Source organism: Lycium barbarum, chromosome 9 (genome assembly GCF_019175385.1).
Source record: "Lycium barbarum isolate Lr01 chromosome 9, ASM1917538v2, whole genome shotgun sequence".
In the NCBI taxonomy this organism is placed as follows: Eukaryota; Viridiplantae; Streptophyta; class Magnoliopsida; order Solanales; family Solanaceae; genus Lycium; species Lycium barbarum.
The window spans coordinates 19,949,567-20,021,655 of NC_083345.1; the positions used below are offsets into that span (position 1 = coordinate 19,949,567).

At 36.0% G+C, this 72,089-nt stretch overlaps 1 protein-coding gene across 4 annotated transcripts; it reads right to left on the reverse strand.

Moving 5' to 3' along the window:
* Positions 1-18,209: 18,209 nt before the first annotated feature.
* Positions 18,210-52,785, reverse strand: LOC132609593 (piezo-type mechanosensitive ion channel homolog). 4 transcript variants are annotated; one of them, XM_060323649.1, is made up of 21 exons: positions 52,442-52,782; positions 46,062-46,142; positions 45,490-45,646; positions 45,193-45,350; positions 44,127-44,283; positions 43,584-43,770; positions 38,201-38,316; positions 37,588-37,672; positions 33,421-33,636; positions 33,152-33,329; positions 31,707-31,835; positions 31,414-31,587; positions 31,038-31,271; positions 26,535-28,076; positions 23,292-25,771; positions 22,518-22,910; positions 22,021-22,179; positions 19,305-19,808; positions 18,939-19,080; positions 18,714-18,858; positions 18,210-18,619 (listed from the first exon to the last, which is right to left on the reverse strand). In XM_060323649.1, exons 1-21 carry the CDS (start codon positions 52,488-52,490, stop codon positions 18,484-18,486), a joined length of 7,422 nt encoding a protein of 2,473 aa, XP_060179632.1. In that variant the 5' UTR covers positions 52,491-52,782; the 3' UTR covers positions 18,210-18,483. The 4 variants fall into 4 exon arrangements, with proteins under 4 accessions (XP_060179632.1, XP_060179634.1, XP_060179633.1 ...); XM_060323651.1 differs by lacking the exon at positions 22,021-22,179 and having other exon boundaries at positions 52,442-52,785; XM_060323650.1 differs by lacking the exon at positions 46,062-46,142 and having other exon boundaries at positions 52,442-52,783.
* Positions 52,786-72,089: the final 19,304 nt, after the last annotated feature.

Consider the following 72,089-nt stretch of genomic DNA (forward strand, 5'->3'; position numbering starts at 1 on the left):
AATGAAAATTTGTGTTTTATTTTTGTTATTTCTTGCTCCTTGCTTCCTTGTGTTAGTCACATTGCAAATAATACAAGTAGCAGTGTTTTAAACAAAAATGTAGTATGTAATGTCCATCCTCAAAAATTTGCTTCGTAGTTAATTAGGAAACTTCAAATATGCTATACAAAAAATGGAACAGATCGCTCATAAAATCTTCATTACCTCACCATATGGTAAACTTTGTCACTGTTATAGGCCTTCCAACACTACCATTGTACTTTGATCACCCTTGCCACCATGTGTGATATTCCAGTATTTTCTCTAGGTTGTTTATCATTTACCTGAGTAATGAAATAGAGAAATATGAATATCACAAGTAATTTGTTTTTTTTTTCCTTTCTATTTGATAGATTTTATCCCCTCATATGGTGTAGAAGATATGAGAATCATCATCATTTAAAAGCCAATTTCTATAAATAAGTAAGTGTCGGTAACCTAGAAGAGAGAGTACTTAGTAGTAGCATGTTTGAGTTGGTCCAATTAGACAGGGCATTTTTCACACTGTCCGATAATTTCTTCAAGCAATGCTCGCATGACAAGCAAAGGTCATATAAAGGGAAAATGCATAAGTATATTCTTAAACTTGTTCCAAAATGTCAATTGTACCTACTCTTTACGGGAGCTCTATTACCTTTGAAGCACGTGTAATTAAAGCTAAAGAAAAGGAAAGGTTGTAGTGAAACAGGAAGAAATTAAATTTACTAGCAATAAAAAAAAATATAATATATATATATATATATAGCAGCGATCAAATCTAGATTATATAAAATGGTGCAGAATTGAAGAAAATACTTACTTTTTCATGTTTGGTATCACTTGTGTGGCCCCTTGCTATTCTTACCAGGTTTTCCATAAGAGGATTGTTGCAATTATATCATGGTCGTCCAATTCTATAGCAATTGGGAAGAACTTCACTAGCAGTCATAAATAATGAATGGTCATCAAATCTAGGTCATAGGTATGAATTGTGAGGAATTAAAAAAGATACTTGTTTTCGTCTTGCTTGGTATCGATTGTTTGACCCCTTCTCGATCTAACAAAATTCTTCGTCTTGCTTGGTATCGATTGTTTGACCCCTTCTCGATCTAACAAAATTTTCCATCATCATACGAGTGTTAGATCGAAAGTTCCTATTTTTGTTGCCTCTTCGATCGTCTCCGACTCTCCAAAAAGGCAAATTAGTGACCTAGATGATCAGAGTTTTTCTTAACCTTAGTTGAGCCTTATGGTGGTAGAATGGGAGAATTGGGGGAAGAAGGGCACCCAAGGAATAAATGATGGATGGCAATCAAATCTAGGTTATATGAATTGTGAGGAATTAAAGAAGATACTTGTCTTCGTCTTGCTTGGTATCGATTGTTTGACCCCTTCTCGATCTAACAAATTTTCCATCATCCTACGAGTGTTAGATCGAAAGTTTCTATTTTTGTTTTCTCGTCGATCATCTCTGACTCTCCAAAAAAGCAAATTGGTGACCTAGATGGTCAGAGTCTTTCTTAACCTTAGTTGAGCTATGGCAGCAGCAAGTACCAAGGCTCCAGGGGGTAATCAAAAGCATACAGTTGGAAACAAAAGTGAGAATTTTTGATATACTAAATAGGAAGGCAAGGTGTAGAGATAGAGAGTGGATATAAGAGCTATATAAATAGGCAGTGTACATACAAGATAGGAAGAGCAGGGACTTGTTATTTGTAGATGTGGTCGAAGGGTGGATAGAGTTAGTTTTTGTTTACACTGACATGTTGTTGTAAGGTGTTTTGAAATGAGGCAATAAAATGTGTTCGTTCGAACAAAAAAAAGAAATTGAGCTTTATGGTGGTAGAATGGGAGAATTGGGGAGAAGAAGGGCACACAAGGAATAAATAATGATGGCGATCAAATCTAGGTGCACACAAGGAATAAATAATGATGGCGATCAAATCTCGGTTATATGAATTGTGAGGAATTAAATAAGATACTTGTCTTCGTCTTGCTTGGTATCGATTGTTTTGACCCCTTCTCGATCTAACAAAAATTTCCATCGTCACACAAGTGTTAGATCATAAGTTTCTATTTTCGTTGCCTCTTCGATCGTCTCCGACTCTCCAAAAAATCAAATTGGTGACCTAGATGATCAGAGTCTTTCTTAACCTTAGTTGAGGCTCATGTTGGTAGAATGGGAGGACTGGGGAAGAAGGGCACACAAGGAATAAATAATAAATGGTGATCAAATATTGGTTATATGAATTGTGAGGAATTACAAAACATACTTGTCTCGTCTTGCTTGGTTTCAATTGTTTGACCCCGTCTCGATCTAACAAAAAATTTCATCGTCATACAAGTGCTAGATCGAAAGTTCCTATTTTTGTTGTCTCTTCGATCGTCTCCGACTCTTTAAAAAGAAAATTGGTGACCTAGATGATCAGAGTCTTTCTTTACCTTAGTTGAGTCTTATCTTGGTAGAATGGGAGAATTGGGGGGGGGGGGGGGGGGGGGGAAGGGAACACAAGGAATGAATGGGGAAGATAGAAAAGTCGAAAGAAGAAATGACTTTTTGGTTAGATGCGTGGAATTGGCTAAGCATTGTATTCAAATAATTTGCATCATGTAATGTAGTTGAATAGAAAAAGAAAAACTGAGATAAGAATTGGGAATTTTCAACTGCCGAAGCTATGAACAACAACGGCCTCTTCACAAATAGCTCCGGAGACAAGTTTGGAAGAGAAATCCAAACCACCGCCTTCATAGTTTCCTCCTTAGTGTTAAAACCAATCAACCATAGAAAAACCCTAATTTGATGCTCCTTCCCCTTGTGTGTAAAGTACATAGGTGACTGACCCTGTTAGAGCATTTAAAGTAAGTTAAGGCCTACGCCCCCTCCCCCCCCACCCTCCTCCTCCCCTTGCTTGTACTTTTTTCTTTGAGTTTCACTTTGATTATATAAACTAGTTTTCAGACACGTGCATTGCACGTGTATCCCATATTAATTAGAAGAAACGTTTTACAAGTACTATAATAAGTGTGTTATGAATTGCACATAAATGCAAGTTCAAACTGATGAATGATGATGGGATTATTCGACCGATAGTTATTGTCATTGTAAAGTATACTCATATTGAAGAATTGCTATCGAATAATTTGAAAAGTAAATTTCGACCTACTTCAATCATGCACTTTTTATAATATATCAAATATTTAATTAACTTTATAGAATAACTTCTTATTTAAACATGTTCCGTTCACATAGATTAATATATCACACATATCGACTATATCCGCATGGGCAATTCGCACAATTGCCCTTCGTGGGGGGGGGGGGGGGGGGGGTCTTTAATTTTTGTCCCTCAAATTACTAGACTTTAATTTTTGTCCTGCGCCTAAAGTACCCTGAGATTCTGGGTTCGAATCCCAGCTTAGTCATAAAAAATTGCAAGGCAAGGCTTTGCAAAAAGTTTGTCTTATGTGGCAGACTTTGCCTCCTTATAAGACAAAGTCTGCCGTCTCCGGCAGACTTTTAGTTATGCCTTAAGGCAAAGTCTGCCGCGTAAGGCAGTCTTTTTGTAAAGCCTTGCCTTGCGATTTTTATTTTATTTTTAACCAAGCGGGGTTTCGAACCCACAACCTTGGGATATTTTCGGCCACCATTTTAAGCGAAGGACAAAAATTAAAGACCAACAATTTGAGGGGGAAAAATTAAAGACCACATTTAACTAACATAAACTCTTGCAGCATGAAATATCACGAATGAAATTAAAACCTCCGAAATACCAAAAAATCCATTTCAATCTAAATAAAAAAAAAACAATTGATAATTTTCACCGAGTTGTAATTATTTATACTCCTATAATTTAGATCATATCACTTTACAAAATGTCGAGTAACTTGTATCTCTTTAATATTTGATAATTCTCCTGCCAAACTTCTTTACTCATAAATAATTTTTTGTTTAAAAATTGTCTAATTAAGTGATTAAGAAACTTTAATAATTAAGAAGACTTATCAACAATACATATTTAATATGCCACTGAATTTATATTGATTATGCAGTAAGAAAATATGATACAAATTATACTTCTTTAACTAAAGTATTCCAACTTTTATATCTTGAGTAAGTCCGGGCCTCACGTAACTAGTAAATAAATATGAGTAAAGAATAGAGTAAGTAACATGTTGGAGTCGGTCCAATTAGACTGGATATTTTTCATACTCCCTGTAGATAATCTTTTTTAAACAATGCTCTCATGACTAGCTAATGTAAAGGAAAATGCGCAAGTACCCTTTTAAACTTGTTAATTTTCTAGTGCGGTTCATATCCAAGCGCAGCTTCAATTTTTACATTCAGTATTTTTTTTCAATGATTAATTTTTACTTCAAATACTCTTTTTGTCAACTTTAACTCAGTTATTGTGCAATATGTTACAAAAGTGAGCACATTTCTCAAAGAAAATGTAGACTTCAGCAACCTATTAGTTTCAGTCTTCAGGTTCAAGTGCACCACTATAATAGATAAGCCATTCCACTCCACAAAAGAAGGATTAAGTGCTACTGGTTGGAAGAGAAAATAAAATTTATATATGTATTCCCTAATTTAATGTCACAGAAATTTGGCAAGAAGAGAAAAAACTGGGAAGTGTTATCTATATTCAACCTATAAAAACTAGAAACTGCTTCATGCTATAGTGTTAATCACAACTTCAAAGATATGAAACTTTTCTCGTGACTGATTTAAGTCGTGTATCATACGAAAGATTTTAAGTATTTGTCCAATACTTTCCTTTTTACCCAAAAAAATGGATAAAAGGTTGAGAAATAAGAATAACGTGAAGTATTATTTATTAGAAGAAAAATATTAGAATTTAGTAGAATGTAACGGATAGAAGAAAGTATTACTTTATGCATGGAGTAGTGTTTGTCATGATAATATGTAGTCCTTTTGTCTCATTACCCGACACTAGTACTTTTTTTTGGAAGTTAAACATTTATTTCTATTACTACTAAATTTTTAATTTTAAAATATTTTAGATTATTATTATTCTGACGTATAATATAGTCTCATATATGTAAAAGTTATTTGAACATTAAAATTTATGTCCGACTTCATATTGAAATTAGGTGTTTTAATCCTCATACTTTAAACCCTTTCACTTTAAATGAGACGCATGGTATATGTGATAGTCATGCATAGTCCCCGAAAATCTGTAATAACGTTTTCAGTGGGGAGACGGATTCTTTTTTGGAATTTTTACTCATTGTAATTTCTTTTAAGACCTAATTATTAATATTAATTACCATTTTATTTAATTATATTTAGTAGCTTTTCTAAATTACAAATGGTAGCTATATTAAAAATACATACCCAAGCACATATATCTTTCTTTTTTCCCAATCACTATCCATTTCAGATTTTTCATTTATTAAAACCCTAAAAAATCTCTCTTCCCTTCTCTCAACCACCACACCATGGCCGCGCCTCTCTCTCTTCTCCCTCTCCCTCTGTGCTCACCCCTCTCTCTCCATCGCGCCTCTCTCTCTTCTCCATCTCCCTCTGTGCTCACCCCACTCTCTCTTCTCTCTCTTTTCACTCTATCCGATGAGGCGATGGCACAGATCTGGCCGTGTGTATTGTTGGTGGTGGCGGCAATGGCACTGGTTTTGAGATAGTGACGGAGAAGATGACGTGGAGGTGGAGAGATTAGAGTTTTATTAGTGGTGGAAAGATTAGGGGTTTTTGGGTGGTGGTGGTGTCTCAGATTTGGGTTTTTGGTGGTGGTGGAGAGATTAGGATTTTTAGTGGTGGTAGTGTCTTAGATCTGGTTGTGTGTATTTGTTAAAAGCCAAATACAAATACATTAAAAAATTTACATCTCACAAATACACTATGTTTGAATGTATTTGTCTTTGTATTTTTTGAGTGTATTTTGTTAATAGCCAAACACACTGTTTTTGAATGTATTTGTCATGCATTTGAATTTTTTTCTCTTGTATATGAATGTATTTGTTGAAATCCATTCAAATACACGAAAATTTGAATATATTTGGCTTCATATATAGTTGGAATGTACACAATGTATTTGAAATACATCGAAAAAAATCAGTAAAATACATCAAAAAAAAATCACTGAAATACATAAAAAAAAAACGAAAATACATTATAGCAAAAAACAAAAAAAAAATCACTGAAATACATCAAAGCAAAAAAAAAAAAACAAATCACTAAAATACATCAAAAATATATATTAATATCTAATTTAATAGCTCCACTGTTAAAGGCTAAAATCAAGGATCCTGTTTTTTTTTTTTTTTTACCATGTTCTCATGTATTTGTTGGCAACAAATACACGCGAAAATATACATTTTTTTGCCAAAATGTAGCTACAAATGGTAATATTTAAAAGGGTAGTTGCAAATGGTAGGAAGTTACAATAAGATAGTCATTTGAGTAAGTTTGCCTTTTTTTTTCCCGTTCTATTGATTTATCAGTTTATTCGTACTGGGTTTTGACGCTCAACCAGTAAATGCAAGATATGTAGCTTTTAGATATAAATTTATCACTTAATCATGATTAATTCATTTTTATTATTATTTTTAGTTTTAGTTAACTAAGATTAAAATAATTAATTGGATATAAACACCTGATACATATATGTAATTGATGATATTTATCCGTGTCCTTCACGACCTTACACTATTAACGCCAGAAATATGAAACTAAAAGATTTGATGTGTCTAATCTGTTCACTTTTGAGCGGGATTATTTGATGACAGGAAATTTGCACGATTGCTCTTATTCGGGGGTGGTCTTTAATATTTGCCCTTTGCGTTAATTACTCCGAGATACTGGGTTCGAATCCCGGCTCAGTAAAAAATAAAATAAAAATTGAAAGACAGAGTTTCACAGCAAAGTAGGCCTAGTCGGGCAAAAGTTTGCTTTATAAGGCAAAGGTTTGCCTGCAAAGTAAAAAAAATAAAAAATAAAAACAAAAAAACAATTTGTCTTAAGACAAATTCTGCATTAAGGCAAACCTTTTTCTTATAAGGCAAAATTTTGCCTGAATAGGCCTACTTTGCTATGAAACTCTGCCTTGCGAAATCCAAAACTTTGCCTTGTGATTTTTTTTTAAAATTTTTTACTGAGCGGGGGTTCGAACCCGGAACTCATGGGTTTTTAGGCTAAGGCAAAAATAAAGACCACCAATTTAAGGAGCAAAATTTAAAGACCAGTGTCGTTAAAGGGAAATCCGGGCAAAAAATGTTTGTTGACTCATCTTATTTTGCCCCGTCCAATTCAACCATCTAAAAATTGGGTTGGTATGTAGCCCAAGTTGACACATGAGAAACCTTGTGAAAATATTTTCAAGAAACTATTGTTTTTGTTTGATGTGTTAATTTTGCTATAATAAAGAGATTTTATAATTAGGTATTTAAAACATTAAGAAATAACAAATAAACAAATCAAAACTTAGTAATAATTTGGTGGGTAGGTTATGACGCATACACAACTCATTTTAGCTAAACCAATGCTTGGCAGATCAATATTTCACACATTTATTAATTCAGCCTACTTTTACCCGCATGAATTCCGTCTAACTCCTCCCCCAACCCCGAACCCCGAACCCCATCCCTTTGACACCCCTAGGACTATTAAGAAGGAAAAAGTACACAAATTACCTTATCCTTTTCCCTTCATCTCAAAACCTGTCGATTCAAACAAACATGGTTGAACCTTTTGTCGTTTGGCGTTAGAATTAGTACAAAGAGATGGTGCCTTGGATGAAGAGCTAGAATCCCAACAAAACAAGTTGTTGATACTTGATAGTCATTATTTCACTTCTAATGACAGGTGTACCTTTTAGTTTGCATGAAGTATGAACAACTTAAAAGAATAATCAAAATTTTGTACTTTTTAAGTCGCAATAAATTCTATTTTGAGTTTTGTTATATCTGACTAAATACAGTAAATGAATTGAAATATGTGATATTATCCCTCCGTAACAAACTTAGGCAAATTGAATGGGTTTGTAATCTGAAATAAATACGACGTTTCACCTACCTCGAAAATGGTGAAAGACAGTCCCATGAACTTCAAACTAGGGCTGGGCATAAATATCGAAAACCGAAAACCGAACCGAAACTTCAACAAATCGAACCGAACCGAACTAGTTTGGTTCGGTGTTTGGTGTCCACCTTCAAAAAATCGAAACCGAAATAGCCGAGCTGAAGTTTGATAAAACCGAACCGAAAAACCGAATACACACCAAAATTTAATACATTACCAAAAAAAATTAAAAAAGTACAGGCCCATTAAGTTTAAAGCCAAAAAAACCCAATTGTAACAAACCCTCTTTTGCATTTGTATCCCTAATTTTCTACTTCAGTTGAGAAAATCAAATATGTTAAGGAAGGCAACTAGGATGTGTCTTCAGGATTAATGTATGTCCTTTATGTGTTTTCTTAATTATTCTTACGGTATGTATATAACACCTAGTAATCCTATATCATGGTCATAGTTTTCTATTCTTGTATATCCTGTTTGTTTGATTTTGATTTCAATTTATCAGTTTTATGTTTTATTGCTTTTGAGAATATGAATTAGTGTCAAGGGAATCGCTTCTAATATCATATCAAAAAAACCGAATTGAAAAAATCGAAACCGAACCGAACTTTAAAAAACCGAAACCGAAAGAACCGAACCGAACTAGTTTGGTTCGGTGTTCGGTGTCCACCTTCAAAAAACCGAACCCGAAATAGCCAAATCGAACCGAAAAACCGAACGCCCACCCCTACTTCAAACTTTACAATTTTCGTACCACTTCATGATTCTTGTCAAGGGCCAGCATATATTTTGTTGAGTTTATATGCATTTCAATATTATTAAGGGGCATTATCTATATATTATTAAAAGCAGAGGAAGAAGCATCACATTCAGCCAAGTGGCATCACCAGAGAAAGCCACATGTTACTTATTAACTAATTAACTAACAAGTAATAACTAATTAAATATTAGAAGTTTATGAAAAGAAAAGTGGGAAAAAATATTTTAGAATTTGAACATACAAGCGGTTTTGGGGTGCAGATTTCCACAAAAGAGTTTCTGAAAAATACTTTTAAATTAAAGGAGCTTAAAATTGTAGAGAACAAAATGAATAAATTTTGGCTGGAGCTTAAAATTGTAGAGAACAAAATGAATAAACTTTGGCGGGAGCTTAAAACTTTAGAGAACAAAATGATTAATCATTTGTCTCAATGACTCTTCCTTGAAACATTGAGGCTGAATTTGAATTACACGAATCAAGTATAAGTATTTAACACAATTTATTGAAAAGATAAGCTTAACATTATTTATTAACTAGTGTACTTGATAGCGCAGTATTAAAAAAATATAAAAGAATTTAATGTTGATAAAAGAAAATTAATTTCTTTAATTAAAGATCTTTTCATAATTCTTTTAACATCTTATTTAAAATTCATTCAATGTTAACCGTTTTTTGTCTAATTCTAAGGCCTTGTTTTTACTATGACTTATTGAACTTATGTTTCATATAATGATGATATAAAATAAAAGAAATTGAAATGGAAACTGAAATAAAAAGAGAAAAGAAATGAAAAGTCCGGTAAATTTCGTAGTTTCGAATACTTTCCTTTTATTTTCTTTTTCTTTCTTTCTTTTGTTTATTTTCATCCTAATTCTTTTCTCTTAATCTAATTCCAACCGCCTAAAACTCCTAACTGAGAAGCAAATGTAGTCGCTTGACTTAAAATATATCTCAACTTCCTCTGCTTCACATTTCAACTGCCTCACAAATCCTCATAGTCATGGAAGGAAGATCTTAGGTTTCCGTAAGCAGCCATATAATTTTTTAAAAACTCTACTTCTATTAATTATATCAAATGGTCGTAAATTAGCCGAATAAAATGCAAGAATTGAAGGATAGGTTAGGAAGACAAATACACTTACCGCGTGCAAGAACTAACCATATAATAGAGCAGGCAATTAAATCATTTGTGTCTGGTTGTATTGGTGGTACTCAATTATAAGGGAGAACCACACAACTAAGCACATAACCAGCCTCTTTTCCCAATACAATGCTATTGTCCGTGTCCTTCCACGTTAAAATTCTAGAACACATAACACAAGATTGGTAAATTTTCTTTTACTCCATTAAAAAGAAGTGATGTAAATTTAACTTATAGAACTGCTATGCGAGACTAAAAAATACGCGAAGTCTTTTTCATACCTTTATCGGGACATAATTTATATCAGACGACCTTTGTAAGCTTTCCATGAAATAATGGACACAATCGAGAAGCTAACGCTCATTTATCACGTAAATAGGTTTCCTACAAGTCGAAAAAAGAATGAAAGGAAACTCGGATGGGAAAAAGGAAGGACTAATATATATTCGATGAATTACCTAACATAAGATACAAAATATTTACAGCTGAAACATATCTTAAGCCAAAACAATAATACCTGAATAGCAGCATAAAAAAGAGTTGCAAAAAGATACATCATGTGCCAAGGCAAGAGGACAATCAAATTCCCGTCAACAAAATTCATTTTGAACATAACATTTTCAGACTATAAGAAGAAGAATGGATGACGGGAACCATCATTTTAAACATCAGCATAAACCAAGTTAATGAGACTTTTGATTTTTCCAACAAAGAATTATAACAACAGTTTCTTTAAGTAGCAGTGACGAAACTATAATGAAAAGGTGTTGAAAATGAGAGGTTTTTGAAACTAAACTGATTATTTCATCATTCATTGTTTTTAATTTCTAATCTCTTTAATTGAGTAATGAATTCAAAACAGATTCAACAGAGGGAAACAATTTTTTCTTTAACAATGAATACACATTTACACATTAGATTGAATTACACATTATATTTAATTGAAAGAATGAGGCATAAAAGCTCAAAAAAACAAGAAAAAAGTAAATGACAATGCTGGTCATAGAGAGGTGTCACATCACCTTATCTATACCTAGCTTTATATTATATATAGATTGTTAAAAATTGGGAGATTTACTGAAATAGGACAATATGTAAATCTTTAATTTTTACATTTTTTAAAAAAAAAACGTCAAAATTTGATAATTGCTTTAATTTTAAGTTTGACAGCGAAAATATGATGAAACAGAGTAAAAAAAAACTGCTTAAATGAAAAGAAAAAAAAAAACTACGCAAATTAGATAAAAAGTAAAACAAAGAAAACTCACGTTTGCAATAAAATAGGAACTATAAAATTCTTTGAAAAAAGGAAAAATATTAATAATTATAGTTATCCCACAACACACAATCTTATAATCTATTTGGCCGAGCTTATTTTTCTCCAAAAGTACTTATTTTTTACAAAAAGTGCTTATTTAAAAAAAGTGAGGTTTTTGGCCAAGCTTTTGGGAAAAAATAAGTACTTTTGGGAAGTAGCAGAAGCAGTTTTTCAGAAGCTAAAAAAAAATAGTTTTTCCCTATAAACACTTTTTTGATAAGCACTTTTTTGAAAAGCACTTTTGAGAAAAATACACTTAAAACACTTTTTAAAAACTTGGTCAAACGCTACTTGCTACTCAAAAGTGTTTTTTAAATTAATTGGTCAAATACAAACTGCTTCTCGCAATAAAAAATGTTTTTCAAAAAAGTACTTTTCAAAATAAGCTGATTTTAAAAGTTTGACCAAACTGGATATTAAATATAACAAAAGAGTTTTTGCGGAACTATAGACACACTCCCGTTCAAAAGAAATTTTGAACGAGGAGACTTTATCAAAAAGGTAACTACCACCCCAAAACTTAACTGCAAAAAATATAAAACGAAAAGTTGAAAATTCTACATATATGCAATATAGTCGATCCCGTTCATTATTTCACAACTAAGGGGTAGTGATAACATTAAAGAAAATTAAACTCACAGCTGAAATGTACTCTTACCATTGCCTAAGCCTATTTTATTGAAAATTGTAAATTACAGACATTTGAATTCATAAATTTCAAATTCAAAGATCTATATCATAAAAAATAAATAACTTTCGTGATATAAGGAATAATCATTTAAAAATTTACATATTTTTAACATTCAGTTTTTAAAATTAAAAAATAACTTCTTATAGCCAAATCAACCCCAAGCGCTCACCCACGTTCCCCATTTCCCCATAGAGTAGATATATAGATAAAGCAAAACAAATAAACTATTCAAAATGTTTAGATAAAGGCTGTGAACTACAAAATCTAACTGTAGTATATATAAAACAAAAGAATTAGGGAACGGTTGTCTTGGAAAGTGGTAAGGAGTGCTTTTTTAAGCGGTTCACATTTTCTCCTCCTCCTTACGGTTCACATGCATTATGTATATGTCAGAGTGAAATTAAATTCAACATTTTCTATATTTTCCTTGCAGATTTTTGCGCTTAATGAAAGAATTGAGAACATAAATGATCAATACTGGACCTTACGTGCAGAGGAGGTACGTTGAAATATGTATTGTTGGTTTCCTTAATTATTCGATGCAGAAGAGCATGTACAATTTTTCTAAGGGCATGCAGTTAGAGAGGAAAAAAGCAAAAGTTGGTATTGCTTATTATGGCCAAAAATAAGCATGCTTTAGAAGAAAAAAAAAAAAAGAGATAGTAAACCATTATTGTCATTTGTGTTCTCTAATTTGGAGAGCATATCAAAGAAGGAATAAAGGCGAAGGTCTATTGTAATAAACAGTATAATTATGGCAGTATAAAGAGGATCCATGAAGCAAACGGGTGTTTTTTATTTCTGTATTCTTCTTGATCTTGACTTGTGTTTTGGGGTACGGGGATGATGAACATTGTCTAGGTGCAGTTTTCGTGCTCTTTTTTTGAATTAGTTAGATTTCGTCTTCTACAATCCATACAATCATAATTTGAATTTTCTGTGTGTGTTTTTTTGTATTGCAGATAACATGAAAGCAATTACGTTAGACTAATAACAAAAACAAAAAATGCATCAGAAGCTAGGGAAAAACACAGGAAATACCTATATTAAATGTTCTTTTGCATATCTTCTATAAGACAAATAAAGTTTTTAAATTGAATTTGAATGAATGATGACTATTATTTTTAAATTAATCAGTGATTATCCTTCAGAATCATTTGATTGGATAAGGATTTCAAACCATAACTTTCTCATGAGCAGATTTGTAAAACAATTATCGCATCTATCTGTATTTTCCTTGTCCTTTTAGGAGAATTGTTCATGAGAAAATATTCAATACTATTAAGCCAATATTGGCACAGCATCACAACTTTTGAGCCATTAAGTAAATAAAAATGCACGTTAACTTATAAAATGAAGAATAAGTAGGATACGTTCTTTATGCAGCAGATGAACACACGATACACAACAAAAGTTTTGTATGAAACACTGCCAAAATCTAAAAGATTATCCGCAATTCGAATTTAAGCAGTAAAATAAATTTTTTGAATAAATTTGATTTAAAAATGGATATTTTTTGTAATTCTTTTGCATAACTTATCTTAAATTTGAATTTAATTGAACAAAAACATATACTTTGTTTTAAATTTTTAATCCTTATCGCACTTATCTTTAATTTGAATTTGAGTTGAGAAATTGATCTTCTATGAAGTTAAATTGAAGATGAATATCTTCTAATTCTTTATTTAAATTTGAGTTGGAATATAGATCTTCTATCGATAAACCTATATTATTTTACTATTTAAGATTGAATTATCCAGTCAACTCAAGTTTATTTATGTAATTTTGCATTATGATTTTATTTAATGCTTAGCATTCAAATTTTACTGATACTTGGCTATAACATAATTTAGTCAAGCCCGTTTTGTTAATGCCCTACAGAGTTACGTCCTTTCTGAGGGGTTATTCCTAATGAAAAATTGTTGTATATTATCTGTAGTAATTGCAACGAGATAAGTTCTATTGTTTTTGGATGGTTTCATTATATGCTTCTTTGTTTGTCATATTTTTTGTTTCGTTTCAGAAAGCACAACTTCTGCATTTAGAAGACACAAGAGATTAGTGTCCATCCATACATGCAACCAGAGATAAAACCCAATTGATGAAACAAAATTGATTGGCTTTTATATCTCATACATCACATTGTTGAATTTGTTTCTTCTGAGCAAATATCGAAATATGGAACAAACATGGGGGTGTCCCTCTCTTTCTAGAAATTCTTCTTCACATAGTCATCAATGTGTATAACAAACTACCAAGAGCCAAACGTGTACTTCTCACATTATACTGACAAAGCATAGAATATATATTGAAATGAATTATCTACGCAAGCTAGATGCAATATATACTTCTGGTAAGAGAATATTTTATTTAGCTTTACGTTTTTTATGGTGTTGCCTTATGTAAATAGAATTCATGTCATTAAGATTCATAAAGTCAGCTAGATTGTGGTAATGTGGCAATGCACGAAAAAAAAAAAAAAGTTACTTGGGTTAGTCTGAGACGAGGTTGGAAGACTTCTTGAGTGAGGCAAAGTCTGAGTCTTTGGGGACATTTACATGTATTTCATTTTAATTTACCTAAATGAATCAAGTACTCATCCAAAAGCTATTCAATGATCATATGATTAGCTAATATATTAATATTATGAATTTTTCATATGGGGTATATTGTGTAAAAAAGTAAGACGGCAATTGTAGAAAAATGTTCAAGCAAATTATATTATATCAGAATCTATCTATTCAACAATTCGAATGAACTTTTTTTCCTATCTCTGTTAAGTGATTTTATGGAATCATACGGAGTCTGAATCTTACTGCACATACACAAAATCTTGCGGCAATTTAAGATGGAGGACATAATTTTCCTTCATTGCTGGCCTTTTGATAAACGGCCGCGGATCAAATGATTTAAATATCACATTTGATAAAATCATAAAATATTTCATATGACCAAGCAAATAAAATAATAATTAATTATATTTTTCTTCTCTAACACTTTTTGCACAACTCGCTGGTATTATACTAATTTATGTTAATTGCCATAAATTGACAAGAAAATGGTGGTGTAGCTCATGCCATTATCTCATACTAATTACTTCGCTAAACTTTCAATTACTATCCACTTTCTTTACATTGACCTGTGGAAGAACTCATGCATTTATATAAAGGATGTTTTCTTCCTTGTGTTGGGTAGATGCGGGGTGGAGTTAATATCTTGGACGGTGGCCATCCAAGTTTAGAGAATTTTCTACAAAAATTACTTTTGTTTCATTTAGAACAATAAATCACTCAAATATCACTATTTTCCTCAAAAAGTATCTAAACACTTCAAAGTCTCCTTCTCTCCTAGTTGAAATGATGTCGTTAAAACTCCATCTTTTTTAATAGTAGACTCAAACTCATTTAAACAAATTCATATTTTATACCCAATCAAATATGACCTGGTTAATAAAAAACAGCAAAGGAATCAAGCCATATTTTCTATTAATCCACTTTTTCAAATCTAAGTTTTTTTTTTTTTAATCTCAATCAAATATATTATATTTCAACTTAAATTAAAATTCAATTAATTTAATCTTTCTATTCAAATTCAAGTTTTTTTAAATAGCATATTTTTTTCCACACTAAACAATATATTCTTTCCACATTAAAATAGAATTACACAAATAACACAAAGATCGTATTCATATCGGTTTAACTTGTTAAAAATATAATTGAATAGTGTATTTTAAAAAATAAAGTTAGTGTAATTTTTCCTCTATATTTTTACTTATTTATCCTTAAATATGTAGTGTGTAATTTTGCTATTTTTATTTCCATATCATCGAGGTCTTTTTATTTCTCATGCAAAAGGCATATAATTTTCATTACTATAATACTTATTTTAAAATATTATATAATTAGTCTTATTTTTTATTTTGAAATATTCTGTTATTAGCCTTATATGAAATATATAACTTATTTCATGTTAAGATATAGATATTCCAACTTGTCATGTTAATATCTAGCAATATATTAAATCAAAGCAAATGTAACTCAAATTCAAATTTTTATATTTTAATTTATATTTTATTTTTTAAAATTTATCTATAGATTTAAAAAGTTCACCTTTTATTCTAATTCATTTAGATTACATGCTAGTTTGTTCCTTTGCTTCTTTTTAACCGGGTCAAAATTTGATTGGATATGAAATATGAATTTGATTAAATGAGTTTTATTGAGTTTAATATGTCTAGTGTTAAAAAAAAAATATGAGGCTCTAATGACATGGCATGCCAACTAGGAAAGAAGGAGGCTTGTGAGGTGTTTAGGTATTTTTTAAGGAAAATTGTGATACTTGAGAGACTTTATTGTCCTAAATGAAATAAAATGATTTTTGTAGAAAATTTCCTAAACTTGGGTGACCATCCAAGGAATTAACTCATGAGGAATGGATGAGAAATTTTAATTTGTGTTTATATTTTGAGCTTAGTATAGTAAAAAGAGATAGTTGAGACAAAATAAAATGGCTTAATGCATATGTGGCCTCCTAAACTTATCCCTTTTTTCTATTTTGTCATCTCAACTAAGTATTGTTCCTATTGAATCCCTGAACTTGACCTCAAGTGTGCTTATCTAACACAATTCGACTTACCTAAAATATATGATGAGTTTAAAAAAAAAGTTGGCCTTGCGCGTGAATGTCAATCGCATCCTACGTGGAAAATTCAACCAATTAAAATACCCCACCCATTTAATTATACACATCAGATATTAAGTTTGGTTTTGGTATTTTAGTTTTCCAATTATGGTTTCTTATTTTTCAGTTTTTGATTTTCCAGTTTCAATTTCCAGTTTTTATTTTCCAGTATTGGCTTTCCGTTTTGGTCTCTTATTTTTTAGTTTTAGTTTTTAGTTTTTATTTTCAGTAGTTTCCGATTTTAATTTCTTATTTTCCAGTTTTGTTATTTGATTGGTTTAAGTGGCGGTTCTTCACTTATATAACACAGTAGCACACTTTTTACTATCTGATGCGTATAATTAAAATGGGTGGGGTATTTTGGTTGAATTTTCCACGTAGGATGCGATTCACGTTCATGCGCAAGGCCAAAAAAAAATCACCATATATGCTATGTAAGTTGGATTGTGTTTAATAGACACGTTTGGGTCAAGTTCAAGGGTTCAATAGAAACAACACTTAGTTAAGGTGACAAAATGGAAAAAAGGGGCAAGATAAAGGGGTCGCATATGCATTGAGCCAAATAAAATTATCTAAGTCTCCAACTTATTCACTACAAAAGAGAGTTATTTTATGTTAAAGGAGTGTTCTTATTGGTGGAGCTTTGGACTCTTCAACTAGTCCGGAGTTAGTTGAGTCACATGACATTGTCAGGCTGTTTTATCCGGGAGGAGACAAGTAAAAGAGTATTATTGTTGGACCGGTGAAGATTATACCGCAGTGATTTTGAATCTCCTTAAAGAGTGAAATATCCGCACCTCAGCTTAAAAAATATTTGTTTATTTTTCATTTTAATTTTCAACTGTAATTTGTGGTATTCTCACCAACATGTTTTATATGTTTCCCTGTACTCTCTTGGATATTTGATCAGATCAGAACTAGTTGCAAATTTTTGTCAAAGTAAAAATAATTGAATTGAAGGTGTATATCATTGAATATCGATTTCCACTCACAAATATTCAAGTTTCATATACTTTGTTTTCTAGTGCAGATTGCGGTTCATATCCAAGCACAACTTCAACTTTCACATTCTTTTTGGATCAATAATTAGTTTTAACTTCAAATTCTACTTCCAACTCAGATATTGTGAGATACTGAACACCTTTCTCAAAGATTATAGACGAGACTATCCGGATACTCCACAAAGAAGGATTGCACTAATGAGTGCTACTGGTTGGAAGAGAAAATGAAACTTATATATGTATTCCTTTAATTTAATGTCACAGAAAATTGGCAAGAGAGAGAAACCTGAGAAGTGTTATCTACATTCAACCCGAAAACTAAAAACTGTTTCATGCTATAGTGCTAAATCCCAACTCTGAAAGGGTTTTAAGGAAACAGGGAAATAAATGGTCAATAAACTGCAGCAACATTTGGTGAAAGGGCAAGACAGCCTGTGCAAAGTGTGTATTGACAAACATAAAAGCAATCCAGACTAAATGGTACAAGTATGTTATACCAGAAGCAGGATCAGTAAACATCACTCACAAAGGAAATGGACACAAATTAGATGGATAAGAACCTTTCCATTGCCAAAAAAGTTTTTACGTTATACAAAAAATTGTTGCTATATTTGCACTCTGCCCTATATTTACAGATGTTTCTATCATCTACTTTGGAGGCTTCAGCATGAGGAATCAATACATACGATCCTTCCCAACTTCAAGCCAAAAAAAGACATTGGGAAGTTTAATGGTATTGGTTAGTATTTCTCTTCTACATAGGCGTTAGGACAAATATCCGTTGTCAAACTATGCAGTTGAGAGTAAACTCTTATGGACTAATCAGGCTTAGTATACTCGAGCAACATATGCGGAGATCTATATATCTTCACTAGCGTCCAGTACAGGATTTCCTCCACTCCGAGCTCACCCTCTGCTCTTGCAGCATATATATCCTCACAGATGGCAATCAATCTGCATGGAACCAAAATCGTACATTTTTGCTTTAAGTAGAACTGTACTCGATTTTCTTTACAACAATGTTAATAATCAGACAATGACTTATTACCTGTCACATGAAGGAAGATTTTCATATGGGATTCTCATTCGCAAGTCGGAGCACTGCAGTCTGATGAAGCGACCAACTGCTAAAACAAATGTGATGTAGAGACCCCATATACTGAACTTGCTGAGAGTTTCACCTAGCAAACCCTCTAAAACACATACAAATTGTTAGTGATCAACACACTTCACTTACTTTCTCATGCTATATGAAAAATAATCCATTACTTACGCGGTGTTTCCTCTGATACAATTATGGCTATAGGCCCTCTCAACCCTCCACAGCCTTTTACATTCAGTGAATTGATATCATGGAAGGACCACCACTCAGAGACTCCCCGATTTAAAATGATATCCGCGCTAACACCATTTGCCTATAAAAATCAGTTATGCAGACAAATATCTTTAGTTAGCTACAAAATAGAAGATGAAATGCAAAAATTAATCTGATAGTAGCTTTAGCCAACTTCTTTTCTTACTAGGGAATATATCAAAGTTAATATGTTGAAAAATATCCCAAAATTTATCTACCTTCTGGTGACAAGAAAATTCAAATAACATATAAACATTCAGCTTTAGTGTTTAGTAAGGTCCTTACCGCCTCTTCAATAGTCCTAACTTCCCCAGAGCCAGTCACGCGAAAATATCTAGGATATATATTATACGCGCGGAAGCTATTGATGGAACCATTCAAAACTTTCCTAACTTCCAATGGCTTTGGACAATCCGCAGGATCAAGAGTTCTTTCATATTTCACAACCTCTTTGCCCTTAGGCCTGTCCCTTGTAAGAACCCAAGAAAATTTAACTTCCATATCTTTCAGAGACAGAATGAATCTTCTCTGAACCACATCCGGAACCAGCCACAGAGTATTTGCATCAGGTTGGCAGCAGATAAGTTGGATATCATTTATATTGTATGCATTAAGATAGCCGTTGGGATCAAGATTCAAATCATCATGGAGCTGATTAAATGGAATCATTTCACAAAGAGTAGTCTGGTAAAGGGTTAACCTTCCTCCACCTATTTCTTTGATATCAAGCTGAACCCTCACATCATTTACAGGATTTGCTATGTTAGTTGGATTGCCACTGCTGTACATCTGCACCGAAGAACAGCTTCAATATCTCCCAATTTAAAAGATCACAACACGAACTTCCAAGAAACAATTAGAAGTTATAGAAAGGAAAATTTGAATAAGCTGGGGATGCCTGATAATAATTTTCAAATCTCACGTCTATATGGCCACACTGCTAATAAATAAATATCATCTTTCATGTATCGTTCTTAGTTCTTACCCCTTTGTTTTCCTTCTTTACATATATGTTAATGCAGGTATATAGTAACACAAAACATTGCTTATCATTTACATTAAAATTTTCAGTCTCTTAAGAATACTTAGTCATGGAACTCACAAATTGGCACCTCAGAAAGGAACTGTATGACTAAAACCAACACACGAGATGCTCCTCCCCTAATGGATGAGCATGGGCATGTCATACATCACAAGTTATATTTCCAGAAAATAAATAAATTAAAACTGCTTGATTCCTTTATCATATTTTTTGATCAAGTATAAATGTAGACTAAGATAATCCGATTCCTTTATCATATATATGAGGTGAGGGGACCTTTTAAAGCAAAAGGTGATCCACTATCAGTTGAAGCCAAACTTATTTTATTTTGATTCTTAGCAATGTTGGGAAGAGGGCAACTACGGAGTTATATGAAATAAGGAAAGTTTCCTAATTACTGAGATTTCTACGTACTATGACATAATAATTAACATCATTCCACATAATATTCTTAATGATTCTTTTTTTTACTTTCACCAATAACATAATCATTAAGCACAATAATTTTATGATTCTCTTAATTTTCAACACACACCGTCAAGCTTAAGGTGGTCAGACAATAAGAGCTTTATTAATTGCAAAGGAAGAAATTCTAAAAAGTTAGAAAATACAGTCGCCTGAACAGTGTTTCCGAAACAGTGAAAAAGAAATACAGGAATTATGTTCTCCTGAATTTCACTGGTAAATGGACAATGAATTTAGTAAAAGCACACAGAAGGAACTATTCTTTATCACTAGAAAGAGGAACAGTTATGCAAATCTCCAGGGTATCATCGCCTCATCGGCTTAGCTTGAGTGGCGCTGAAGATGAAACAGAAAATGTGGAAAAGGACAAAGAGGAGTAAACAGAAAAATGCCACAATGGTGACAGAAAAAAATTGCTGGAGAAGTCTTCAGAGGAACAGCCAGAAGAGGCAATCCTGAGATGGACATTCGAAAGAGGCGTAATGACACCAGAATGATAGATGCATAATGCCTCCAAAATAGTCACTAGAAAGAGGCATAGTATTGCCACAACTATCACTCACAAAGAGGTGCAGATGGTAAAAATAGAAAAGAAAAAAGATTTTAGCCAGTCATAGGTGGAAGCTACAAATTATTCTTTCCTCCTCGGTGAAAGAGGGCAAAAAAGGTGTGTGGGAGAAAGAATTCTAAAAGGAGAGAAGATTTCATCCACCAAGCGGGACAGAGTGCGACCCCTAAGCAATTGGGGTTCTCACTTATCGCTTGGGGGTCCATCTCATATGAAAACTTTCACTCACTCGCTTGAGTCGGACTCAATCACTTTTTGAGTTTGAAATCATTCGTTATTCACTGTCTTGCTTTACCAAGATTTAAAGGCTCTGATACCATGTGAAAGGAGAATGAGAAAAGAAGAGAGAGAACTCATATTAAAATTGGTTATTAATATGCAAAAAGAGAAATTCCTGATAATTAAGATACCTATATGATAAAATCATATAGTGTTCCATACAATATTAGTAAATCTCCTGATTTTCTAAACATAAAAGAGATTCAAGAAGTAGAGCAGTAGCGGAACTTCGCAATGTAGTGAGACAAAATGTTCGTTGCATAGGATGGATGTGAAACATATACAGGAACTTCTCCAGTGTCAGCACGAAGGAGAAAAAAAAGAGATGTGATGAAGATTCATTTCTTTGAGTAAGACAAATTCTACAAGTTGTTCGGTGATATGAAGGGATTCGTAGATATAGATAATACTCTCAGACTGTCTGGGCATGCAAGCACTGATGCAGAATCGATGATTACATATTTTCCTTATTCCATTTCAGCGATTCATTAAAATGATTTCATAAATACATAATGTGCTCCAAAAGATTTTATCTGTTTATCTGAATGAAATAACTACTATATACTTTATCCTTTTATCTGAATGAAAATCTTGAGTTGCCAATTGTATAGCACATAGATCTGAGGATCAGTTCACAAACCACTTACCAGCATGGGAGCCCAGATTACACAGATTAAGATAAAGAACAAACATATTCCGTTACAGAATTTGGTCATCTTGGTCTGCTTCTCCCCTGGTCTGTGTGTAGCTCTGTTCAGAACAGCATCACACTTGACAAGGTACAAGCTCGCATTTATGTCTTCCAACTAGAAAAAGTACCAAAACATCAGTCTCACGAAGAAAATACTTACCTTCTCACTGTTTTTTTTAAGAAGATATGCTCACCCCTTCTAACTTGAGAACCAAATCAGCGAAAAGGGACTTCTTTTAAAATTAATTCCTGCTAGGTGCTAAAAAACAGAAATGAGCTGGACATCTTTACACTGAGTCAAGATAGATAGTTATGCAATTACGGCTCGTTGTACACCAAACTTGCTAATTCTCTCCAGCTTTTTCTTAATCTTTCTTTCTTTTTGAGTGGGGGGGGGGGGGGGGGGGGGGGAGGGGAGGTAAGGGAGATAGGAATTTGGTGATTTGATCTCACCTTCAGCCAGTCATACATTGTCAATGAAGTCTTTGTGCAAGACCAGTCCAGTACACACCGTAATTCATACAGGAAAGGAAGAGCACGATATAGCCGGTAACCTAGATAATTTATTTGAGTAACTTTGCTGGTGAGGAATTGGCGATACAATGTGCTCTTGTGAGGAACACCATAGCGGATTTGTATGGCTTGCAATACCAGAGATATTGCTTTTGTCAGATATATTGCACGGAGGGCTAATCCAGCAGCACTTTGCTGTGCATCTATATTCCAAGCATATTCCGTGACGACATATGTGAAAAGAATGAGATTTGAAATGTAAAAGATCACTTTTCCTGTGGCAAATGAACAGAGGTATATGATGCGGTCAACCACAATCAAGAAGAATATTGCCTGCAGAAAAACATAGAAGAGAATCAGAGACCACATATTATCATGCTGCAGGTATTACTATTTCAGCCGGGTTATGGGAGCTTTCTACACAGTATCCTGCTAATCGAAAAACAAGAATCACTGGCATATTCCTTCAGAATTGCAATTCTGCCGACAGATGAATAAAACCTAAACATGTCAATACTGCAAAAAAGATAGACGGCAGCTGTTCGACATTCTTTATTAGTTGGTCAGTACTGGAAGCTTTGATCAGTAGAGCCAAAACAACTTTTTTCCCCAAGGAAAAGGCTGTTCATTTGTGGTTTTCCCCACAACAGTGACCAATATCTTCGATAAAAAAAATCTTGCAAAGCATGATATAGACAATGTAAACATGCTTACCATCAATATAAATACATAGTCCTTGGGAAACTGATCCTCAAGTTGGGAAACATCCAAGAACTCACTTTTGTTTTTTTTAACAGATTGGTAGAATATAGCAACCAAGAAGAACACGCTCAAATCAGCACCAAAAATGTAAGCATAAAGATCAACTTCCCTTCTACCCCCGCCTACGATGGAGAGTATAGGGTATGGAAATCCAACTTCTTCAACAGCACCTATGCTTTGTGCTTCACGAATCTCGTTTGCTATGTCAGCAGCTGGAGTGAGTGATTTGAACTGTTCAGGTGTACATTCTGTCAATGGGCAGGCATAAACCACTTCAAAAACAGCCAATGCGATGTTTGGATTTTCACTACTCTTTTCAATGCTTTGAATTTGGACCCTACTAGAACAAGAACAATGGCTGGGGTTTTGGTTTTTGCATCTACCATCATGCATAAGCCTTAGTAACTGATTTATTCCAGATTCAATCCTCTCTGGTTGGATTCCATCCTCTGGCCACATGTGAACATCCATGGACAACTGCACAAAGTATGGTGGCGATTCTGCCTCCTGTGTTAGTGATTTCCAATATCTACTACAGCCTCTGATCGCCAATTTCACCATATTCTTGAATGGAAGGAAGAGTTTCTTCGCCTTCTCACTCCACCCAGATGCCACTAGGTCCTCCTTTGGGTCCAAAAGTCTACTTTTCCAAGTACTGTATCCCAGAGAAAACCATTTACCATCTTTTGCAGTTATAGAGCTCTGTATGAGGGTGAACAAGTACACCAGAAATAATGGCAGTGAACTTATGACAAAAGCTGATGTTATCCTTTTTGTAGGAAAACCCAACTCTTGAAGAGTAGTGGACAGAATGCTAAAACCACAGTGCTGAATAATTATTTGATAAAGATACTGGACCAAAATGTATATTTCTGTGTAGATTAGCATGGTGACCCAAAAAATGTAACTTGGCCCAGTATTCACACAAAGCGCGTATAGAAAGAGAGCTGCCAGGTACACCATAGAAAGCAAACTGAAATTCCAAAGAAAGACAAGAAGAAAGCCACAATAGCACACAACATCATTATTTGAACGCATCTGGGACCATATGTGACAGAAGATTCTCCCAATTTGCAGACTTGCTGCTTCAGACGTTCTACTCCTATCAGATTGCAGAGAAGAAGAACGGTCCAGACGAGTATACGTAGTATTCTCACCCTCTCTCTCATGAGATATTCCCTCCCCAGCAGTTGAGGTCTCATTGGAATCAGACTCATCTGGTGGAATGTTCAGAAAGCTCACAATATTGTTTACAGCCTGATTCCCAATGGACTGTACTTGAGAAACACCATCACCGATCAACTGTACTGCAGAAACTAACGGATTATCCTTAGATTGGCCTTTTATTTTGTTTTCTTTGTCCAGGTTCAAAGCATTATCACCTGCATCTTCTTCAACTTCACTTATTTCACACAGAGGAGCTTCAATAGGGTGCTTCAGAAGTTCTGTTGCCAATGGGCTTCCTGCCCTGGTACTATTTGGAGATTCAGGGAAATCATGAGAAAAAATAGAGTCTGAATTAACATTTATCTCCAGTTTATCTGGTCTTCTTTCCTCTATATTCGGAGCTGAAAAATTCTTTCTCCTCCTTATACCCTCACTAGCAGGAGAAGTGTCACCACGGGTGGCAGCAGAATTTGTATCTGTACTATGAAGCTGTATTTGTAGGTTGAGCATCTCAGACTTCATCTTCTCCACTTGCAAATTTCGCTGGCGTTTCTTCTCCTCAGATTCTCTAATGTGCTGTAACTGAGCAGTCTTCCAGGCAGCTTTCTTCTCTTGCTCACGTACAACAGCACCAATTTGTTCCGCCTCAAGATAACGGAACACATATTCAAATTCTGGGGAAGAGAACATATACGATTGCAGTGAGACAAGCACAAAAATTATGATCTCGACCAAAGCTGATCTCGAGGTAATGCGAAAGCCATAGTCATATTTATAGAATCCAATCACTTCATAAATGTAATCTATAGTTTCACATTTTCCCGCATTAAAATCACCAATAAATGGAGACTGATAGGCCAGAGAGAGAACTATGACAGTAAAATTGTACATGCGAAGATACTTGAATATCTTATTTTTCTTTTTCAAAATCGAAAGCCTCATTCGGAAGAAGATCAGAGCAAAGCAAAGATATCCAAGATGTAGAACATCATACTCGAGGGTCCCCGTTATCAGTATCAAAGCAAGCACGAGGTCTAGAAGATGACAATAGCAGTAGAGTCTCAAGTAGTCAAGAAAGGTCCACATGCTTTTGGTTTCAAATGAAAGATCTCGCCACACGAAAGAATTCTTGCGCTGTGAGAGCATCTGACGATACGTAAATGACCCTGATAAACTGGATGTGCGATCAGCACGGAGCTTGAAACATGCAAGCATGAAGACAACATAATAACTGATCAGCATTCGAGGGTCATCAACAGTAAACCCTGTCAGAAGGAAAAGCCAAAAACAGTTCAGAAAGTATAACAAAAAGGTTTCAGCAAAACATCTGCAACACAAGTTACTGGTGTTAAATCTCGAATCAGATATTTAAAACAATTCACAAAAGAATCTGCTCCCAAATTTTAAGAGGAAAAAAAAAAGGCATCAATCCATTACTCTTTTAGCTACTATTTGTTCATCTAAATATTTTGTTTCAGTGAAGATGACAACTTCAAATAACAGCTTATTTGAGCTAACTTGTACCAAGAGGAGGTGGGGGACGCGGGGGGGGGGGGGGGGGGGGGGTGGAAAATTGGGTTTTCTCCCAGTTAGTGAAATTCAAATCCAAAAAGGAATGGGTTCTGCAAATGAATAAGTTAATGCTTCTGAATATAAAAATGGATACCATACTAGGAAAAAATAAAGGAACAGATGGAAAAGCACTACTTTGAAGGCAGAAGGGAAAGAAAATGTTAATTTTCCTAGATTTTTCGTTTTTGTTGCACGCATGAGCTTCCTATTTGTATAGAAGATTCAACGGGCGTCTTTTGTAGAGAATCACTACTTTTTTTGGTAGGTTTTCTACTTTTTGGTATACCGCTATGATACAGGCTTTGTTCCCATCATTAATAAAATTCATATTACCTTACAAAAAACCAAAAAAAAAAAAAAAAAAGGAACATTGAAAAATAGGGAAACGCATGGAGGTGAAAAAAATCAGATGTGGCGTAACAAACTACAATGCCAAATATTACTGAAGAGTCATACCAAGCCAACACTTTTTACAATAATCAAAATATGCATCTGAGCTGCTCCAGCAATCATGACAATGCACGGTCTGATTTGGTATATTCCGATTTAAAGGCATCAACCTCTTCCACATGGCAAAGTATTCAAGCAAAAGAATCAAAGTAAACAAGAGTACAAAAATCGGCCAAACTTTACGAATGATCCGCCGTTTCAGAAGAACACAAGAAGCTAGCAAAGCAATGTAGAGCAAGGAGACAGCGTTAAGTAAAGCAAAGCTGGCGAGAAGCAATGCGAGCATATTAATCTCAAGCCCAAAGAGGTTGAACATATTCTCCACCCAGAACTTCAAATAAATTTTCAAGGTAGTCTTCTGCGTTTCAAGTCTTTCTTTTCTCAGTGAAACAACAAGCTTCTTATTCCACTTATGACTCTCCTGTCTGCTTCCCCAGATAGAACCAAAAGAATATTTACTCCTACTGCTATACTCGGAGACTCCTCTGCTGGAGGATACATCATCAGATGATTGAAAGAGATTCTGGCCGAAGTTAGGCCATGACTTGCTTGATGGCCGCATCCCTTGCGTAGACAATTCACTGGAATCTGTTACTGGCTTGCTTTCCCCATCAGGATCTAAAGGTAGTACATCTTCTTCTGAGACAAATAGTGGACAAGGTTCCTCAGATCTATTGCCATTCAAAAGAGAAGTTGGCATATTTTCCAACCAATGGAAAACATTATACTGAAGTGTACATGTGGCAATGACAAGCACTTTCGCCCTCAAACCTGCTTCAAGGCCCCAAAAGTTTGGTCTATACACCTCGAGACCCAAGATAACAGATAAAGCATAATGCTTTTGTCCAGGAAACATCCCAGCCTGTTTACCCCACATCTGAAACAGATATTCCGTGGCCACTATGAGTCCAGTGTAAATCAAGAAAAACTTGGATGGTATTCGGGAAGCTTTTGGCAGGGTTGTACAGAGGACAAGCCCCAGAAGATAGAAAAGCCCAAATGCACTTATTGGAGATAATGATGCATAAAACAGTGCTATGAACAAAATTTTATGACTGTGCCAAATGAGAAACCGTCTGATGAAACCGAATATCCCAAACTGCGATGGACCATGATCTTCTGAATGGATGTATTTGCTTTGTCGCCTTTCATAGCTATACATTTGCATCACAATTACGATTGCAAGAGACTGCCATACATTTTCCAATAGTGATGCTCCATGGTCATAGCCAAGGTATACCTTAATATCAAGGTTTCTGGACATCCAGGCCTCAAAAGTGGGAAAAATGCTCAAACTATAGATGAGAACAAACACTAAAATTGCATAGAGCTTTAGTGGATACCATAGGCGCCTCTTCGTCTTCTCAACTAGTTGTCTTCCAATGATCCAGAGCAGAAGGAGGAAGATGTATCCGAAAGACACATAGTTGGGTGTCACCAAATACACCGTGATAAGAATGGTCACAAAAGCTATATAGGTTCCAAATGATCTATATACAGACAAAAATCTCTTCCCTATAGCACTGAGATATGACGCTATCCTTTTTTCTGCAAGAAATCAACACCATTAGGATAAGATGGTAAAACGGGACAAATTAAAACGACAGTTGTAATACATCAGAATTTGTATGAGCCAATATCCCAACATTAACCAAGAAAACTTGACAAGTACCAATTGCCATTACATTAAGTTACAAAAGAAAATCAGTCAACTAGTCTTCCAAGGACATCCACAAGTTGCATGCCACAGTCTGTCAGAAGGTAAGACCTGAGAAAGCACATCTGGATCGAATATCCAGTAACGACAACAACTACTACTAACCCCAAGTCCTAGGCTATATGTAACCTCACACACCATGTCACTCCTTTTAAACTCATCTTGGTCCAATATTATTGAAAATAAGAATAATAAAAATAAAAACATAGGATGAAAAATAAAAGTACTAAAATGACTAATACACAATCTAAACTAATAAGTATCGTCTATATCGATCTTTTTCTTCCATTGTGCCCGATGTTTTCCTAAGTCGCAGGATCCAAGAGATTGTAGGTCCTCGAGACAACTTTCTTCCAAGTGATTTTAGGTCAACCTAGTCCCACCTTCACTTACCATGGTGTACATCTAGGGACCAGTGCATTTGGTATACATGACCAAACCATCTCAAGCGACCTTCTTTCATTTTATCCTCGATATATGCTACTTGAACCTTCTCGCGAATATGGTCATTTCTAATCATGTCTAGTATTGTATGATCGCACATCCATCTTAGCATATGCATATCTGCGATACTTATCTTGTGGATATGTTAGGACTTATTAGAGGCCCAACATTCACTCCTATATAACAATGTTGGTCTTGTACATGTTTTATAGAACTTACCTTTCACTTTGATAGGCATCCTTCAAACCATCCGATTATGATTTTATGTGTAACATCTTCATCTATCATTCCATTCTCTTAGAACAACAAGCATAGATATCCGAATTGTTTGCATTTAGGCACCGCAATCACATCTAATATCACTTTGATTTTGCTCTATGTTGACTAGACTTTTTTTTTTTTTTTTGAGACTGGCAACATCTCTTATGTTGACTAGACTTGCAGTGCATATATCCAGTCTTACTTCTTATCCTAAAACTCATGTTTCTCCATAGTTCAAGCTTTTGGTTGACACTTCCGCTGGTTTCATCAATTAGCACAATAGCATCAGCAAATAGCATACATCATGAGACCTGATCTTGCATGATGTTGGTTTGCTCGTCCATAACAATGGTAAAAAGGTACGAGCTCAATGTCGATCTTTGGTGTAAACCCATAGTTATGGAGAACTTCTTGTACTTCCTATTATTATTGTCACGCTATTGATGACTCCTTCATACATGTCGTTTATGGCATTCATATATTTAATATGAATTCATTTATTTTCTAACACCTACCAAAGGACTTTTCATCAGTCTATCATATGCTTTCTCTAGGTCAATAAACATCATGCGTAGATCTTTTTTTCCTCTCGCGATAAACTTCCATCAAACTCCTTGGCAAAAATATAGCCTATGTTGTAGATCTACCAGCATAAATGAAAAATCTAAACGGTTTCTCTGTCGCTCTTGTAGTATCGCTAAGTCTACATTCTAACACTATTAGAGTTTCATCGTAAACTCATAAGTTGTCCATAATAGTTAACACAACTTTGGATGTCTCCTTTGTTTTTATAAAATGGAATCAGGGTTTCTCCACTCATCAGGTATCCTACCACTTCCCAGTATAACATTAAATTTTCGGTAAGTCATCCTACTCCAATCTCTACAAGACACTTTCAAACCTCTACGGTGTACCATCTAGACTGCAGGTTTTCTAATCCTCATACTTTTCATGGCATCATATACCTCTGCCAGCCTACTTCTATGAGTGTAGCTAAAGTTTCTATCACGCACAGATGTTTGGAGATCTAGAATGCCATTATGAGTTGAACAATTGATCAAAACAACCTCGACATCTCTCCTTTATCTCATTATTGCTGTCAACACTTATGGGGAATCGCCTTTATTACAACTTACCTAATTTAAGTCCTCGCTTCTCTAGAGTTTAACAGCCTTGAAGTTTTCAGTGGTTATTTCTTGTAAGATCTAGCTCCAGAGTCCAATGAGCTAGTTTGTACATATTTGCCTATTTGGCTAAATAGTAAGTTTTAGTTTAACCAAACAAAAAGTCCTTACTTCTCTTCTCTCTCCGTCGTGCTATTTAAATATTTCTTTCTCCCCTTCTGGTGTCCCTAGTTTTTGCTACAATCCATCCATGACTTCTCCTCCAGCTTTTTCAATAGCTTTCTTAGCTTCCGTCTCACCACTGTTGTACTCTTCAAAGACTTCTCATCTTCTACTTTTGGTAACTACCTATAACACTTTCTTTTAGCTCTAATAACTCTTTGCACCTCCTCATTCCACCATCAGAATTCTTGTGGTTGAGGTCCTACACCTTTAGACATACCTCATATTTAGCTTGCTACTCTTTTAATCCAGCCTAACATTCCTTCCACAAAATTTTTGCATCCCTCTCTAGGTCCCATTCTTCTTCCTCCTGCAGTTTTTTCTTGAAATGATAGCTGGTTAGTGTCCTTTAATGCCCAAAAGTTTTCTCCTTTCTCACTCTACCCTTACACTTTACATCAACCAATGACCAACCTATGTTGGACAGTAAAGGCTTCTCCTGGTAATACCTGCCTGTCCTTACATAAGGTTCTATTCCATCTTCTAGTACAACAACAACGACATACCCACTGTAATCCCACAGGTGGGGTATTCCATCTTCTAGTAAGGATGAAATTTGTTTTGAGTATGGTTACCCCACTGTTAAATGTTGTTAGGTAACAATCTCTCTTTTTAAAATATGTTTTAGCTACTACTAAATTATAAGCTAAAGTGAATATCCAGTGACTGATGACTTTAATTTCTTCTTTGCCCATTAGAAAACATGCAACCATCACGAATTGGCTGAGAGAAAATTCATACCATGTGAATGATCAGGATCATGGTCTCTATTGGTGGAAGAGGCATAAACTGACAACAGGACTGATTTGTTTAACCCAGCTTTCAAAATACTAAACCCCATAGGAGGACAAGGTGTATGCTGCACAATGGCTGAAAACGAGAATAACATATCAAAGCCATGGTTATGAACTGCACAGAAGCACGCAAGCACAGCTATCTCGAGGAAATCATAATAGCTATCGCTTTGGAGTAGACCTGCAGGAGTCCGGAAGAATGCTTCAAACCATGAAAGAAAAACAAATGCGGTAGAGAAAGAAAATGCGCGAGAGCAGAGAGAAATGAGCTAATTATTCATTCTTTAGATGAAATCAAGACGACAAATCAAAAGAAAACATACCCAACTGAGACAGGATCACCATACTCAATGAGCTTTCATGCTCCAGTGTTTTAGAGATTAGATTAAGCTGAAGAATATAAAGGACCGCAAAATGAGCCTCGCATAGAAGGATTAGCGACTGGCGCATCTTTTCATTGATGTCATGGCTCAGAAGATAAACAAAAAAGAATATCACTGAAACAATAGAAACAATCAGTTAAGACCTTGCACCAGATCATGCACTACATAATTCAAACTAGTTGTTTTTTGGGTCCATTAAATCAACAATCGAGCCAGACTGTGATACTACTTACTATATACAGCATGGATGAATCCAGGTTTTGTTGCAATAATGAATATTAGGACTAGCATAATAGCCCGAGAACATTTCCGTAATCCCCAGGCGACTGTTGCCACAATTAATACTTTGGTCTCTTCTTTCACTGCAAATGCAGAAAGATAAAACACAGTGATGCTATTGAAGTGCTAGGGGAAAACTGAAAAATCTAAGCGGAAGCCACAAAAATTAAGAGACATAGTATGGAACAGAAATTATCTTCCAAACTATTCTTGCACCCCATTTTATGAATCAAAAGAATTCCCAATCACAAATAAATCAAGGAAAGGCGAGCAAATTATGAAGCCTTTACATGCTATCGACAGTATTAACAGCAGCCTAAGTTGAAGAAATGATATGCTCGAAACAACTTCTGCATCTTCTAGATGAAGAGATCAGTATTCCGGGAATTGGCAATACTGACAGAAAGGGTAAGGGATAGGAACAAAAATTTAGGTGTTGTTCTACTAAAGTAGTTGGCCTTACAGAAGGTTTCAAACCTCAAATTAAGTGCGTAGCTAACCAATCAGTAGCCAAACTAGCCAGATATATGGCACACTCAATTGATGTGACTCTTCCGGATGATTAACATATAGAAAACAATGAAGCTCATTTTCATTCAATGTTCACTGAAATAACAGGAGCAAAAAAGCTACCATGATTTACCCATTAGGACGGTGAATCAATAAAATTCTTACTCCAGCAATGATAGTAGTATACTTATTGTAGCAAGGCTAAAATTTGCTTTTAGCCAATCAAAAGGCACTATAGCCCTGCATGGTTGGTGTGTTACATCTGATTTTGGACACAGAGAAATAGTGAGCTAATATTGAAGGTTTGACTTATGATCTGTTAATCCTATATCACGACCCAAAACCAGCTAAAACTCTACTTTAGCATTCTGCCAACATTTGCTAATATGAAGACTACATATACACTCACACTTATCCATATGCATATGAATATTTGCCATACTTAGCAGTACAAAAGCTCATGTCACTTTTTTCTAAGGTGCATAAGCAAGTTATTTCAACATCACAAGACTAGGGCCGTAAATGACAGTTGAGTCAACCCAGCAAATGGAAGTCATCTTCCAATTGATTGTACATGAAGGCTGAATTGTTATCCATAATTTGGAACTGTCACGTTCTCTCTGTTCAATCAATAAAGCATTATATATAAGAAATATAAAGGATATTCTTTCTGGACAGTCAATATTTCAAATTTTTGTATTAAGGAAGCCCCAACCTTTCCTCTACTCTTACCATAAATTGCATATATACAGCAACGACAAGTTACTGTAAAAATACTAAGGTAGTGTTAGCTAACTCAACCAGTTTAGGGCAGAGTATCGATGAATGACTGAGTTAATATGAGGACACAGTTCTATTTTCTGATTGAGATTAAAGTAGCCATTGGTACCTTCCTCACTGAAGCTGTCATTCGATGATTGGTTCTCTTCATCGGACAAGCACAGAAAAACAGAGTTATTTACAAGATTACCAACTGCAACAAGGATTCCAAGGAAAAACTGTGCGAGCAGGAAGAAGCCAGGAATAGGATAACGCCACAATCCAACCATCTCCCAGATCTCCATGTCCTAAAAGTTCACAATCCGCTGACCTCATTAACTTGCAAGAATTAACCGATATGACATGACTCTGGAATCTAACAGCAAAGTAGAAGGATACCTTCCCAAGCCTCCAGTTGAGGAAAACAAAGGCCACATTAAATATATATGTGCTGACTGCCCACAATAGAATGAAGACTAGAAGCAACCCATTCAGTCGATGAAGACGAAACAAGGATGGAAAAGCATACAAAATGTAGCCAACATATGCTAGCAGTCCAAACGCACATATACTTGCAAAATGGAAGCTCCAAAAAGAAAGGGCAAACAAGGAGACCTGTCACATTCGCCATCAGAAGTTTAACATATAAACAAACATGGTGAATAATACTCGTTAAACTCTGTTTAATACTTAAATGAGAATATAACATGATACATATCAAAATTTGAAAAAGTGAAAAGTGTGTCCTACCGGATCTCCTGCGGGAATGATTTGGAAGATCCAAAACCAAAAATAGTGGTAGGGTTAGAAAAAGACCATTTCCGTCCTCATTGGAACCCCAAAAGAATACAACTAACTGACTAAGGTTTCAATATGGACAATACATCTTGTATCACTAATAATTCTCGTATCGTTGATGGGGTATGAGGATAATAACTTTCAATTGGAATGTTTTCATTACATTTTCGGGAGAAAAAAAAAATCAATTCTGGATGAATAATGTGGCATTACAAATAAAACTAAGTGCTAATATAGCATTTAAATTTTGCAACTGAAATTACCCACTAAGTCACGGCATGATATGTTACTTAAAGGTTAACATCTAACAGAACGAGTCGTACTAATTTGGATCTAGTGGCGCCTCGCACTTCAGAATGAATCTAAGGGTTAATTTTCTGAAGGAAAAGATTGATTACAACCTGAACTGGTTGAAAACACGAGCTTCACTACAGGTGGCGTTGGTTTATTTGTCTGGGTTTCTTTCTTGATAAGGTAAAATAAGACCTAGCATTTGTTTGGAACATGTTTTGACGTCTCTTTTATTTTTTATTTTTTTTTTGAAATGGTAAAACATATTTTGACGTCTTGCAAAGTAATTTACAAAAACATGTTTGTTTAAGTTGTTTCAATTGTTTATACAAAAAGTTTTTTAGAAGAACCTGGCTTTTTGAAGTGTTAAGACTGCCCCATCTCATCTCATGAGTTGTCTTTGAGGTTGTATCAGAGCTAGATCCATCTCTACTCCTGGTTTACATAATGTTGGGGCCCCGTTTTATGTTGTCGACGCTCAAGTGTCCCACATTCGTTGAAGAAATGGCATGTTATCTCCTTATTGATCTTGGACAATCCTCACCTCATGAGCTAGCTTTTGGAGTTGAATTAGGCTCAAACTCAATTCTTAACATGAAGAGGTAATTTGAGGGTTCTTTTCAAAAGAAAATTCTTCATTCACTCACAAATCTTCAAAAGATTTACGATTATTCAAAAACATTTTCTTTTCTGCACAAACTTATTTTCTGGAAGTTGTCCAAACGGCTCCTTAGAGACAAAGCAAAGCAAATGTCTAATGGGATGCTCCAATCAAAGTACCATTTATTTTTTTTATTTTTTTTACTTTTAGATTGGTAAAGGGTATTTTGTATTGATAAGCAGCACAACTGCTGGCAAGAATTTATAGAGAAAGCCTCATTACAAGTTGTGTAATGAACTCAAAAAGTCCACCATGGCTTCTGCACCATTAGCTATTGCCATATTGCACCAAAAATACAGTAAAGAAATGCATCTGTGCTTCAAACTAATTACAGATTCCTTTTTGCCATCAAAATTTCTCGAGTTTCTTTCCTTCCATATACACCACCAGATGACGGCAGGCAGTGTGTTCCAAGTTCTTAGTTTGCCTTTTCCCAGTCCTTTCACATGCCAGCATTGCAGAAGCTCGACTATAGTCATAGGCATCACCCAACTGACCCCCAAAATATTTAAGAGAAGATACCACATTTGTGAGGTGTAGGGCAATGTAAGAAAAGGTGATTGACACTCTCCCCTTCCTTCTCCCCTTCCTTCTCACACAATAGACATCTGCTGCAGATTGCAATCCCTCTTTTCTGAAGATTGTCATGAGTTAAAACTGCTCCGTGCCACCAGCCACAAAAAACAATCGACCTTCAAAGGTTCCTTATTTCTCAGATGGTTCTCCAAGGTACCATCTTTTTTAAGGTAAATTTTATTAGAAGGTACCAAGATGGTACAGGATTACAACAAAAACAGCCCCTGCCATAACAGGGCAACTACAAACCCCCTATCTCCTCTAGGAAAAACCATATACTGCTCCATACCACCTTTACGGTCTAAAACTCAATTGTAGACTTCCCCGGGAAACTTCCCTCTATGAATGCGTTTTTGGAAGGAAGAGAAATCATTATGCGGCTTTGGGTTAAAAAAGGCATAGAAGTTAACTTCAGAGAGAAGCAGAGAGTACCTAAGGATCTTGCTCAAACTAAACTTTGGGAAGGCCTGTGATCATTTAAACTAAAATTAGCTAGACTCTGTAATGTTGAAGATGGGATTCAGGGATGAGTGGCGAAAGTGGATCAAGTTCTGCATACCAATGGTCAGACTCTCAATCCTAGTAAGTGGTAGCCCGTGCAATTTCTTTGGTAGCTCGAGGGGCTTGAGACAGTACCTGTTATCTTTATGCTATTCATCCTAGTAATGGAAGCATTAATTTTATTTTATTTTTTGATAAAGGTAGGTTAAATTTTATTAATGAAGTACCAAGTTGGTACAGAAATTACAACAGAAAGAGGAACTCAGACCAATCAACCATTACATGCTTCTCCCTAACAACTCTAGGAAATCAAGATATTGATCCATATCCTCTAACAAGCCCTCCTTACACCAACAGTACAGATACTGGATACACTTGTTTTTTACCACTGAAATAGAAGCGTTAATTACAATGATGGAGTTGTGTCAGGTCAGCAATTGGACATGTTGAGTTTTTGGTGACGTAGATAGCTACCACCAAAATTATCTTAGACATTTTCTGGTTCCAGGCAGTGCCTAGCCTTAAAATCAACTTCAGGAAGCGTGAGATCATACCACTGAGTGAAGTGGACAATATTAATTTAACACATGCGCTCAAATGCTGGGTTAGAGCTCTCTCAACTAGTTATCATACCACTGAGTGAAGTGGACAATATTAATTTAACGCATGCGCTCAACTGCTGGGTTAGAGCTCTCTCAACTAGTTATCTCGCTTTACAGTTGAGCGCTTTCAATAAGGACCAAGTAGCCTAGAGCCCAATATTTAGAAAGAGTTGAGAAAAGACTAATAAGAAGGAAAAAGAGATACCTATTAAAAGGGAGAATGAAGTATGTATTAAGAGCATTCTGTTGAGCATCCCTACGTACTTTATGTTATTGCTTCATGCATCGGCCAGTGTCATAGGTAATTGAAAAGACTCTAAAGAAACTTCCTACGGAATTCACCAAATGGGGTTATAGAAAATTCCATTACGTCAATTCGAAGGACGTTATATCTCCAACGAATAGAGAATCTTGGGATGAAAAATCTTTGAGTTGTCAGCAAGGCACTATATGGAAAATGGTTATGGAGACTCACAGTTAAGGAGCACGCTCTATGGAGGGAGGTGATAGAAGGTAAGGAGTTGTGCAAAAGAGTAGAGAACTAAAAATATCGCACTTCCAATTGGGGCCGAACTTTTGAGGAATTTTATAAAGGGATACGATGACTTTACCTGCAACATAACCTTCAAGATGAGGAGGAAGCTAAATCAGCTTAGGAGTCAGGTGATGTGGACGAGAAGTTGAAACTCAAATGTCTAGAACATTTACAGTATCTAAAGCCAAAAGGAGAGGAGTATAATAATAGATCCAGCGTTTATAAGAGGGGACGTTGTTTGGGACATCAGGGCTAGGAGGAACGTTCAGAACTGGAAAGTAGCTGAATTCAAAGGCATGATTAAAATGCTTTACAAACAAAGTACATCACATGCTAGCTAGGATTCACGCAGATGGGATTGAAGAAATGCTAATTACAAGCTCTTGGTGAGGGAAGAAATCAGGTTTCACGCACTCATCTAATCAGCTCGGATTTCAAGGGAACCACTTTCATGTTATCTGGACTGAAAGTCATCAGAATATCATATTATGTTGCAATCTATTATGGAGCATATAAGTTGCAACTACTTGGAGGCATTTTGGGAGATCAAAGAGGAAAAAGGAAAGACAGACCACAATTCATAGTCGTTTAAGAACATGTACCGGGAAGCCGTACGTGAAAAAGTTGATGGTGAAAATTCGGAAAACAGTCCTCTTCAACAAAACGTTAGTATGCCTCACACCAGATCTGCAATCACATTAGAATATATAAGTTTTGAGCAAGACTCCCCACATAATGTATCCATCAAGAAATTCAAACAATGGGAAACCTATAAAGGTAAAAGAAACTCTCCCTTTAATCATCAGCAAGGAAAAGCAAGGATTCACAACCAAAAGGAGGAAATGTAGTCAATGCTGTCAAAATATGATCTTCCAAAAATTTCTAGGAAGGGAAAACAAGATTTCTATTCCATCACTAGCCATAGCAAGGATGCTATACATATAAGGAATTAAAAAACTTTGGTAGGACTACTGCTTACTCGATCAATTTTGACACTGACCTTGTTGCAACTCAAGAACTTTCTTATGTGACATGTATAACATAGGATCATCTTGTACAAAAACATTGTTTCCCAAACACCCAAAAAAAAAAAAAAAAAGGCAAATGGCACTTTAAGGTAACTGTGTGCGCCAATTGGTGTAGCAAAGTTACTGAAAATAAGATAAACAAGTGCTCACAGATTAGATAGATAAATATAAACGCTGCAGCAGTCACCTGTGTTCACGCACGAAAAAGGAATGCCTTGAGGGAAGAAGCCGCTCAGTCAAGTTTCCTTCTCTCATGGTCATGATGAGATACATTTCCTCCAAATCACCTTCAATGAAAGAGATCTGCATATGATAAATAAAATCAGGTTGTTATCCACTCCAACTACCTGGACTGTTGATAATGAACGAGAAGGTGCACTTGTTTTTCAAAAACAAAAAAAAAAAAGTGAGTGAGATTACAATTAGTCTAAATAAATAACATCAGATGAAAATGGAAATCAAAAACTATTCTAACGCAAACTTGTCACAGCTGGATCATTCAGAGGTTATGCCAACTCAAAAATTCCTCCCTCTCAATCTTCCAAAAGAAACTAGTCCAGTGTCAAAGTCCTAGATAGTTCCATGTAATTAGAACGCCTGGAAGAATAGTCCCTTAAGAATGTCCAGATGATCCACCAAAGGAAATAGAGGATAGGCTTGAATAAAATAGGAAGAAAACAACTAATTGGATATGGAATACGGGAAGATGAAGGAGAAGAATCATAGAGCATGGTGCCAGAAAATAAGCTCTCGCTCTCTGCAGATTTATTCAACTTTGGCCTTGCTGCCGAGTACCGTTTCAGAAGATAATTTACGAGAACTTCAGGTATTTTAAAAGGCTCCAGATGGTTAGCAAAATTATGAAAAAAGTTCATATTTCTGCAGACCTTCATCAGTAAAATTCTCAGTAAACTAGGAGAATGTTTAGACTAGAGAGGAGAGGAAGCAGCGAGAGTTAGAAAGCTTAGGTTATCACAGATTTAGAGCTGAGCCAACTGATTCAGTAGTCTCCCTTTTTTTTTTTTGATTTTTTTTTTTTTTGATAAGGTAAAGTTTTATTAAAAAGCAGTATCAAGATGATACTGCGAGAAGTACAAAGAAAATGCAGGCTAGATTACATTAGAAACCGAAGTAGTCTAGCATGTCATCTAAATTCATCACAACATTTCCATCTTTCCAATAGTACACGTTGTGCATACAACTATATTTCACGGACTGCAACTGCTCCTTTTTTCCTTTGAAACACCTCTTATTTCCTTCTATCCATATAGTCCAAGCTATGCTAAGAGGAATGGCACTCCATATCTTCTTTAGGGATGCATCTGGGCATGCAGCTTCCCAACAGACTTGTCCAATGAATGCCAAAGTTATCAATGAACATGGACCACACCTGCCAGGTAAATTCACAATGCACAAAAATATGATTCACCGATTCGCAAGCTTTCTCACACAAGTAGCATCTGCTGCACATTTTCCAACCCCTTCTCTTCAGATTTTCTAGTGTTAGGCATGCTTCATGAGGCGCAAGCCAACCAAAGAAGGCAACTTTTGTTGGGACTGTGGTCTTCCAGATCATCCTCCAAGGCCAATTTTGCCTGTGCACTGGCTGAGAGGAATTTAGAATTTTATAGAAAGAGCTAACAGTAAAAGAACCTTTCTAACTCGCTTCCCGGCTTAGGCTATCTTCTCTATTTGGAACTAACCCAACTGATTGCATCTTCTGAATAAATAAATCAACTTCTTGCATTTCTCTATCAAAGAGATTCCTTCTGAACTGGAAGTTCCATCCTGAATTAGTAAATATATCTGCTAAGAGGACTTCTGGATTATAGGCCAATCTGTACAAATTGGGAAATTGATTTTTTAGCAAACCACAACTATCCCATTTATCTTCCCAAAGTCTAATCATTTTTCCATTCCCGATCCTTAAAACAACGTACGTGTTGAATTCCTCCCAGAGATTGCAAATATATCTCCAAACAGCAACTCCATATGGAGTCTTTACTGCTTTAGGTGCCCGAAAACCCTCTTGTCCATAAATCACCTCTACCACTTCTTTCCAGGGAACTTTTATCCCATCATTTAACCTCCATAGCCATTTACATAACAAACTTTGATCGTGAGCTCTTAGATTTCTAATTCCCAGACCCCCTTCCTTTTTATGTTTTGTCACGATGCTCCACTTTACTAGATGAAATTTCCTCCTTTCTGCATTGCCTTGCCACAAAAATTGCCTTCTGATTTTATCAACTTTCTTCTCAACACTGGCTGGAATAGGAATCAGAGACATTAGATATGTTGGGATGTCATCGAGGACACTATTTACCAATGTCAATCTGCCCCCAAAAGATAAGTATTCTTGCTTCCAAAGAGCCAACTTCTTTTCACACTTCTCTATCACTCCATCCATACGGATTTGTCTTAGAATTTTGCACCTAAAGGTAATCCCAAGTAACTGCTAGGAAACTTTTCACCTTTGCAGCCCATGATATTAGCCAGCACATTCACATGATTCAGTAGTCTCCCTCTCTCCCTATATTTCAACAGAGACTCTTCTTCAAACATAGATTCTCTAACTCCTACGAAGTTATGTTTATATGACCTCCAGCACAAGAACAAGATTGTCCCTGGGACACACAAAGCTAGACAAACAAGTTAGAATCTGCATGAGGTATTATGGTAGAGACTTAATGAAAATATTACAAGCTACTGATTCAGCTTCAGGTCTCTGTAAACGTTTGCAGATTAGATCCTAAGTTGTGCTGAGACCTCATGAAATTCATAAAATGTACCATCCCAAATAGTTCTTTTCCCTTTATAACGTCCTCTCCAATAGTTTAAAATTTTCAATAAGATGGTACACACAACCATGGAACTATAGTAGGCAAAACCCTGGGCCCGAGTGTCGCTGCCTTAGCCCATCAAAAGTTTGTAAAGTGCTTGGGCTAAGGAAAAGAATCTGATCTGCAGATGACAGTATTTGTATTAAGGTAATGAAAGTGCCCTTTCTTCATGCTTTTTATAGTATTTTGCCATGGCTTTTTATACTGCTTTGAACTGTTTGTCCTTGTGCCGAGGGTCTACCGAAACAGCCTCTCTACCTGCCAAGGTAGGGGTGAGGTCTACGTACACTCTACCCTCCCCAGACCCCACTTTGTGGGATTTCACTAGGTATGTTGTTGTTGTTGTACAGTGCCCCTTTCTCTAATGCTTTAGCTTTTAGATGATGTTGTCCACATATTTCAATAAATGGCATAAGAATAGCTCTCTATAAACTGCTTGTCTACTTTAATCAGCTTGGGAACCGCGCCTCAAACCACAATAACTGAAACAGAATTTCTCTTAATAACCTAGTCACAATGTCAAAGGCTAATCAAAATATACATAAGCTATTGAACTTGAGGTTAGGCTATGATAGCTACACCATATCTTCCTTTAGAGAAAGTGAGAAAATGCAACTACCCTAAGGGTTCTGCTCCAGGAAAATAAAGACCTCCAGGAAACTAGTTGCTTCTAGTTTGTGGAAGGCCTTTGTCAAGGTCTTCACGAAATTTGGAGAAGGCAGAGGAAGAAAGCTAAAAAATAGATAGTGAAGGCTTATATTGAAATATACGAGATTCACAAGAAAAACAAATACCCAAAAATCCAATCTAGTTGGGATCGGCTATATTTCCATTTAAACCCGTTCAACTCCAATGTTTTAAAATAAGGTTGTCCAGTTTCATTAAAAAAAAAAAAAAAGTTTCAAAAAAATAGGTTGTCTAACACTAGAAGTTTTCTATTATTTTTATGGGCATATAAATCTCTATCAAGACTAAAAATCTTAGCTTAAATTGGTCCTAGAGTAAAAGTACCAACATGATTAAAACTTACTCCAACATAATTGATAAGGATCTTTTTCTTCCATATAGCTGTACTTTTTACTAAGTTTGCATGGATGCCTAAGAGATTGTAGGTCTTCTAAGATTCCTTCCATGTGATTTCACGCCTATCCTGTCCCCTTTTAACAACTATAGAACATGGTTACACACCCAAGGACCGGTACATCTAGAGGCCGGCGTAGGATATGAGTAAACTATCTCAAGCAACACTTTCACCTTCTGCTGAAACATGTAAGAGATGAGAGTACTCTAATCAAGAGAGGGTCCTCTGCAATGATTTGCGACTTGAAATTGATGACAGAAATCCCATAACTGTCATTGTTTACAAAATGTGCAAAGTGGGTGCAAGAGATATTGAGTCAAAAGGTCCATTCTCAAGTGCAGAAGAGCTTCCATCCAGCTGTTATCACAATAGTTGGAGATAAGTAGTTTTACTGGAAGGTTCATCTATATACAAGCTAATAGAGTAAAATGGTGATGATAATAAAGAACTTTGAACGAGAAAGAGAAGGAAGTTGAATGTCATATTTTTTAACAGAAGAAAAGAGAAGAAGACAGAGTATATAATATGCCAAAACCCAAAGGTGGAAGAAGACAGTTCTGAAAACAGATTCTATAATATGCCAAAACCCAAAGGTGGAAGAAGACAGTTCTGAAAGCCCATGAAATACGTATAGGCGTTGGTAAGTGAAGTGGCAGAAGGGGAAAGGATAAGGAGCCAGTTTGGATGGGCTTATGCCTATAAGCTGTTTGCAGCTGCTAAAAAAAATAAGTTGGGGTAGTCTAACTTATTTTTTTTGGCTTATAAGCTGAAAATCAGCTTATAAGCTGCTTTAGATAAGCTAAGTCAAATGGGCCCAATTATTTTTTTGAGCTTATTTTAAGCACAAAATGACTTTAAGCCGGCCAGCCAAACACTCAAAAAAGCTGAAAACAGCTTATAAGCAACTTATAAGCCAATCCAAACGGGCTCAAGGTTGAGAATTCCCCATGTAACAAACATTGGCTAGCCTACTGTATCTTAAAATCTGATCCATGATAAAGTAAAGATTTTGAAGAGCAATAAAATGGTTACACCAATGGATAATCTATATTTGCTTAGGCTGGTCAGATTTAATACTCTATGTCATCAAGTGTCTTGTAACAGTAATGTAACTTGTAGTACTCTATGACAAATACTACAGTTTGGGCCTTTGAACTCTTCCTTTCACCATAAAAACATACAAGTTCTTGAAAATAAAATCATAGCATCTTCAGTTCCTTGTAACTATTACAACTCAGCAAGAGCCTCGTTTCTCTCGAAAAAATCAGAAATGCACCCTTTCTATTTGGTTATACAAGGAATAAAGCACATTAAAGAAATGAAACATGCTAAAGATTACAACCGATGTGGCTAAGGTCAGTCAAGCTCCTCTTCATGCATATAGCAATAGGAATGCACACAAAAAGGAACTCAATGCTTCAATATCATAAGTTAATCCGAAGTCAGAGGAAGTACAAAGAGAATATGCAATCATGAAAGTAGCATTAGCCAATTATATAACCAATAGGAATGCACATAAAAAGGAACTCAATGCTTCAATATCATAAGTTAATCCGAAGTCACAGGAAGTACAAAGAGAATATGCAATCATGAAAGTAGCATTAGCCAACTGTATAACAGACTTTTAGTGTTGAAGATGTGAGTACCAAGTAGTAGTATGCCAAAAGAGAGAGGCCAGAACAAATTCTTTGCCAATCAGAGTTCGCTGATATTTTGTAGAGACCAATATAATCAGCTACTACATAGAACATCTGTGGAAATGGAATACGGAGCTGATAAAAATAAAGCAGGCAAATGTTGAAACCAGAATATAGCCAGAGCAGCTTCCACCCCCTACAAATTCATCAAAAGAAGAAAAATAAAACCCTTAGGATTTAGAAGCAAAAGGACAAAAGATGTTACTCCCTCTGTTTCAATTTGTTTGTCTAACCTTCCTTTTTAGCTTGTTTCAAAAGGAATGTCTCTTTCCTAATTTGGCAACTATTTAATTTCAACATTCCACGTGGCATGTTTAAGACCACAAGATTAAAGGGTATTTTCGTACATTATTCATATCTTTAATTTAAGACCACAAGATTCAAAAGTCTTCTTTACTTGCTTAAACTCCGTGTCAAGTCAAACTAAGACAAACAAATTGAAATAGAGGGAGTAATACATATGAATATAAAAAGGATCATCAATACAATTACCTGAATAGACCTAAAAAGTTGCTTGATAAAGACAAATCAACCAGGCCCACACAGCTACAAATGAAAAAGGGTAGAGAAAGCCAAGAGGGGTAGCTAATCCCGACAATCAACTGAACAGCAGGCAGAAATAAGCAAGAACTCACTCTAAGACGGGAACCTTCCATGCCAAACATAAGATGAATAAAGTCAATTTTTGAAGGAGAGCATATTTCATCTTTCAGTAATTGCAAAATAATTGAAGCCCAACATACAGAAAAAGCTATTAATCAAAGCAAACACAACAGCAGCATTTCAAAACAAAAAAGGGGGAAAAAATAAATTGCCGGAAAAAAAAAAACAGATAGGAAATCCTGTTTAAACTCCAACCCCCCACCCCAAAAAAAAAAAAAAAAAAAAAAAAAAAAACCAAACAAACAAAGTAAACAACAGGCTGATAGCAAAATCAGCCACACTATGATGAAGAGATTCTGTATAATTAACAAAAATACACAAGGATTATATCACTAAAGAAATATACACACTCTTTTACATACAACAGGACCACCTTCAAATAAATTTGTTCATTTGTTCACAAAATGAGTAGCTAATAAAACTTAAGATAAGGAAAAAGATCAGCTCCGTCAGTTTTTTATTTGTTGAATAATTGTCTTCAAGATGCTTGCAGTGAGAAATCATAATCCTAAGCGTGCATAATCTTTTTTTATAAGGTATATAATTTTATTAATGATGGGGAAGCCCCATATACAAGTCGTATACCAAAATGTAGAGAACCTACACCAAAATTTGGTTCTCCACAAAAGAAATCCAGTCTTCTATACAAATAAGGACCTCTTGGGTACACTAGAAGATTTGGTGTCATTCGTAAGGCATCATATTATGTTGTACATTATCACTTCGGTATTCGGAAGATTTCACGTTAATAAAAAATTTACCTTATCAAAAGAATTATATATATTCAACTTTCAACTTACTAATGTATGCAGAAAGTTTCCTAATTTTTTTTGCTTAACTTGTGAAAAGATTAGTAGCATTCAATTAGGTAGACTTATAGTTGACTTGAACTAACCAATATGTTCCAGAACTGATAAGACATGTTCCCAGCGGGAATTCTGCAGCTGAGCCAAGCGAAATCTGTTGCCGTTGATTTCAAATAAAGTAACACCAGCAGCTAATAGTTGCAGAACCAAGAGATAAATTACTACGGGGGACTTCCATGACTTCAGTCTGCAAAAGCATATATGACAATGTACTTAATACATCACATCCCTATCCAGAATGTTGCATGAACATCACAAAAGGAAGAACGAGTTAATAACACTAGAGAAGAAATAAAAGGATGTATATAAGAAAGGATGATTCTCACATCATCAATCCAATAAGTTTCATCCACCAGACATCAGCTAACTCCCGTTCCGCACCCAAAATAGCCCATACAATAAGAAAAACCACTTCCACAAGAATAGTGAGAACTGAAAATAAGAAAACAAACCACAACAGAACTCTCCCTTTGAAACGGAATCCTACAGAAATAAAAAACATGTGTGAGTTATCATATGATATGCATAAAAACGTGAGAGAGAGTGAGTGTGTGGGTGCGTGGGTGGGTTTGGGGGGGGGGGGGGGGTCAGGAAGAGAGAGAGAGAGAGAGCACTTCATATTCTTAGATTTTTTTTTTATGTATTCAAATAACAAATAAACATGGAAATACTAGCTTTACTTGTCAGACACTTCCGTGCCATGACCTAATTGGTCCATCCTTCAAAGGGGACCAGATACTGGTACAGAAAGTGAAGCCTAATCTAGATTTTGTCAAAATACACTGAACAATAACCCAAAAAATAGAGATAGCATGAAGAGAAGGAAATTTCATATTTGAAATGCACCCTTGATCAAAGTTAAAATTAGGAAAAGTGAATCTAACAAGAGCATGTTTACCTCTTTTTGGTGCAATGAATCGCAAAAGAAGAGAAGACACCAAATTGACAAGAGAAATCAAACTCCAATTCAGTAAACCAGCTGCATGGAAACGGAAAAAATAAGGTAGGTTCAGGCATAGAGGAACCTGTGTCAGGTAGTTATAGAAGATTGCCCACAAAAGGGACTTACGTTAAACCACAGTTGTAAATATTGACGGTTTTCCAATCTGTACATTGGACTTTTCTCTATATTGTGTCAGATTTATCATTATGGAATTGACGCCAATAATGAGGTAATTTTATAAAAGATAAAATTTCATTATGGGGGAATAGTAGAGTGTTACAATTGGGAGGACCAGTAGTCCTCAATACAAGAATAATCAGTGAAGAAGCCGACTGCTGTATACCTGTTCTATATGGGCCTCGCCCACCCTTTGTCAAAGAAACTAGTTTGCTTATTATTGAAAAACAGAAATTGAAAAGACCCACAGACCCAAAACTATGTTTGACCTATATTTAGGATACCTCTCTTTTCAAACCATTTGTCGTAATTGACCATAGTTGACAACTCGCTTGCCCAATCTCTCTTTCTTCTTACCTTGATCCTTGGGGGGCGAAAATTGTTAGGTCCAAGGTTTCACCTATTAATTTTGATGATAACAAACCAACATAATTATTAATAAAAGAACATTTACTTGTGGTAAATTTATTTTTGGTACAGGTTTATTTGATTAAGAAGGATTTGGTGAAGATCTAATCAAATATGGAAAAGAAGATATGATGAGATGGAATTACGGAAGAAGGTGTGCAAGAAAAGACTTACTCAAATCAAAGTGCAAGAATTATGATAAGAATATTTACTACGATCCTATGGAAGGGAAATACTCTACAAAAGGAAAAGATCAAGATCAATTTGATACTTATTTCAGAAGGAGCATTATTTATGGAGAAAATTTGGAAGAGTAATACTCTTATGGACATACTATATTACAATCAATGATTCAAAAGAAATAAAATTCCTTATGCAAAGGAAAGTCCACAAGACAAGGAGAACATAAATGAATTTAAACCTAGTACGTGAACGGTGAATCTGTAGTGGGTTGCTAGAAGAAGTCCAAAGTTTGTTTCAAGATGCCAAGTGTCTCTGCAATAAAAAAATCTCACTCTTTGGCTAACCATAACCATATAGATCATTGGATGGAAAAACAATATTCACTCAAGATTTGATTGAAGATTCAATTTGATTGGCAAACGGTTCAAAAATTCCAAGGTGAAGGATGCTGAAATTTATAGGGACCCACGTGACAAAAAATAAGAATGTTATTTGATGCTAAGTTGATACAGCAGGTGGTACAAGGTTACATAAGGCAAGAAATTAATGTTGGTACAAGGCTATACAAGGAATGAGATCAAAAGTTCAAGTCACAAAAGATTCCAAATTCTGAACGAGGCGCACCAGGTTTGAAAAAGGAAAATTGTATCAAACATGCAATCAAGGAAATCAGTCCGAATCACTATATGTGAACATCAAAGATCTCAACAACTGGCAGAAATAAATATGGAAGAATCTCCAACGGCTTCATAGAAGATTGAGGAAAAATCTTCAAAAATCCCTTGGGTTATGCAATAGCCAGAACAAGTTGAAAGGCTATAAATACGAGCTCTTAAAAGAAGAAAAGTACGCAGCCACTTATACTTTCGTCTCAACCTTCTCAAGTTCTTTGCTCTACCTTTCATAAGCATTGTATTTCTTAGTAATTTACTGTGTACTCAAAAAGGAGAGGAGAGAAAAAATATTGTTGGTGAGGCTTTGTATTGAGAGGTTGTGTCATTGTTCGTTTCTTTGATGAGCGAGTGAAAACCAAAGAGTCGTTGTTGGTGAGCGAGTGAAAAACCAACCTTGTACAAGTGTTAGACGTAGGGGCTGCACCTTACAACCATTGTACGAAAAATCGCTCACAAAGAGCTTAAAGAGATAACCTTCTTGCAACCCAAGGGGACTGGATTAGGATACCACATTGGTTCCGAACCAGTATAAAAATCCTGGTGTCATATAGTATATTGCTCTCATATTATATTCTGCACTCTTACTATTTATTGTGATTTATACTTGTGTAAATCGAAGGACTAACAAATGTGTGCAGGCTGTCATGCCATCAGTCAACTGGCACCGAACAGTAGTCGACTAGATTTTTAACAGGCTTACAATTCACCCCCCCCCCCCCCCCTCTTGTACTTTCAAAAATCTGATGTGCAATTTCTCCTCACAAGTTTTAATATCTTATGATCTTGTTGCTATCCAAACTTCCTCTACCTTTTTACTAACTTCAATCACAGAATACACAACCAGTAATTTGACATTACTTTTAGGCCAAAGGAAAAAATACAACTGTAAAATGCCAAGCATAGAATGAGATACTACTACTACTACTACTACAACAACAACAACAATAACTATGCCCAAACTCAAAACTAGTTGGTGTCAGAGTATGAATCCTCACTATTCATTTCACTACGTTTTATATTTGACAATACATACTTAACAGACAAAAAAGGTCCCTTAGCAGGTAGCAACCATGGATCTGAGTTAGTATACCATCACAACTATTTTACAATCCCAACTAGCTGGTATCGCTTATATGGATCTATATTTTCTTCGATTCCGTTATATTTTTCCCTAAGCCTACACAGACTACAAGAGATTGAGATCTTTTCAGAAAACTTCCTAATTTTAGGTTTACCTCGTCTACGAGCTTCAATCATCATCACCACACACCTACAAACTGGTGCATTTTGATGTCTATATACAGGACATTGAGCAAACCATCTCAAGCACCCTTCTTTCTGTGCTACTTGCACACCTGTTGCATGTGATCGTCTTTTATCTTGTCTAATTTGTCTAAGTTGGCATCACAAGCATAGACCGAAATACTTGGGATATTTTTACGTTTCAAGATGTGGAAAGAACTGCATGAAGCAAAGACAAAGGAAATAGACAAATGCAATCTTTCCACAATAACCAAATGACTTTCTCATAGAAACCAACAACACCTACAGAAAATAAATAAGTAAAGAACCTTAAATTCCAAATTCTTTTTCTTTCTTTTCCCAAATCATGGTTAGCCTGAGAAGAATTCTTGATTTGAGCCCAACATCTCACCTAATGCTTAAGGTACCAACCACAATTTTTTATTAGACAATATCAAATATCCATTTTTTGGGGTACAGGTAAAACCAACCAGTACTGCTATAAGAGTTATCTGTTAAATTATACATCTAGAAAGGAGCAAATACCCCAAGAGAATAACAAGACACTACTATGTGGATAAGAAAGAAATACTCCCTAGTCCCTTGAAAAGTCCACGCATGAGACAGAATCATTTCTAGCAAATTTCTAACGGAGAAGTGCATGTAAAACTTAACGAACCTATGGCTGAAACAACAGATAGCAAACATGCTTCTTCTCGTTCAAGATTTTAGGCACAACATTCTGCACAAGATAGGTATCATCGAGACAGAGAGCAAAACAAAAAAAACTTTAAGAAATAGATTTTCTCTTCTTCTTCTTTTTTTTTTTTTTTTTTTTTTTTTTTTGATAAGTAATGATACTTTATAAATGGTATAACAGCAGTATGACAGTGCGTTCAATATTACAAAATGTGTAAAGCCCCAATTTTATTTAACATGGAATGTACATCATTTACCAAACAGATTTTCTCATTATGCAATTTATTTTCTAAATTATGCACTAAAACATTCCAAATGTAAGGGGGCATTATGAGAACTTGGATGCGCACTTTATCCATCTCCTTTTTTTTTTTTTTTTTTTTTTTTTTTCTTTTTTTTTTTTTTTGGCTCAATTTAGACTCTTCCAAAAGATTGAGGTTTTTGCTCCAAATCTCAATCTTTTGGAAGAGACTAAATTTTTTATTTTTTATTTTTTTTGATTAGCGCCGGGTGTCCGAGTCTCTTTGAGCCCCGACTAATCCCGGGGGTGCACAGGCCCTCGGCAAGGAGTTTCCCGCAAGTGCACCACGGGTAATTCAGGGTTTCCCCAGTCCGATGGCCCTCAGAAATTGTTTGCACCTAGCGGGTTTCGATCTTGAAAGGGAGCACCCCAAGGCTCAAGTCAATTGCCACCAGGCCAACCCCTGAGGGTCTTTCGGAAACAGCCGCCTTACCTTTCAAGGTGGGGGTTAGGTCTGCGTACACTCTACCCTCCCCAGACCCCACATGGTGGGATTATACTGGGCTTGTTGTTGTTGTTGTTGTTGTTGGATATAGTTTGCATCCAACTTGTTTTTGGTAGGTAGGCAAAATCCAAGTTATATCAAACAAACTCTAAAAATTCCCAAAATCGAAAGGTCTATAATTCCTTACTCAAGTTCTAAAGAACTATTTGACGCTCCCCATGGTTTACTAAAAGGGCGTGGATATTTTCATTCATACGGGGTGTCATGAACCAAAAGTGCAAGACTGATGATAAACTCGGATAGGATAAGATTGTGTGCACCGAAAACCCATATACATAGGAATACGTATACACATATAAAATTAAGTGAAGGCGTGTATTTGCAATTCTTTTAGCTATTCCAGATATTTTCAAGCCACCACCACTGACAAAACTTGATTAAAGAACCCTGACAAAGACATCAGGCAGTCACTGTACCTGCACCATACCGCAATGGAAGCCAACGACTTTCAAAGATCAAACTACCGAGAGATACTTATACCATATTGGTTGAAACCATAGATTATCATATGGATAGAAACTACCAAGGTGTTTATACTTTATACACTGCACAAGAGTTCTACTTATAGGCTCTAAATAATTGAGTTGACAAAAATTTCCACAGTATTGCATCTAAGTAACTAACGTCAGATAACTTCTACACAATTTAAAGCACTTGAGGGTATACAAATGTTCCTGATGAGGCACTTACTATGATAGTTTGGTAGGTATGTTGTTCGTGATTCATAAAACTAGCTTGTGGGTAAACAAAGTTGTCACTCATAAATATTTTTAACACATTAATATCATGAATTTGCTATAGTAGCCTCAATTTCTTATTGGAGTTACAAGACAAAGCTCCAAATGGTCATGCTAAGTTCTTAGAGTAGGAGAACTGAAGAACTGCTTACTCTTTTTTTGGCAACCTAAGAACTGCTTACTCTCTACAAGGGCTATGCTTGTAATACATCAAGTGTGATCAATGCCATTCAAAAAGAAACACATCTAGTGTGATCAATATGCCCAAAAGTTCAGATTTTGAGGCCTTAGGAGAATTATAATGCTCTAGGGTGACTAATTGAGCAGACGGGGTCGAAATGCATTTTGTTCTTTGTATTCAATAAGTATTGCATGACCGAATAATTCAAGGAAGGGCCCACTGCGGGGAGGATCCTTTTAAGTAGATGACTCGTCGGGCGGTCGGAGCGGGACTTCTTGGGAAAAAGAACTTCAATAAGTTTGTTTTCTGAAGGAGTTGTCATTTTCTATCAGGAACGCTATGTCAGCTTCTGTAAATCTTATTCAGTCTTCTGAACAATAAATGTTAACATGTTCAAGATTCAATAATTTCTTTTCTAAGGGGGCGAGCTGTGGAGCAACGAAAGATTTGCTCCTTCAGTACATTCTCAAAAAAAAAAAGTTTCATTCTCAAAAAAGATTTGCTCCTTTAGTGGGTTTGAGGCATGGAAAAGCCTCTTTGCTGAAAGCACGGGTAAGGCTACAGTATACCCCCATTCTTCTCCTAACCCTGCACCAGTAAACCCCTTAGTAACTTCACTTCTAAGATGCATGACTTGAATATTCTGTAAGTTCTCAAAAGGTAGCGTGAAATCTTAGAAACATTACACGCTGTGTTGCTCGGACTCTCCAAAAGTGTTGCCGAACCCATGTCAAATACTCTAAAAATGCACTACTTTTGGACGATCCGACACACACCCCATAGCATTTTTGAAGAGTCCGAGCAACATAGCTTGAAAGTTCTACACAATATGCTCTAATGTTGCGCGGGTAATTTTAACCTTCAAACAGCAAACACATAGACCATGATAAACTTGAATTTCGCAAGCCTAAGGTAACAGTAGTACTTCAAATACCATTCAAGATCACTTGATGATAGATCACAGTCTTCAAAAGTCAACATCTTCCAACTGATGATTTTAGAAAACACTATATTGACATTATTTCAAGACTATGAAGTATGAACCAATGTTGGGTCAACGTCATCCAACTATAATTGAGTGTTCTTTAAGATAACACATCACTTAGGTACTTTTGCCAAGAATCTTGAATAAATATTCAATAAAGAGATACACTTTACTAATTTTTTACCTGATAACAGCAGAATCTTGAATAAATATTCAATAAAGACACAAATTTTAATTGTGTACCTGATAAAAGGAGAAATGGCAGCACAAAACCACGAATAAAACTTCCCATAATCAGCTCTTTTTTCTCAATGCATCCACATTACTTTTCCCAATTAAAAACTCAATCTTGGTGAAGAAGTAAAGCCTCAGATCAAAAATTAATTAGAGAAGAACCCCATCAAGAAGATATTTAAGGGTTCTATTATCAATAAATTAGTGTAATTATAGAGTTCCCATTGGATCGGTTTAATACCAATGGGGTTGTTCCAGTTGAAGCCACAAGAGAGAGTTCTACAACAAAAAGATCTTAAAATAATTAATTTCAGTTTGCATCTTAAAAAAAACATAAATAATGAGAAAGGCATGGTTTTACGTCTGTTTTTGTGAGAACTAATTTTGGGCCTATTTTTTTGTAAGAAATGCACTAAAATACTTGGTGAAATTAATAAAAAAGTAATGACAAAAAAAACTATTTTCCACTATGGGTATTTAACAAATAGAATTTTTTGAAAGAAAAAAAGATAGCAGAATAACACACCTATAAAAATAAAAATAAAAATAAAAACTAATGGGAAATGGTAATGAATTGGATGCTAAGAAAGTGTATATTTTAGAAAACATTTTGAAAGTAATTAGAAAAAACTTTGTAGAGAGAAGTAACATTATAGTAATGATTATAAGGGGTAAAATTCACGAATATTCACTTTTCAATTCCGATAATTAAATGATAGTCACTGTCATAAAATATTAAATTTTACAAACAAACAGACTGACGAAATTGAAACTCTGTGACATTGACTAATTTTCAAAAATATGACTAAGTGAGCGCCTTTCATAGTTGTTTCTTTCTACACACCATAGGACCACACATGCTCACAAAAACAGAAACATACAAAACTCCTCGATCAAACTTGCATTTTCGACACTATTAGCGTTATATGTTACACTTCAATTTAATATTTAATTAATATGCATTTTCTATGTTCTAATTTGCTATTTACGTCTAGCCTAGGCTCCTAATGGAATACGCTTTGAAAGTGGAATGAAACGGCATCGTTTCAAGATGTGACAACAACAACAACAATAACATACTCAATGTAATCCAAGAGCATGCTGAGGAAAAACGTCAATTTGATGAGTTGCTGAATATTTCTCCAAATTTTGTTCTCTAGCTGACTTAATTATTGAGACAATTTCAACATACTCAGACAATCAACTAGAAAACGCTTCAGTTGAAGAGCTTATTTGTTGGAATTATTATTGTAATTGACATTGTTCAGTTTTGTAGATATTTAATTCAACTTGTCACTCAAGCAAGGTTCGACTGTTCACCAAATTTGAATGTCTCACCAGTGAGTTAGTGACCTTGAGGACAACCTCAATTTTAAGCTGAAATGATTGTCATAAGGCTTAAGTCATCCGCCGCCACCTAAACTTGTCCACAGGTTCCATTTAAACACATCAACTCAGACCTGTACTGAGCAAGGTTCAACTATTTACCAAAATTGAATGTCTCACCAGTGAGTTAGTGACCTTGAGGACAACGTCAATTTTAAGTTGAAATGATTGTCATGATGCTTAAGTCATCCGCCGCCACCTCTGCACAGACCATAGCTTCTGATTGAACACCTCTAATACTTAATATTGATACCTATTTGACACTTTTTTGACAATAAGCCAAAAGTATAAAATGACTCGCTGTGACATGGAAAAGTGACGAATTAAACGATGACACGTGGCATTTGGATCCAAAAAGTTAGTATTAAAAATTTAATTGTAAAAAAGAGAAAAAAGGAATTCTTTTAAAAACCGCTTTAACTAATTAAGAAAAGTATTTTAGTTATAAAACAAAATAAAAAACTATTTTCTGAAAAACCCACCCCCACCCAAACCCTTCCCTCTCCCTTTACAGTCGAAACTCGCAACCCCCACCCATAGTTGCAACAATCATTTTACCGTTCCTCATCCAATTTCTCAGTTATAACCTTCTTCTCCATCCCATTTTTCATTGGTACAAGGAAGAAGAATGAAGCTTCACCTGAAAAAACTAATGAATTCCTATCAATCTTGCTGGAAAAGATGGAGTTATGCCAGAATTTTTTGAGTCCCGTATTTGATTTTCTTTTTCTATTAGAGAACTTTTCTTTTCTTCTTAACGATCAACTTTGCTTAATTGATGCGATTCATTATCGTTAGATTACACATATATATAAACGTTGGGATTGAACACGGAAAAAATGAAACTTCACCAGAAATATTATGTACTCAAATCGGATTTTTTCATTTACTAGGAGAGAAACCACGGGAATTGGGTTGAGTTTAAAAGTATAATTGGTGTGTTTTGTAGCTATTGTAATGGTGGTAGCGGTGGAGCCAAGTTGTCACGCCCTGAACCATGGCCTGGGCGTAACATGGCATTCGGTGCATTGCTGCATATGACCGAGCGAATCACATGCCTTGCTGAATCAATATAGGACATGTACTAATGTGAAATATAATATAAGTTAAACATAAATGATTTCAGTAAAGCATAGGATTCGATATTCATAAGTCTGAAAAATATTGTTATATCATGAATGTGGAATATAGTCTGAACATAATAATGTAGCCAATGAGGCTAACACAACTACATACCTGCCATGACATGACTGACCTAGTCTATGAAACTTCTGAAACATGAGTCTTGCCTTTTGTACTTACTGTGTTGCATAAGGGAACTGGTACTCAACCAGGTCCCTCATATATTGTGTTTGGTGGACGCACAGCTTGCATCAATTGGTATCAGAGCAAGTTCTTTCTAAAAGGTTAACAGCTAAAAAAGATCCTCTTCATGGCTAGCTCGTCAAACCAAATGAAGGGTGAGTGTATCTCAAAACCACCAAGATTCAGTGCAGAACACTATGACTGGTGGAAGGCTAAAATGGAAGAATTCACACTACAAGAAAGTATAAAAATGACAACAAAAAATTTAATATTTGGCAACAACTTAGTTTATTGTTGGCAAATGAACATTTTTGTTGCCAAAAAGAATTTAATTTTGTTGTCATAGTATTGATTATTGTTGCAAAAAGTACTTTTTAGCAACAAAAAAAAAAGTTGTTGCACGTTGTTGCAATAACAGCCGTTGGGAAAAGTCTATGCAATAAAAAAAATTATTGCCAAAGTACTTTTTGCAACAATAATCAGTCTATGGCAACAAAATTATTAATTTTGTTGTCAAATATATTTTTTCTTGTCGTGTCATCACTGCTGAGGAGCCAGAGCTATGGGACATTATCTCTGCTGGCCTTCTTACTCTTGCACTAGATAGCTATACCCTGCAAAAGGATAAAAAAGCTAAAAGGATTCTTTTTCCAAGCATTGGATCAGGTCAATACAACTTAGTTACCTTTTGTAAGACAGCAAAGGATATTTGGGAGGCTCTGATGTGCCGTGAATTTCGACACATTTTATGCCTTTGTAACTAGAAATGTTCCTTGATTTCAAGTGTTTTTACATTGTTTCTTATGTTATTTTTGTGTTTTATAGGGTTGATTAACTAAGGATCGCAAATGAGATGAAATGCTGAAAAAGGACAAAATGGAGTTAAATGACGATCCGTAACTCATGTTACGGACCGTAACGGGATTCGTAATTCATGTTACGGTTCGTACCATTGAACCGTAACAGGGCCTAAACTTCCAGAGAGTTGTCATTGAAATCATCAGTGTTACGGTGTAGTGTTACGGTCCGTAACTCATGTTACGGTCCGTAACATGTCACCGTAACATCGGCTAAATTTTCAGAGAGTTTCAATGAAATCATCAATGTTACGGTGGAGTGTTACGGTCCGTAACTCATGTTACGGTCCGTAACAAGTCACCGTAACATCGGCTAAATTTCCAGAGTTTCAATGAAATCATCAATGTTACGGTGGAGTGTTACGGACCGTAACCGTAACTCATGTTACGGTCCGTAACAAGTCACCGTAACATCAGCCAAATTTCCAGAGAGTTGCCAAGTAGAGTCACAAGTTACGCCTCAAAAGGACGGACCGTAACACAGGTTACGGTCCGTCGCATGGTGGCCGTAACGTGAAAGCTGACAAATGACGAATTGAAGGACGAACCGTAACACAGGTTACGGTCCGTAACGATGCGGCGTAAGGACATTTTTGTCCAGAAACTCGGCGCGATTTTTGGCTCTATAAATACTTAATGTAGGGTTTTAAATCATTATTCAGATTTTGTTTTGGAGGCACAAACCCTAGGTCTTTCATCTTAGAAGTTGTTGGAGCATTTAAGACAACAATTTCACTCTCATTCCATCTTGTAATTGCATTGTAAGTTCATTATGTTTACTTGTAAGCTTTCTTTGTTAACCAACATTATGAGTAGCTAATTTTAAAGCTAAGGTTGTGGAACCCATGATGGATATTATGTGAATGGATTTCTATTATTGATATATGCATAATGGTTGTTGATATTCATTCAGTTTTTATACTTTAGTGTTGGGTGATGATTGCAAGCATTATCCGAAGCCATTATATTAACTGTTCTTGGGAAAGAAAGTTAGTATTGGTAAGATTGAATGACAATAACTCGAGGCGTTAACCCTTGTTTAATAGACTAACTTAGGAATAAGAATAAGTCTAAATTGGCATCATTGGTAGCTCTTCGATTGTAACCCTTTTATATTCGGAAGAATCATAAAGAGGAAATACGACTTAACTGTTGGAAAACATTAAGAAGTCCTTAAGAGACCAAGTGCATATTCATAGAACAACCATTAGAAGTATATCACATTGAAACCTGAAGCATAATATCTAATCAAATTGGGGAACACAACCTTAGTCTCTCTCTCACATTAATTACATTTTAAGTCAAAGTATTAAATTACATTATTCAACAATCAATTCAAACTATCCGGAATAGGATTAAAGCATTTAAAGACCGGTATCGCATACGATTAGTACTCTTTTCTCTCCATATTCCCTGTGGGATTCGACCCCAACCTTGTTGGGTTACTATATTTGACAACGTCCGCTTTACGCCATTAATAGGTGTAATTTGAGCGTATCAGGCTCTCAAAAGTGCACACAATGGATTTGACAAGTTCAGTACAAAGTTCAAACTTCTCAAGATAAATGACAAAACCGTGCAAGATCCAAAAAGGAGAAAGTTGAAAGAAGAAGAGAGTCTGAACCACAAAGCAGTTGCTGGAAGTAACTCAAGTGAGAAGGAGTCAGAACTGGACAATTTAAATCAAGGACGTAAAAAGAAAGCTCGAAGGAATAGTCAGTCTCGAAAAGAAAACTCAGAAAAATCAAGAGAACAACGTTGTTGTTTCAAGTGTGGGAAACCTGGCCACGTTATTAGAACTTGTCCTTCTCACAAGAAAAGTGCCTGGAAGGATATCTTCGGCAATCTAAAGATGGGAACGTCCAAAGCGAAGCTTTCATGATAGACGACAATGAGGCTTCTGAAAATGAATCAACGTGTGCACTCATGGTCAGATCTGACTCGGATAGTGAAGATGAAGATGCTGAGGTACACTTCTTTGAAGTTCAAAAGAACTTAAAAAATTACTCTCAAATAAAGTTGATGTCCTTGGCAAATAGTCCAACCGATGCTTTTCATAGTCTTGTTAAAGAAAAGAGTTCTCTGTATGAGGAAATCAATGGTTTGGAACTTGAAAGAGATGATATGAGAGCATCCATTTGCAGCTCTTGAAAATCAAATTGGTTAAGTAACAAGAGAAAACTCCCTGTTAAAGAATCAAAAGAAGCAATGGATGAATACTCCAAAAGAAAATGAAGAAGCTTGTGAGGCTCAACTTAAATTGGAAACTGAGCTTCAGAAATTCAGAGTGAAGTCCACCTCCGAGCTAGAAAAAAATAGGCAACTACAGGAGGATCTAAAAGGGGTTAGGATTTCTCTGGACAAATCTCTTAATTGGTCCTGGTCAATAAATGAGACTGCTCCTACATTCATGATTGAGTGTGAAGGTAAGAAGAAAATTGACGTTCAGGATGATAAAACTCCTAACAACCCTGTTAAAAATTGATGCGAAGGGGGGAAATCGTTTGAATACATACAATGTTTGGAGAAATTGCCATAGGATGGCTTCAGAATTCGACATCAGTATCTTCTGAAAAGGAAACTCAAAATAGAGGGACCTGGTCCCTGGATAAAGAAGAAGGTGTTGCCTGCATGGGCAAAGAGGGATCTTACTCATCGTTTTGTCATGATAGGGGACACAAATTAGTTTCGGTTCCTAAGTCTGGTAAATAATTCTGCCGAAAGGCTTGAGTGAGACGAGGCAGTCAAAAGAGATACTCTAAGTGTGGCTTAAATATTAGACTGCTCCGAACAAAAATAAATCAAGTTTTAGTTCTCACTCAAGACCTACCAAAATGAGAGTGTATTTTTTGGATTGTGGCAAAACTGGCTCTAGACTCTCCCATATATGAGAAACTTGTTGTGCTCCCTCGAAAGGTTCCTCTATATGATTGGCAATGACAAAAGTTAATGTATACACACAGGGCAATATTATAATGTTTAAAGTATTGGAGAGTTTGCTTTTCTCAGAGTTCATGCCTGATACTCGTTTGTTAAAGAACCTGGTTCCCTAGACTAAGGTTAGTAGTTCTTTAGTACTGATATGTCTTTAAATTGCCAAAGGGTGCCATGTCATTAAATTTTTCCCTTATATCAACCCTGCTGATCCAAAACGCCTCATCTATCTGAACTAACCCAATTGATAAAGAAAATTTCTCCCAGCCAATCATTATTGGTTCGTCGCTGACTTTCCTTAACTAAAAGGCTTCTTTTCCCTTTCTCTCTTGAACTATCTGACTATCCTCTCTTTAGAACTCATAGTGAAGAACTCTAGGCGTCCACCTCCTTCTCTCTTGGTTTAATCATGTCTAAAAATGAATTTTCGACTATGCCTGAAATAAAGATTGCTCTCTCACCCTCTAAAAGCTCAATCCCATCAGACCCAGAACCTCAATCCTCTCCCTAAAAAATCCTTATTTCGTCGAATCAAGATCCTTCTATCACTCCCTCGAAACCCAAAATTCTAGACTCCTCTAGGACTTGCAAGAGTCAGATTCCCCAAAAAATTGTATCCTCTTCTAAAAAAATCCCCTTCTAAACTAACTAAGACTATCGTGGAAGCTCTTCAATACATCAAGGACTTCGAAGAAAATGAAGAAAAGGTTAAGGACACGGAGGATCAAGTCAGTACAAAGGAGCATATCTCTGTTGATAGAAATGAAATCTCTGAGAATGGTGGAGAAATCCTCCACAATCTTGGAAGTTATTTCCTTCAAACAGGGTGAAACCATATCTAATGTTGTGGAGAAGGGAATAGAGAGTGGGATGTCTTGTGATGATGTCCACTGGTGGAAAAAGACAACGGTGGAAGTTAGAAAGAAAAATTGTCAAGAGGGAAACCTACAAAGGAATCTAGTCTCTCTACTCAAGGAAGTCAAAGGAGACTTGAGGGAAGAAGAGAACAAGGTTGCTGAGATAAAGGTTTATTGACGAGGGAATTGATCTACCGAAGAATATCATGGTTTCTGAAGTCGAGAGAAAGAAAGAGAAAAATCCTACTCAAGAGAAAAGAAATTCCAAGGAAAGAAGAAATGAAAAAGAGAAAGCATCTGAGGAGAACGAAATCAAGGCAGTTGAGGAGGATGAAAGGGAGGAGGATGCACAATCAAAAGAAAAGGAGAGATCCTCATCTTCTAGAAAAGGGAAAGTTAGTTCAAAAGGAGTAACTGATTACTCTGCAAAAAGACGAGGGCTTAGAGAATTAGAACTGCATAAGCAAGAGAATCCGAGGAAGCAAAAAATGCTACTTGGGAGAGTTTTTGATGAAAAGATCACTGAGTATAATGGGATGAATGAATTAGTAGAGATCTTCGAGTTCCAACAGTGGAGTCATCTTTTTGTTGCTTCGGGACCAAAAGTGTTTGGCAGAGAAGTAAGGGAATTTATGCAAACATCTGCTATTATGATGACTACACCACCTTGATATCTTATGTGAATGGATCTGAGATTGAATTGGATGAATTCAGGCTGAGTAATATCCTCGATGTACCTACCGACGGAATGAAGTCTGTAGAGGGAAAAACCACTCAAGCTTTCAAGGACTTAATTGTCAAGTTCGAAGGAACAACCACTGGAGAATGGCTCTTCAAAAAACAACTCAAGCCTGAATATTAGCTTATGTTCGAGCTTGTTAACAAAGTGTTGCTGCCAATAACTGAGGGGAGAACTAAAGTTTTCATCACCGACCTGTATCTCCTTGAAGACCTAGCAAATTATCAATCTGTTAGCTTGCCGACTCTAATGATCGAGCACCTGATTAAGGTCGTACAAACCAACAAGGGTAGACATGGTCTTCCTTATGGTTTCTTCTTAACAAAGATCTTTGAACACTTTAGAGTGGCAACTGGAAAGGCTAGAAAGGGAACCCAGAAACAAATGGTCACAATAACCATAGTAGAGGATTGCGAGTGTATACCCAAGAGGGGTAGGGTTAGAACTACTTCGACTATTTCAAGTCTAATTGATGCTCAAGAAAAAACAATTGCTGAAATTGCTAGGCTATGAGCTGAAAATGTTCTCTTGAAGACTCAGTTGCTTAAGGAACCTGATCCCTGCGTTAAACAACAAGCTGCAAACATAAGGCTGAAGGCTGAAAATGAACAGTTGAAACAGCAAATTGATCAGATCAAAGATCAGCTAGTCAGTGATCAGCGGGCAGCCAACGATCAGCGGGTAGCCAGCTTACGATTGGAGAATCTTATCAAAGCCTCTGCCTCTGCCTCTTAGCTCTATTAATTCCATGATCTCTAAATCTCCATGCTTACATCCTCCTGCTGCTGACTCAATATCTTAAAAGTTTCCTTTTGTGATATTCTTAATTGACACTGGCTCTCTCTAGTGTTTTAATTATCATATGTTGTATCTGGAAAACTACAATGTATGTTGCTTTAAACTGTCATTAACAATGGATCACTCTGGCATTTTCTCAAATTAAAGGAGCTAAGCCTCTGCTTGTTTTATCTCTTGCTTAGAATGTGTTGTCATTTTGGCACTGGGATAATGCGCCTGGCTTTTTTTATGAGAGGGCATCACTGAAATCTTTTTGATAATGCCAAAAGGGAGAAGATATGTTGTACTAAAATTGAAAGGATCTCCAGTTCGCAGAGAAATGTGTTGCGTATGTTGCTAACATGTTGCAAGTGCCTTAAAAATGATGGTCTGCTTCGAAGGGGGAACAAGTGGAAATCTAGTTCTCAGGGGGAACATTGTCTATGAGTTTGTCATCATCAAAAAAAGGGAAATTGATAGTTTCAAGTGCATTCGTGTTTTGATAATTGTCAAACTGAAGACCTGATCTGTGATCTGTGCTCTTTGCACCTTGCACTATCGGCAGAGATAGCTGTAAAGCTATGCCACTTACCGCACACAAGTACAACAGTGAGTTGGCCCATGCTTTAGGTCAAAATTGAAGAGTGGTCTCTTTTAGCCCCACATGTTCTCATTATATATACAACAAGATGACAACATATTTGGTAGACTTGAAAACCTAATTTAAATCGTGCAAAGCTGCCGAGACAAGTTCCCAAGATCTCTCAAGAACAAAGTCACCTACAAGTTGACGAACCTGATCTAGATACAAGATTTATTCTAAGTTCTTTATATTGTTGTGAGTCTTTGTTCGTTTGTGCTTAAATTGTAAACATACTCTTCTTTTTAAAGGAAGTTGTTTGTAGGTAGATCAAAAGTCTCAAAGGGTGCTTGTTGGAAGTGTGTTTCCTGAAGCTGTTAAGTGGTACATTAGGCTAGGATTAGTCTAAGTGTATTAGTATCCTTTAGGTAGAGTTAGCTAAGTGGAGTTGCTTACAATCGGAGTATTGCAAGGGTTAAGGCACTATAGGAGTTAGTTCCTAGGCTACACAAGCGTTATTGTAAGGGTTAAGGATTATGTGAGTTAGTTCCTAGTTTACGATAGAGTTGTAACCTGAAGTTGCTCGGTGTAGTAGAGTTGAAATCCTACTGGGGTAGGTCGTGATTTTTAATCCCCTGAACAAGGAGTTTTTCACGGTAATATCTCGCCTTCTGTACTTACTGTGTTGCATAAGGGAACTGGTACTCAACCAGGTCCCTCATATATTGTGTTTGGTAGACTGATACGCTCAAATTACACCTTTAATTAGCGTAAAGCGAACAATGTCAAATATAGTAACCCAACTAGGTTGGGGTCGAATCCCACAGGGAATATGGTGTGAAGAGGTTACCAAAGTTGTGGAATGCTTAATTTAGGTCTTAATGTCTTAATCCGATGATGTTTGTAAAAGTGGGTTGTTTATGACTAATAACTAACTAATTTCTTTGGATTGTAATTTATGGTAAAAGAAACCAAGGTTGTGTCCCCTTTAGATAAGGTGTATGATCATGGGTATTGATCTTAATATACTTCTAATGGATCATTATATAAATGCACCTAACCTCTATATGAATCTCTACTATTTCCCAATAAATAAAGAGTGTCTCTTTCTATGATTTTCCCAAATATAAGAAAGTAACTATGAAGAACGGTTAATTGTGCCAAGTAAATTCGTCTTATTCCTAAGTGAATCTATTAAACAAAGTTTAAAGCTTTGAATCCTTGTTATTTATTCTTACCAACCCTAATTATTTTCCCAAATAAATCAAGGTAACAACAACAACATACCCAGTGAATCCCACAACGTGGGGTCTGGGGAGGGTAGTGTGTACACAGACCTTACCCCCTACCTTAGGTAGGGAGGCTGTTTCCGGATCCAAAATAAATCAAGGTCTATGGCTTTAATCAATGTTTGCAACCATTAATTATGAATGAATAATAAATAAATCCTAATAATCCATTATGTGTATATCAATCACAAAACCCAATCACAAAACACCCATCACTGGGTTCACAACCCTAGTAAGGGTATTTAGCTACTCATGACAAAGAACAAAAAATAAGAAATTAAAGAATTCTTAATTGCTTAATTTGGAAGAAAAGAGGAATTGATAATACTTGAATTGATGTTTGAATCTCCAAAAACTAGAGTGTATTTGATGTTCTAAGTCAAGAGATAAACTAAAACAACTGATAACAATTAAAACCCTACAATGGCTATTTATAGGTTCTGAAAACGTCAAAGTTACAGATTTACACTTTGGTCCCCGTCGATACAAAATACGGTCCGTAAACCAGTTTGTGCCCAGGTTTCCTTTAAGAAATGAGCACTTGCAACCTCCTGAAATACGGACCGTATTTTGATTTACGGTCTGTCTTCTGCATGATCGTCTTTCACTTTGCAAAACTTCAACTTACTGCCAAATATCTAAATGATTAAATACGCTTTGAAATACGGACCGTAAAGTGGAATACGGTCCGTAAAAGTTGTTCGTATTTCACCATCTTCTCAGCATGCCCTTCTGGTTTTGCTTATCTTTAAATACGCCTATGGAATACGGCCCGTATTTGAGAATACGGTCCGTATATTGAGTTTACGGCCAACTTCTGCACTTTAACTGTTTTCATTCTAAATCTGCTCCATTACTTGAAAAGCACTAAAAACACATTAAATAGACATTAACTTGCTTAAAAACAAGTAAAACTTCTCGTAAAAAGGCCTTGGATGTGCCATAACTTCCGGGCAAATCATGGACGCACAACCTGTATCAGAAGTGTATATTGTTATTGTATATTGGTATACTTTCGGTTGTTTGGTGTATATTCTTTGTATGAATAGTGAAAGAAGTATTTAAGAACTTTTGTAAGCTTGTTATTATTATTGTTATTGTGGGTTGTTGTATATGTTGCTGTGGCTCGAGAATAAGGGGAAGTGCTGCCTGTTTTGTTTTAGAATGAAATTATTGTTGATATACGTGATATATTAGCGCCATCTACGTTTGCACATGTATTCTTTGTTATAGGATTGGCGTGCTAGTTGTAATTAGATCGATTGTTGGATTGCTTGAACGACTTGAGATATGTTAAGACTAACTCTTCTTTCATTTTGGCACGATAAAGAAACGAAACGTAAACAAAATTCATTCCATAATGATTCTACTCTTAGATATACTAGAAACTTATGTTCTTGATCTTCTTATGATGTTATCGATCTTGTCTTATGGTTGTTGATCTTACCTTATGGTCATTGATTCCTCAAGGTGAGATGTGTCGATGATGTTAGTTCCATAATGGTAATCCGAGGTATACCGACCTTACATCACTCCGATAGAGTCGTAAAACTTCTTTGTGCTTTCATGCATGCATTATATATATGTATCTATTTTACTACACCGAGTTGCGCTAGAGTTGTGCACACCACTGTAGTTGGCTACGGTATGATGATGATAGCCCCAAAGAGTGGCTTAATGGGGTGTGTGTTACACCCCGTAATTTCTGTACGTTGAGATTCGTTAGGTATTAGCTATTCAATTGCAGATATCTGAGTTATTGTCGAGAAGATGTAAGATCATAGGTGCTCGTGTTACAAATATAAGAGTCTGAGTTCGCGTAACAGGTTATTGGAGGATTGGAAAACCAGTAAACTAAGGGGATTAAGCTTTCGAGGCTTTGAAGGAAAGTTGGGCAAGGTTTGGTACAGAAATTTTGGTCTAAATGGAAGAAAGAATATACTTCAGTATATTAAGAGTTTTGAAGTGAAACAAAAGTCTAACGTGAAGTTCGGGAAGTCTAGGTTCCAACGCAACAAACCGCTCCTTAATCGGACATCGGGATAAGGAGATATGAACGTTACAAGTTGGGCTGGCAGACCAGGAAAAATGGTCTGCGCGAACGCGCCAGGGAGTGGCGCGAACGCGCAGAAGGCCAGGGCTAATACAGCACAAACGCGCCACCACGAGGCGCGACCGCGCTGAACAAATTTTGAGCCCGGGTTCAGGATGAAGGTTATATTATAAGAATATGATAATAACATATATATGACATTTGGAGACCACATGGGGTGAATTGGTTCATATGGCACCCAATGAGAAATTCTCGTTGCTGCACGCTAAGTGGGGCCCACACGTCGGAGTTTCATAAAGGACATATGAAGGGATATATGAGTAGTACATGAAAAGTTGAACAAGTCCTAAGAAGGACCCTTAAGCCAAAAATGGGCATAAGCAGGACAATTTAAGGAAACATTTTCGGATGATCCGACTTGAAGGGGCCAAAACGACATTATAAGTTTCGAATTTGGAAAAATATAAAGAATTAAAGTTGTAGATAATTGAATTAGATTTTCAACCATAGGTCGTGGTCCCTCACACGATAGCGGGATAAAGAATTATGACCTTTTTACTGAACGAAGGCGCAGTCAGAAAAATTAAACCAGCGCGAACGCGCTGAACGAATTTTAAGTCGGTCCAGGCAGAACCTGGACCGCTATTTAAAGGGGATTACCCCTTATTTTCCTCAACAAACACCTCAAATATTCTCCAAAAATCTGGAGAATTCCTCCCAAACCCCCAAACCAAATTTTAAGCCTAAACCAGCTAAAAATTCCTAAATTTCAGTCCAGGCGACGTATAGTTACAACTACAAAATTGTACAGTAATGCGTTGTGGCTTAAGTCTATGGTGGATAAGTGAATATATTGCAATATTACCAAGAGAAAGGTATGAATCTCTTTCTATTTATGTTAATACCGACTTATTTACGAAGAAAGCGTGGTTAAATAATTGTATAATGGATTGGTTAGTTATGGAAGTTAGAAAACAGCGTGTGGGATGTTCTATGGAATACTTTGGTGTTGGAAATGATGATATTGATGTTAGTATTGTTGTTGTTGTTGTTGTTGGTTGTTGAATTGAGAATTCGGGTTAAGCGTAGAAACAGAGGAGATGCTGCCCGATTTTCGGCAGAATATAAAATAGCTTGATTTGAAACTTGGAACAAGTGTGCAATGAAGAGGCTAACGTTAATGTAAATCCTCTTAAATGTAGACTTGCGAGCTCGGACAAATAAGCGTAGCTAATAGGAGGTTGCACAGGTATGTTAAGGCTCGTCCATTTCTTTCAAAGGCATGATTCCTACGTTATGATTTCATAAATATTTCCATAATTTCCTTGTTATCAAAAGTTAAAAGTCTAAGATTCCAAGGCATGATTTCCTTCCTGGTAACCCATAAATGTTTTCCAAAATATTCGTATTTTCCAAACCAAAGGTTGTGATTATGTGAGCTCTTATGATAACAATGATGGACATGTTTTTCAATGACAACGACAATGTCAAAATGAGAATATTATTATGATGACTATGATGAGAACGATTTTATGTTTAAAAGTTCCAAGTTTACGATTTCAATGACTATATGAGAATATTGAGCTATTCCATGAATCCCTTAACCGTACTTATTGTTGATGGTCTCACCTCATGTTACTCGTTCCTTCGAGGTGAGATATAGCGATGATAACGATTCTATTTCCAGTGCTACCTAAGTTCATGATTCTCGAGACTCCCGTGACATCGTCGATTTCATCTCGCGATGGTTGATCTTTTAAGGAATGATATAGTGACAATGGTAATGCTAATGATGATGTTGGTTTCATTTATGTATTTTTATGTATGTATGTATGTATGCATTGCATCCCGCTGATCAGTTGGGGATAACACCGAGTCCCGAAAGGGCCGGGTACGGATAACACCGAGTCCCGAAAGGGCCGGGTACGAATCACACCAAGTCCCAAAAGGGCCGGGTACGGATATGATAGATGTATGTATAGTAAGTGTAAGTGTATGTGAATGCATATGTATGTATGTTATGTATGGATATGTATGGAAAGATTCTTAAAAAGCTAAGCAGGCACGACATTCGCCTTGAGAGGGCATTCAGAGGCACAAGTTGATCTCTTTTATATTACTTTATTCCCATACGCCCACTATATTATTTTCCCTATTCGGTATTTCTTACTATGTCATTGTTCATGCCTTACATACTCAGTACATTGCTCGTACTGACGTCCCTTCTTTGTGGACGCTGCGTTTCATGCCCGCAAGTGTGAGTAGACGAGACGAGAATCTTCCGCAGTAGGCTGCTTCCAGGTACCAGCTTTGATTGGTGAGCTCCATTTCTTCCTGGAGCACTGCCGAGTCTATATATATACATATGTATGATTTTGTCCAGGGTATGTCGGGGCCCTGTCCTGACTTGTATACCTCAGTCAAGTTCATAGAGGCTTTGCAGACAGTTCCGGTGGATAGCTCAGTCCTAGTATGACAGTAGTAATGTTGGCATCATGGGTCTATTGTACATTTACTTATGCATGATATTATGTTCGTATTTAGCCTCTTGATCCTATTGTTTCCATTTGAGACACGAACGGTGTGAGTGATAAGTTGGTTCGCTCGGTTCCTGTAAGGTGCCGGGTGCCAGTCACGCCTTACCAAGGGTGGGTTGTGACAGTGTGTGAATATTTATATATATATTTAAAAGAAATCATGCATGTCATAGGTCCTCAGAGGCATTCAGATGTACAAGTTGACTCTCTCTTATCTTATGTTACTTTCATGTCACTACTATGTTTCTTTCATGCCTTACATACTCAGTACTTTGTCCGTACTGACATCCCTTTTGCCTGGGGTACGCTGCGTTTCATGCATGCAGGTCTTGATATACAGGTTGACAGCCATCCCAGTAGGATATCAGCTCAGCAGACAGTGTTGTTGCACTCCACTTGTTCCGGAGTTGCCTTGTGAGTCAGCATGGTTATATATGCATGTGTATGGTGGGGCTCTGTCCCGACCACGTTATGTCATGTACTCCAGTAGAGGCTTGTAGACAGTTATGTACAGTCAGATATTGTATGGTCTTGTCGACTTATGTACTATTGCATAGATGTGAGTGACAGCCTTATCGGCTCGTCCAGTATGTCCAGCTTGTTTGTTATATCCCGCATTTCGTACATTCGGATAATTCCAGATGATTGCGAGAAATTAAAGTCAGGACTATTTTCCAAAATTATTTTAGTGAATGAGTTGTTTATGAAAATGTTTGATGTGGAAATATTAAGAAAGGCAAAGGGTAAAAAGGGGAAATTCGCAAAATGACTCGTGGAAATATGGAGGAAGGCGAAGGACAAATTTGGAATTTGAAAAAAAAATAATAAATTTTCATGAAGTGCAAAAAAAAAAAAAAATGAGCTTGGAAATTAAAGGGGGCCATTGGGCCGTCCATAATAGATGGGCCAAAGCCCATATGGGGACAAAATTTATAAGTCCAAAAGATGACTTATTAGTCATCTTATTCATTCCCTTCCTAGAAATTTCAAGAAGACTAAAGAACAAAAGAGAAGGAGAAAAAGAACCAAGGCCATTCGGCCATGATAAATCCAACAAGAACCTTGGAAAATTTTTATCAAAAAATTATTCTCTTCTAGCTAAACAATCCATTGAAGGGTCCTTAGCAAAGTGAAGTGGTTAGCGGAGCAAGAAAAACATATATTCATACAAGTTACAAATTCTAGCCAAGTGAAAAATCCAGAGAAAAAGGTAAGATTTAATCCTTTTCTTATATGTTGTGGGTGATTATGTATGTTGTGGAGTGTGGAAATGGATGAAATTCATGAAATTATGGGTGTTGGTGCTTGGCCGAATAGGTGTGTGTGTAAGAATGGTAAACCAATTATTTTATTTAGTAATTTGATTGTTGTTGTGTTGTGGATTCTATGATGTAAAAATGAGGATTTAATGGTTGAAAATGAAGTTGTAATCGTTTGTGAAAATATGGATGTGTAGTGTGTGTGTGGCCGTGTATAGGTGTTGTAGTGTGTAGGGACGATGAGCTAATTTTATCTAGTATTTTGATTGTTGTTGTAATGGAATCTATGATGAGAAATGGAAGTTTAATAATTCTAGTTCAAGTTGCAATTGTTGGAAAAATTGTTTTAGAAGCTAATGTGAATTGAATATAGTGTTCTTGCACTTATGAAAAATAATGTTGTTAGTGTGTGAATTGTTGGTATAGTTTGTGAAATTGGAAGAAAAGAAGTGTAGTTAGTGCTCTTGTTGAATTTGGAAAGCTTTGGGTGAAGTGGTATGTTGGTTGGGTTGTTTGGAATATTAGTTGAATTGTTTGAAGTATTCTTGAATATATGTGATGGACTTAAATATAGATAAAATGCCGTGGAATGATGCGACAAGAGTTGTTAATATTAGAATATATTTTGAATTGATTGTTGAAATTGTTAGTGTGATTGTTGGTATTGTTGTTGATATTTTGACCGAGTTAAATTCTCGGATTGGTTGTTGTATTTTTGGCCGAGTTAGATTCTCGGGGATGGTGTATTTACAGGGGAAATGTTGCCGAAATTTCGGTAGAATATAAATGAATTCATTTGAAAGACTAAGACAAGTGTATGTCGACGAGTCTAATAATTATGTCAATTTTCTTGAATGTAGATTAGCAAGTTTGGACAAATAAGTGTAGCTAGTTGGTCATGGGACAGGTATGTAAGGCTTACCCTTTCTTTCTTTGGCATGTCCTAGAGCCAAGTAAGGTAATATATTGATATGTACATTGGGGTTACTCTATTCTGTGATTCCGAGCTTGTTTACGATTCGTGTGCACTTTTGATATGTTCTTAAAGGAATTCTGTAAGAATCAATGTGCTCAACTTTTGGAAATAGTCTGCTATGTTTGATACGTATGTATGGTTCCAAAAGACCTATCTGGTTTGATCCATAATGAGATGCGAAAAGCTCCTGATATGATTATTGTTTTGATTCTCCAAGGAAAGCTTCTGAAACGTTCAAAAGGTTCTGTAAATTTTAATGTCCCTAACTTTTGTAAAAGATATTGGATTTGCTTTGAAACGTTCGTAATAGTTTCTGTGGTAAAAATGTCCGTAACTTTCACATTCTAACTCCGATTGACTTGAAACATGTTCATGATCAATCAAAGGTCGGTATAGGTACGTATATATCGAGTCTTGATTTATGTGCATTTAGTTTCCCACTACTCTGCTCGTGCATGTATTATTACTTCTTTCGCCGAGTCCCGGGCCGGTATATATCGTGCGCATGGTTCGTCGGGTCCCTTGCTTGAGGGTCGGGTGCCATATATGTATTCCGGAGTATGATGTGTTACGGTGTTATGATGTGTTCATGGTTTGCCGAACCATATATGTGTATATGTATGCTCTGATCTTATGATATGATATTATGATGTGTGACGGACATTACGGAGCAAACCTTCTGGAGTATGATGTGTGTGGCGCCAAAGGCAGGGTGGCGCCACGTTTCCCAGGGTCCCGTAAGGGGCCGGATACCGTTCTTGGCATGCATGATTCGTGTTCCCAGTAAGTGTTTTATTATTCTGCATATCGTGTTTAATGTCTGTACTAACCTTCTGCACGTGCCACAGCAATATAATATGTGTATATGGATCGGGCTGCACGTTCCGCAGCAAATACATTTGTGGATCGGGCCGAACGTTCCTCGGCACTAATATGTTATATATGTGGATCGGGCCGTACGTTCCTCGGCACTATTATGTTACGTATGAATCAGTTATGTGTAAACGTATATGATGACGTACGCTGTTGGCACGCGCGGTCTGTGTTTGGAAAATGCACATTTTGATACTCTGGATGACCTACTTACTTTCTGTACTTCTTCTGACATATGGCATCAGAATATACGATTTGCATTCTGAAGAATAAGTATTTTGGTATTCTAAAAGTGTACTTACTTTTGTATCGTTTCTTTCGATTATAATATTGTTTGCTGTATTCCATGCTTTACATACTCAGTAGATATTCCGTACTGACCCCCTGTTCTTCGGGGGCTGCGTTTCATGCCACGCAGGTACACCCAGATGAGTACAGGACCTTGCTAGAAGATGCTTCAGCTGGATTGGCAACTCCATTCGCTCCTGGAGCGTTGCCGAGTCAGAGTATATGTGTTGTGATGTTTGTTCGAAGTTAGAGACTTTGCAGACAGAGTCGTGAGTATAGTATGTCGGTTTTGTAAGCGGCTCCATCAGCCGATATGTCATTTTGTATTATGTGATACACTCTGTAGGATTACATATTTTGTCTGATTCGAAAACATTGATGAAAGAAAGATTTGAAAGCTTACTATATATTTCACTACTATTTAATTTCAGAGTCCGAGGAGATTATGTGTAAGATAAGAGTTCGTGGGTTCGCTCGGCTCCGGATATGGGGTCGGGTGCCCATCACACCCTAGCGGGATTAGGGTGTGACATTGTTATGCAGTTATGTCCTTTCAGACCTGCTTTATTCCAGTCTATTACTCTTTATTCCAGTCTATTACTTATATGAGTCAGCGGGCTATCTCATGGTGGCCCTAATGGCCCACCTATGCTTATGATTACGTTACAGATGCATATCCAGTGGTACTCGGTAAGTAAGACCAGGTGCCCGTTATGGTTCTCCAGTTTCGCTCGTGATAGTGGTTCTATTATGTCTTCGTCTTCTAAGTCAATGCTTAGCTCGGAAGCATGAGGTTTTACACAAGTTGACGGTGGATGGTGGTAGGGTTAAGAATGGAGAAGAAGAGAAAAAAATTATATTAAAAAACATCGTTCACGCGCCTCTGATAAGTGTATTACACTCACCACGCCATGTTCGCAAAAAGTGTCTAATAGGATCAACTTTCG

Bases quoted from the DNA above. Each gene is read 5' to 3' on its own strand.
- LOC132609593 (XM_060323649.1), bottom strand. From the start codon at position 52,490: ATGGGAAGTTTTATTCGTGGTTTTGTGCTGCCATTTCTCCTTTTATCA. The intron at 31,836-33,151 runs GTACCAATGGCT...CTGCATTTGCAG, and splicing joins TGACAGCTTCAGTGAGGAAG to TGAAAGAAGAGACCAAAGTA. The intron at 25,772-26,534 runs GTATGACTCTTC...TCCTTCTGACAG, and splicing joins TTGTAAAAAGTGTTGGCTTG to GGTTTACTGTTGATGACCCT.